The 72,089-nt window shown below is 38.6% G+C and overlaps 2 protein-coding genes across 2 annotated transcripts; both read left to right on the forward strand.

Annotated features, from left to right (window-relative positions):
- The first annotated feature begins 3,491 nt into the window (after positions 1-3,491).
- Magohb (mago homolog B, exon junction complex subunit) lies at positions 3,492-11,962 on the forward strand. Its single transcript, XM_038319214.2, has 5 exons — positions 3,492-3,657; positions 7,008-7,066; positions 8,138-8,248; positions 10,592-10,674; positions 11,625-11,962. The coding sequence occupies exons 1-5, from the start codon at positions 3,564-3,566 to the stop codon at positions 11,722-11,724; spliced, it is 447 nt and encodes a 148-aa protein (XP_038175142.1). The 5' UTR covers positions 3,492-3,563; the 3' UTR covers positions 11,725-11,962.
- Positions 11,963-21,728: 9,766 nt separating this feature from the next.
- On the forward strand, positions 21,729-59,066 carry LOC119807097 (killer cell lectin-like receptor 2). Its single transcript, XM_038319245.1, has 7 exons — positions 21,729-21,843; positions 27,180-27,269; positions 28,098-28,319; positions 30,560-30,702; positions 32,357-32,460; positions 57,537-57,692; positions 58,988-59,066. Exons 1-7 carry the CDS (start codon positions 21,729-21,731, stop codon positions 59,064-59,066), a joined length of 909 nt encoding a protein of 302 aa, XP_038175173.1.
- Positions 59,067-72,089: the final 13,023 nt, after the last annotated feature.

A 72,089-nucleotide genomic window follows, 5' to 3' on the forward strand; every position in this document is an offset into this window, starting at 1 on the left:
AAAACACGTGAGTGGAAAATAATTATGAACAGATATCATACATTAAACCACCAAGCCTCACTTTCCATTGCAGTTGGGAATGTTCGCTTCCTACTTCAACATGATTTCACAAGGTGTTGTGAAGCTGACCACAGTGTTGGGAAAGGCAGAAACAGTCCTTTCATTTCACCCAAGTGATGTAAACATTCTTTTTCACAAGGCAACTGTGACAATGTAATTACACCCCAATATGGAACCTACAGTAACTGAGAAAGAAAAATGTTCACAGTGTATTTTCATCACTTCCCGTCTGATTAGGGACATCTGAAACTCTTTATTGTTTATTGATTTTTGTTTTTTGGCACAGGATTTCCCTGACTGTCATGGAACTAGCTCTGTAGAACAGGTTGGTCCAGGATTCACAGAGATCCACCAGCCTCTGCCTCCCTAGTGCTAGGATTAAAGGTGTGTGCCACCACAGCCTAGCATGAAACTCTTACATTACTATAACATGAGAAACACTAGCCATGTGCGATATTTAAATGTCAATGTAAGTTAATTAAAATTAAGAGTTCGATTTCCCCAGTCTCACTAGCTATACTTAAGAGCTCGGTAAACTCAACACTTTCCCACATCCCTGGTGTTTTCCATGTGGGAGTACAAAACACTCCTCTGTTACTTTTTAATACTGAGCACAGTGTAAAGGGTCTTACTGTGGTATTGTCTTGACTTACAATGTGAAGAGTTTGGTAAATACAATTTTTTATTTTATCTTAAAAACATGTAGGAACAAGGCTTTCGATAGAATTCCGTGAAAACAATTATAACTGATATCTTCACAGATACTATAAAACACTGTGATTAAGTTTCTGTGAATAATTCTTGTAATAATTCGGGCACTTCTAGCTTTTAAAACTTAAGGTTTCACATCCTAGAAAACTCCTCAAACCTGGGCAAACTGGACTGGTGAGCAATCCTGGTGGTAAGGTGTGGTGATGCATGTTTCTAATGTGTTTTCCTACAAAGCAGCCTACCACCCTACTGCGAGAGGGAGTAAATTCTATGACAACTACATAACTATTAAGATGGCCACAGAAGCTGGGCAGTGGTGGTGTACACACCTTTAGTCCCATCACTTAGGAGGTAGAGGCAGCTGGATCTTTGTGAGTTCAAGGCCAGTTTGGTCTGTCTACAAAATGAGTTCCAGGACAGCCAGGATTACACAAGGAAACCTTGCCTCTCAGAAAAAACCAAAACAAAACAAAAAACAATGACCAAAGAGAACTCGTACCAACTTGCCTTGAAAATCACTCCACATTCTTGAATCCTACATTCTAGTTACTTATTGATTTCAAGTGTAGAAATTGTTTTTTTTGCTTTCTCCAAATACACAAGTTCACATCGCCTTGCCTTACTTTGGGTCATCCATTGCCTGAAATGCTGGTCTATACTGTAGGACATTCATGGAATTTGCTTATCAAAATGCCAATTCAAATAACACACCTTTTATAAGTCCTCTTTAATACTCTTCCTTTTTATAAATTTCTAACTTCACATACAGTAAAAGCACTGTGGCTTCTTTTTTTTTGTACATGGATGCTTTTCTGTGTATACACTATATGTAATACATGTAATACTAATTGCTTCCCTGTACTGATGTTTGGTTTACATGTTTGCATTCTCTTTTTTCCCGAAGATACAGACTGCTCTATTGTTTTATGACTAATGCCCATCTCTTCTGGCACACAGGAAATACTTGCTAAAACTCAGGCAGTACAGGCTTCCAAGCACATCATATACATGTCATTTAACTTTCTCAGGTCTGTGTTTGGCAAAGTTGATTACTGTGTTTCTAGTTAGTTAATGATCACACAAGTGGAAAGATAATTAGGTGGTGACGGTTTTGAGACTGTACTTTCTTAGGATTACCACAGAAGGCTATCAGTCATCTGACAGGATTACTCAGTGTTGGTAACAGAGAGGTGACTAGGATTTGAAAAGTGGACTATGTGTAAGTTCACTGTCCTTTTGTGCTCTTCAATACCATCCCACACTAGACTGCTCCTTACTTCTGATTTAAACTGTTGGGAATTGTGGTCTAGCAACCCAGGCACCCTGGCTACTATTAATCCTTACAGAATGAAGTGAATCACAAGTTCTCCTACGTAAAACTCTTCCGTGATTGCTGTTTGGGTTTTTCAGTTTCATGTGCCATTTGAACATCAAACTTCCCATCACAGCGATTCATTCTATCTTTCTTTTTTTTTAAAGATGTATTTACTTTAATTTTATTATTTTTTTCTTTGCTTTCTTAATCTTAGTCTATGCTGCTGGCTACCAGATAAGTGTCAAGCCTTGTCCAAAGGCTTCTGTTAGGACTCAGGAGGATTATATTCTGGTTGCCACTGGAATGCATCTCTACTCACCTCACCAGGTACAGGAAGTAGAGCCACACCCCACTTTACAATGTGCTTCAAGATCAGAGATACCCACAGAAAGTACAGCTTGTAAACCTCAGTTCAAGACCCAGGAAAAAGCCACACCCACACCACAGGGCAACCAGAAAGTAAAAGTGGTTTATAAATGTTCCTTCCAAAGCCGAGAGAGGACAGGAGGGGAGGGGAGGGGGGGAGAAGAAGGGGAGGGGAAGAGAGGAGAGGGAGAGAGAGAGAGGAGAGAGAGAGGAGGAGAGAGGGAGAGAGATGAGAGAGCTGAGAGAGATGAGAGAGAGAGAGAGATGAGAGAGAGGAGAGAGAGAGAGAGAGAGAGAGAGAGAGAGGAGAGAGAGAGAGAGGAGAGAGATTTGTTCATTACCAAGATAAAATTAAATTTTTAGGAAAAGGGACGAATCTAAAAATTTATTATAGTAAGTGAGGGGTAACCGTGAACTATTAAGACAAATAACCCATTCTCTCATGTATGTGGATCTTACCTTGTGTATGTGTGTAGTCAAATGTTAGTGAGTGTAGGTTATTAAACCAGAAAGGGGACTAGGGGTTGGTTAAAGAAATGGAGGACTGAGGATAACGGAAAACATTTAACAAGAAAGCGCGCAGGAATCCTGTCGGCAGAAGGACTGGAGGCAGTAGATGGGGGAGAGGTAGAGTAGGTGGCTCATCCAAAACAGTAAGAATCCCATAATGACATCCGGGGCTTTATGTGCCACCATGCTCACGCAAGCAAATCTCATTAAACTCGATAAGTCCTTCCCCAACCCAGATGCACGTAAGGAGGACGTGATGATGGGGAGAGCGGTTCAGCAAAAGGGATGAGAGAGGGTAAGGAGGTAGAAAATCCATCTTATACGTGTAAGAAATCGTCAAAGAACTGAAAGTAAAAAGCAAAGCATATAAAAACCTTTACAAAAACAAAACAAACAATGTGCCTGTGATCTTAGGAAGCCGCTCCAGTGCGAACCTCTAGTCCTCAGGGTCTCCTGCCGACCTGCAGCTTTCCCCCGTCGACCTCCTCCATCGGGAAAGCTCCCCCCCCTCACCTGACGCTCTTCGTCCGCGCCGCTGACGTCACTACCCCGCGCCGGCGGCTCTTTCCCGGCCGTGCAGCGGGCTTTACTGAGGGCGAAAATGTCTATGGGTAGTGATTTCTACCTGCGCTACTACGTTGGGCACAAGGGCAAATTTGGGCACGAATTTCTGGAGTTCGAGTTTCGGCCGGACGGTGAGCGGGGGCGGGGGCGGGGGCGGAGCCGCGAGGGAGGGCCAGCTGCCCATGGGGTGGATTTCTAATTTATTTTCCTTTCTCTTTTGTTTATTTCAGTTTACTCGTTTAGTTTTGAGTCGGGGGTCTCGTTGTTTAGTCCAGGCTGACCTCGAACTCACGATCCTACTGCTTCAGCTTCCTGGATACTGGGGTGACTGGTATGTCAACATGCCCCAGCCTCCCAGGAGGGCTTGAAGGGGTTCCTTCCAACTTAGGAAGAGCTTGCGTGCTTTTGTGAGAGAAAAATTGCTGTAAAGTTACCCAGAAAGGCGTATCCTGCTACCACCAGAAAAGTTGAACATAAAGGAATAGGGAACCTGGAATGGAGAGCCTGTGCCTCGGCAGTGTTAACAGAATTACCAAGTGATATTTCAGCAGATGCTTGAAATCTTTGGGTAATCCTTTGACCGACTCACCCATTTACTGTATGTGTTAAGGTTGCATTGTAGGGGAGGTTGAAATACAGTTCTTCACCGTCTATGTCAAGATACATAGATGGATGATGCCCAGAGGTCAGGCAGTCAGCAAAAGCTGGAAGCTCTTTTCATATTACCTCCTAGGTGGTCAGCCCTGTTAAGAAGAAGCTGAATATCTCCTTCCCAGCCACTGGCTGTCAGAACACATTGAATGGGCAATGAACACAAGCTCTGGGCTTTCTAAGAAAAGCAAAGGCCACAGAAGGAGCTGCTGGTGCTCTGGGTGAAGAGTGGAGGGGTTGTGTGGTCCCAATCATTGATGGGGACGACAAATAAGGTTTTTGTTAAGTTGGGAGCGTAGGCCCCAGCCCCCAGGCCTGAGAGTTATTTTGGTCTGGACTCCAAATCCCAGCAGGCCAGGTCCTGACCCCTGGGGGGGGGGGGCAGGGGTCAGAACCATTTCCACAGAGTATTTAAATGAACTCACCAAAGAGGAACATATGGTCTCTTCCTTCTTCCCGGTGGTCGCTTTGCACATCGGGGCCACCTGAGAGTGCAGAACTCACATTAAACCTGGATATTTCTTAATTTGGCTTGTTTTGATTTGGCTTGATTGGGATTTTGTGTAGGCAGAGAGCTCATCATAGGAAAATATTCCTAACAGTTTCCCCATGCAAGAAGGCTTCTTGACCCACTTCAGAGTGCACCTGCTGTTGAGTAAGGAGCATACTTGCTATAGACCAAGGAGAACTGGAGAGAGGAAGCATACGTCTGTTCTAGATACATTGTGGATGCCAATCTGAGTGTCTGCAAATTGGTTGTTGTTTTTAAAAACAAGAATAGTCCTGGACTAACAGCTCGCAGAATCCTAAAGCTTTTCAAACTCTTCTGAAAAAGATTTCTACCAGTATGTTGTCAGAAAGCTCTTAAACAGAGAAGTCCCAGACCAAAGCACCTAAGATTCCCAACTTTGACTTATTACTCTGAAGAAACAACACTAAAAAAAATGAAGAGGCTGCAGAATACGGTAAATTTTTGTCCTAGACAATGAAGGAAGCCAAAAACAAAACAAAACAAAACCCGCCAGGAATAGATTTCCAAGAGACATAGACTGCCCTTTCTGAGAGCTTCGACTTTTACATCTGAGTCTAGGAAAGAGTAAGTCTTTAAGAGTATTAAATAAATGATCAGACCTTAAAAAGAAAGAGAGAAAAAAACTCCCTAAGCCAGGTGTGGTGGTGGCTTATTCTTTTAATCCCAGTACTTGGGAGGCAGAAGCAGGCAGAGCTCGATGAGTTCCAGGCCATCCTGATCTACATAGTGAGCTCCAGTACAGCCAGGGCTACACAGAGAAACCCTGTCTCTAAAAACAAAACAAAACACCCTCCCTCCCCCAAAATAAACCAAGCCAAAACAAAACCAAACCACCAAAACCAAAAAAAATCTTTCCTTAGAAGATGAGACACTTGAGATATGAAAGAAAAAACTTTCTTGTCTTCTGGGGGAGAGAAAAACTCCCTCCTGTGTAGTATAAGGCAATTCTGTCTTTGGACAGCTTTGTTTCCTGCCCTGAGGATTTTTATTTTTGAATGCACATTATGTACTGGGCAATACTTAAGTGTCAAAGCTAAAGGTGGAACTTGAGGCACAGACATTTAACTCCATATGACTCCATAGATTTTAAGTAAATGTTGTATGCATGTTTTGGACATTAAGTTTCTAGGCAACTTTATCCTTGTTCTCCAAATGTTGTTTGGAGCAAACTTACTTTGTTTCATGTGGTTGTTGCGGTAGCTTTTTGGTTTTGTACTTTTTACTTGGTTTGATTTTTTATTTATTTCTTTTGTAATTCTATTCTCAGTTTCCTTTCCCACGAATGTCATACAGCTTATCCTTATCACCTTGAATTACATAAATTAAGAGCAACACTATCAGGGAAATTTATGTTTGGATTGATTCTCATGCACCTTTGCCACAGAATCATTATACTCATAGGAGAAATGATGACTTACAGAATTTACAGTTTCTGGTGGGTATACCCCAGTCTAGTAACCTATTATTTTAGCACATGAGAAGGACACTATAGCTGTATCTGAGAATGTGGCTGACGAACCATGAAGGGAAGCACACATTGGGGCTTCAGAGGTCATGACAGATGGATTGAAATAGTCAGCCAACAAACTGAGAGTTTACAGAGTTTGTACACTTGCTAATTAGAATTTTTAAAGAATCTCATTATCTTAAGTATATACACTAATTTGAAGGAAAACTATTAAGAGAACATTTTAGAATAATAGAGAAAAGGTTGATGCAAAGGATACATCTTGAGACCTGTGTGGCCCTGAGCGAGTTGCTTCCCTTGATTTTATCTCCTGTGAGTTGGTGAGAAAGTGAAAGTTGCTACTAGAATTCCTTTAGAGATCAGAGGAAATGCTGTGAGGACTGCATTTAGCACCAGCACATGACACTTGAACAGTCACATTTAGTTCAGGGGCTAGATTAAGAACATACACCTGTTTGTTGTGTGCAACGTAAATCCCAGCACTTAGGACACAGGCAGGTTGTTAGATCACTTTGTGTGCAAGGCCACCAACCTGGCTACACAGTGAGATCCTGTGTCAGAGAGAGAGAGAGAGAGAGAGAGAGAGAGAGAGAGAGAGAGAGAGAGAGAGAGAGAGAGAGAGAGAGAGAGAGAGAACAGGACTTAACAAACCTGACCCATTGTATGTTGAAGTGAAGGTATGGAACATTTTAAAGTTTGCTAGCTCACTCTCATATTTATTGAGTGTTTAGCATTGATCTTACATGAAGATGATACTAATACAAGTGGGAATATGAAATTGTCTGTACCTTTAAAATTGTTCATGATGTTCTTTCTTTCTCTCCACACAGGAAAGCTTAGATATGCCAACAACAGCAACTATAAAAACGATGTGATGATCAGAAAAGAGGTGAGTTCTTCTCTCTCTCTCTCTCATCTTTCTTTCCTTCCTTCTTTTTTCTTTTTCTTTTCCTCTCTCTGTCTCTCTGTCTGTCTCTGTCTCTCTGTCTGTCTGTCTGTCTGTCTGTCTCTCTCTCTCTCTCTCTCTCTCTCTCTCACTCTCTCTCTCTCTCTCACTCTTGCTCTCTCTTTCTTTTTTGAGACAGCATCTCACTTTGTAGCCCTGGCTGTCCTGGAACTTACAGTGTAGATCAGGCTGGCTTTGAACTCAGAGAGATCCATCTGCCTCTGGCTAAGTTCTTTTCAAATGTCTAATGTTTTATGTTTTGTTGATTTATCTTGTCTGTATTGACAAAGTTATTCAAAGTCTCTGCGTCAATGAAGAAACCAATTTATAGATTGAAAGGTTTCTCTTAATTACGTATGATTATAGCATTTTTAAAAAAGGTTTTTTAACATTTGTATATTTGTGTGTGTATGTGTATGCTCACCCATTAGGTACACATGTAACATAGCATGCATGCGTGGAAATCAAAGAACAACTGCTAGGAATTGGCTTTCTCCTACCATGTGGGTTCTAGGGATTGAACTCAGTTCTTCAGTCTTGGCTGCCTTTATCCACTGAGCCATGGTGGTTCTTATTTTAGCATTTCTTTAAACAAAAGAGTCAATCTGGATATTTATAGCCCCATATCATTTAATTCATTTTGTGAAGTGTTATTTTTAAACAAAAGGCTTAGAAGTGTGAACTGGGCTTAGTGTGCCAGCTCCTGTGTGCTTGTGTCGTGTCCTCACTCTGTAGCGCTTATGTTGCTCCATTAACCGTAAGCTACCGGGGTGTCCCTGATACTCCTTACAGCAGCTCCGGTAAGAAGAGGGCAGGATGTCTGTCAGAGGGCAGCAGACTAGAAAACATATTGTGAGAAGGATAAATTTTAATTCTGCACCATTGGAATCAAATTCAGTTTTTTGCTCCTATTCTGTTCGACTATTTAGGATTTATAGCTTGCTTTTATTATATCTTGCTGAACTGTGGGAAGACAGATGGGCGTTATAAGTTTTTATTGTAATTGGTTTTCAGGCCTATGTTCACAAGAGTGTAATGGAAGAACTGAAGAGAATTATCGACGACAGTGAAATTACAAAAGAGGACGACGCTTTGTGGCCGCCCCCTGACAGGGTTGGCCGGCAGGTCTGTGCCAAGCGATTCGTTTAGTGGATAGAGTCAAAGATTATATGATAATATAAATGACAGGTTTTACCTCATACATTCAGGGTGGTTTCTTATTGAAACTTTGATTATATACCGTCATTTTCTTTTTAATTATTTTTTTGTGGTACTAGGAATTGAACTCAATATTCATACATGCTAAGCAAGCAATTATTCATCCAACTTATACCTTCCAGCTCTTACTTAGCTTCATTTCCTTTGCTACCTCCAACTCTTAGAGGAGTTAGCACATAGCTCTAAGTAGAGTAGTTAGCACATAGCTTTAAACTTGACAGTATTCTACATCTTCTCTCTCGTCTGTCCAGCCAAAGTTAGGGTATTTGGCGCTGTTTTTAAATTATTTATTGTAGATTAGCTGTTATCATTAATTATTTCTAATTTTGTAATTTCAGCATTGTATGTAAGTACAACTTTGATAGCTAAATTTGAGAGTTAGTTCTTATCACTTAGTGTAGCAATTCATTTTCTCTAATTTTTTACCTGTCAGAATTTATATATTTGAATGCCCAGAAAAAGTTTTGGTTGATTTTTTTTTTTGTTGTTGTTGCTATTCAAATGTATTTGGCTATTATATTCCCTTCAGAATACTTGGTGTTTCTCAAAGTGGTCCCAAAGAACTCTGCAGGTCTAATTTCACTCTGTATAAAGATAGTTTGGCTTCTGAATTGGGTATTTTCAACTCTTGGAGAAGTGAAATACCAGATCTGGGAGAAAGAAACATGTAATTTCATTTTTGTGTGTTCCTGAGGACTAAACTTTATATCACACTTTCTTTGACGAGAGGAAAATATATAGTGGCATAAAACATGCTGAAAGTAGCAGGCATTTAACTGTTCTGTGACAAGAGCCTCGTGTAGAGTGTGCTGCAGGGAAACAGGTAGTGGTCTGTGATCTGTGGGAACTGGAGGCATAGTAATACCACTGTTAACATAGTAGTCACTGGGTGTCTGTGTCCACAAAACATTAAGATATTTTAAAATTATTAAGCCTGTTTCTACAGTGAGGATATGATATCTAGACTTGACTGTTTATAAGTTGATATAATTCTTTTAGAGGGTGGTTTTGTAATATACATCTGAAAATGCCAATATTTTCCATTTATTTTTGACGTGTCATCTCATTTCTGAACTACCAGTTCTAGAAAAATGACTGCAGATATGGAGACAGTCTTATTAGATATAAAAACATTTTTCACCTGAGCTTGTGCTCTTATCTGTGCACTGGTAATGCGTTTTAATGAGGGGGTAGTGGGGCTGCTCCAAAAACTGCCACTGGATAACAAAGAATTTTGTAATTATTAGAGAATATTAGCTAATTCTCAGTTTGCTGTATCTCATGAAGTGCATAGTTAGGCCTTTTGATTAAGTAGGTAGAACCGTCTTTATTAGGATCTGGTTCGTAATTCAGTGTAAGAACGCTTTAAACATGCAGCCCCTTCATTAGCTTTAGGTTTCTGGATAAGTAGTACAGATAAAATTTGTATGATGATAATGATACTGAAGCAACCACATTACATTGTATTGTTTTATAAGTTCTAGTTTTTATTGAATTTCAGAGAGTATTAGTCTCTATGTGGGAACGTTACTGTTACGGTACAGTAGTCTTGGTTATTGATATCATTGTCTGTTCTGTGCTTTATGAGTTTAGGACTGTACATTTGTGAAAAGGGATAACGAAGTCTTTTCCCTTGCAAAGGTGTCTTAGAGACTGCAGAGAGTGTCTGTAAAGTCCCAGCAGTCGGGCCCGATATATGGTAGGGGTTAAAATGGTAGCTGTTGTGAATGTCATATATTTGTAGAAACTTACAGAAAGGGAAAATGCATTTTGTGATACTTTAAATGGGTTTGTATTTATATAATCATTTCTATAACATATGCTTTAAAGCGACAGCTCTCATGTTTACCGACATCATAAGAAACACGTCTGTGTTGGTTTGTCTGAGGCCTTTCTTTTTAATGGCTCTGGGAAGCAGGTCTGTCTTGATTCTGAAATTGAGGCCAGTGTTCAATGTGCAATCGATGAGGTTATATTAAGAGGATTCAGTCTAGCAGATTAAATTTCTTTTGGCTTTTTGTGTTGATCAGACTGGCTTTGGATTTGAGACAGTCCTCCTACCTGGCCTTCTGAGTGTTGGGATTATGAACATGTGCCACAATGCTTGGTGGAGATTAAATTTCTTTCCCCTCTATTAAGTTCTAGAAAGTTTGTACTTCTTTGTAGCATGAGTACAGGTATATGTGAGGTAGACTTTTTTACTTTTTTTTTTTTAACTGATGCTATTTCTCTGCTGTTTTTTGTTTCCAGGAACTTGAAATTGTAATTGGGGATGAGCACATTTCTTTTACCACATCAAAAATAGGTTCTCTTATTGATGTAAATCAATCAAAGTAAGTATATTAAAGTGTTTGGCTGAGCTGATGTAACTCATTAGTGAGGCTCATGTTAGTACTATGGTCTACATAAGGCAATTTAGTATTCAGAAGCCACTGGGACATTTAAGTAATTAAACACTTGTTATCTGACTGCCTGAGGTATTAACAGCATTATTTCACTAAGTACCCAGTTCAGCAGTGTGCATAATAATGCCCGATATTTGTAGGTCATTTTGTATTAAAAATCTTGGTTATAATGTCATGAAATGTAAAGGAAGAAAGTTTTGGATTGCTCATCTTCATTGAGCCCGTATTATGTCATACTTTCCCTTGGGTTTAGCACTTGAACTGAACAGTAGGCGTGTGTGTGAGCCAGCTCTGTGTCCGTAGGTTCTTTCCAGCATGTATTTAAGCTTTGCTGGCCTGAATCATGTCACTTCTTCATGCTTTTCTCCCTGAAAATGTCCCTGTATTGCTTTCATTGCTTATGTTGCCCTAGATCATAGCTTATTTGAGTGAGCTGCTTGAGAACCTTGCTTTGTCTTCAGAGTTAGAAGCGTGCCCAGCACATAGAAGGTGCTTCAAATAAGAATTGAAGCAGGGGAAAGGATGAGCGCACAATAGTAATGGACACTGTTCATGAAGAACAACTGGCTGTTTAAACCTAAATAGATTCCTACAGTTGGGGAGGACGTGGGCTGTGTGCTGGCCTGGGTTTGTAAGTGGACGTGCTTCTCTCCAGAGAGCAGTGAGTGCTCCTGGACTGCACTCCTCCCTACGGGAAGAGAGAAGCGCTAGTCGGTCCATTTGGTCCGTTCGTTCACTTCGGCTGTCAGCAAGTGTTCCTTCTTCCTGAACTTTATAAGCTTAATTGGTACAAATGGTTTGCTTTGTTTCAGGAATTTATAAGATTATGTTTCATAGAAAACAAAAGGTAACTTTATTTATTCATTTTTTAATTTTAGGGATCCCGAAGGACTCCGTGTATTTTACTATTTGGTGCAGGACTTGAAATGTTTAGTGTTCAGTCTCATTGGACTGCATTTCAAGATTAAGCCAATTTAATTTAATACTTTTGAGGTTATTTATATATTTAATTAAAGGGAGGTTTTTTATTGATAATTTTGGAATTTTTATGAATGTGAAACTTTTGTATATAAACTCAATATGTGAAAAAAAACAGGTTTAATGGTTTTCCTCTCTTGGGTCCATGTGGGCTAGATAGTCCCTATATGCATTTGATTCTGTAAATAAAAGCCACTTTTTGTTGAAATTTTGCCCTAATAAAACGTACCAAAGCCTGGATGTGGAGTTTTTTGTTTTCTTTTGACTGAATCCATGTCTTGCTTTAAGGATGGTAAGTTGTTCTGGTTGGTATGGTTGGAAGAGCCTAGTGCAGAGGTTGCTCATCTGGAAGTACACAGCCAAATTCCAGCTACTGAAGTTGCCATAGAATCACTTTTCTGCTTCCGTACTTCATAGGACTTATCTTTGTGATACGTACAGAGGTTGTTTACAGAGGTTTGAGATTTTGTTTTTTTACATTATCTCAAGGCTTCTTGGGATCCTTCACGTTTAAATATTTCCTGAAGTTGTTAAAAGAGCATATTCAGTTCTCCACGTTTGAAAGAGCATAGTCAGTACTCCACATTTGGCCTATCTTATTATGCTCTTACTCCTATGTGCATGTGTGCACACTTATGTAGGAGCTGAGTTGAAGCTTTACAGAATTTTGTTTTAACCATTTATGGTGTGCATGCCTATTGTTAGAGTCTTACTGGAAACAAGTCATTCATGTTTCCCAGGTCCTTCGAACTACAGTTCATCTCTCATTATCTCTGCTAGCACTGCTGCTGGTGTTCTCCTCCTCTTCCTCCTTCTGGATGGTCTCAAACTCACAGAGAACTGCCTGCCTCTGCCTCCTGAGTTTGAGGACTAAAGGTGTGTTCCACTATGGTGGCCAGAGCATAATCCCAGTGCTAGAAAAAAGATGCCGAAGGGTCAGGAGTTCAGTGCCTGTCTTGGCAATATAGTCGGTTTTAGACTAGCTTAGACTACATGAATCTGTATCTCTAAAGAAGAATCCTTTAGGAGAGATGAGCTGAACTCCCAGACTTCCCGATGATGAGCAGTGGAGTTGCGGGCCTGATCTGTCTTCAGTGTGTACATGGCCTCAGTTCTCTGAACTAACGTGGAGAACATGGACTGAAGAAGTGAAGCGTGGTTGTGGATTGGTACTTAATTGGTTTCTTTATTACATTTCTTGTTTGGTTGCCTGCATGTGTGCTTGTGCACCCTCACACATGCTGGTATCTGCAGAGGCCAGAATCGGTTTTGGATCCCTATTAGCTCTGTAATTATCCCATGTGGGTGCATGGATCCAAACCCAGGTCCTCTGCAAGAACAGCCAGTGCGCTTAGCCACTGAGCCATCTCTTTAGCCCCTGTTTTTCTTATGACCTTTAAGTGGGTTTTATCCCTGAGTGACACAGAGCCCAAATACCCACCCGAAACCCTTCTTGGGGCCTCTTTTGTCACTCTTGCCGAGTTCCGGAGGCACCTTCCTCATTTCTCCACTCTCAGTGCGTGTGGCCCAGCAAGGACTATATGAGCACGCATGATAATGCAGAGTTGTAGAACAGATGTGACTGTAAATGCTAGGACACGTGGGGTGGTTTAAGGCACAGGAAATCTTAAAATAGAGCTCTTCTTGGTTTTCTTAAGAACTGTGAAGTTTACCATATTTCAGTGTTGTGAAGTTCCAACTTAAGTACCAAGAAGTGTGAAGCTGGCCAGTACCAGTCAGTCCTCCTGGCAGACTGTGAGTCACCCCGTCCTTCCCTGTGGTCTGGTGGCCACTGCAGGTGTCCCTCACCTCAGCCTGGGGCAGGAAGAGCAGCTTGTGGCTGTGAAATGATGATGCCACTGAGGTCTGAGGGTCCCACTAGAGGGTCTGATGGTGTGACTAGGATTGCATCTGTCTCAGCATTCTAGGACAGGGAATTGTGGCTTCACAAATAAAGGCCTTTACAGCAAAGAAACCAGAAAAATGAAGATATACATTTGTGAGAGAGAGAGAGTGTGTGTATGTGTGTGTGTGTGTGTGTGTGTGTGTGTGTGTGTGTGCATGTGTGTGCATGTTTGTGTGTGTAGTTTTGTGGTTTTTTTTCACAAAAATGAATTTGGGAGGCAATTCAAGAAAACAAAACATTTTCTTAAGTTTTTCAGCTTTTTGTTTTATTAGCTGCTCATTTGAAGTTCAGTATTTTGTGCTGCACTTCGGTCAAACAACCACAATGGGAGTGTCAGTCCATTCCTTCTGAAGTGACTCTTCCAATGCTAATTGTACTCATTACCAGTTTAGAGTTTTCTAGCCATTCAGACCTTAGTTACAGAGCTCAGAAGAATCTGCTGCTAATTTGACTTTACAGTTATTGGCATTCTCCTGTCTCTGTATTCAACCAAAAGATTTCCATCCTGTGTCCAGTTTTTTGTTAGCTACTGTCCCTTACCAAGCACACTGGTAAGCAGACCACATCCTGTTCATGCTTTGGTAACAGTAACAAGCAAAACATGGGGATTTCTTGCTCACAGACTTTGCATAATGTTAGAGGCACAAACAGTATGGAGAAAGCTCAAAGAAGCAGGCGCTGTACTTGCTTAGCCTCCTTGGTAAGGATGACTCCTCAGCTGTCACAAGGGTGTAAACAGCACCATTAATATATCCGTGGGCAGTGTGACATAAGTCCTCGGTTCTGGAGCAACAGTGTGAGTTTCCTGAGCAGCAGTGAATCATTGCTGTAGACCTCTCAGTTCCTGGCTTTGGCTCATCTGCCATCCCCATGCTGTTCTTCCAAACACCTGCACTTTTTGATAGGGTTGGAGAGAAAACCTAACTCATTCTGTGGGTTAGAGAAGTATCTGCAGGCTAGAAAGTGTTAAGAAAAGTTATTTTGAAGTCTTAAGAGCTTTTAAAAAATGTTATTTTTATTTTATGTGCATTGGTGTTTTGCCTGCTGTATGTTTGTGTGAGAGTGTCAGATTCTGGAGTTACAGACAGTTGTTAGCTGCTATGAGGGTGCTGGGAATTGGACCTGGGTTCTCTGGGAGAGCAGTTAATGCTCTTAACTGCCAAGTCATCTCTCCAGCCCCTACATCTAAGAGCTTTCGTTTCTATATTTCCTGGTTGCAGTTTTGCAGTTATTCCAACCCTAGGAAATGGTGACACAGTCTCTCCACTTTAGAAAAAAAAAAGAATCTTTAAGATGTAGTGTTATGCTCAAATTTATATGATAACGAAAGATTAGAGTCTTGGACTTTAAATATAATGTTTAATGTTGAATGCAACTTTGCCATCCATTTCCCAGGATATGATTAAAAACTTTATTTGTAAAGCTGGACCTGGTGCTGGCCGGGCGGTGGTGGCGCACGCCTTTAATCCCAGCACTCGGGAGGCAGAGGCAGGCGGATCTCTGAGTTCGAGGCCAGCCTGGTCTACAAGAGCTAGCTCCAGGACAGGCTCTAGAAACTACAGCGAAACCCTGTCTCGAAAAACCAAAAAAAAAAAAAAAAAAAAAAAAAAAAAAAAAAAAGCTGGACCTGGTGGCTCACACCCATAAACCCAACATTTGGGAGGCAGGCAGGAGAGTCACAGGCAAATCAGGTGTACATAATGAATTTCAGGCCAGCCAGGACTACATAGTGAGACCCTGCCTCAAACAAAACAAAAAGCTATTTGTATATCTTGTAAAATCTTGAGAAAAAGCCTGAAGAGAAGTTGCGTTTCTCTTTTGCTGTAGTGAAAAACTTTGTGAATGAGGGGACTTACCTGAAGTGACAGGAGCTTGTTGGTGTTTCCACTAATGTCTCTCCAGGTGCATGCTTTGTGGCAAGCTAAAACCCAGGGCCTTCTGAGTACACATTGTATTCATATTCTCTGTATTCTGGAAGTCTTTATTTATAGGTCCAGAGTTACAAGGTATCCTTGAGTAAATCAGATGACTTCTTTTTTCATATTGCAATATTATTTTTATTTTATTTGTTTTTGTTGCTTTATAAATAATACCATTCAAAATTTTCACTTCCTCCCCTCCCATTTTCCTCCCCTCGCCCACTCCTCCCCTCTCCCCCTCTAGTCATAAGAGAGGGCAGGGTACCCTGCCCTGTGGGAAGTCCAATGCCCTTCCCCCTTCATCCAGGCTTAGGAAGTTATGCATCCAAATAGACTAGGATCCCAAAAAGCCAGTACATGCAGTAGAGACAATTTACAGTGCCATTATCACTAACTTCTCAGTCTGCCCCAGTTGTCAGCCACATTCAAAGAGTCCAGTTTGATCCCATACTCGTTCAGTCCCAGTCCAGTTGGCTTTGGTGAGCTCCCATTCGATCAGACACACTATCTCAGTGAGTGGACCAACCCCTCGTGGTCCTGACTTGCTCATATTCTTCCTCCTTCTGCTCTTCAACTGGACCTTGGGAGCTCAGTCCAGTGTTCCAATGTGGGTCTCTGTCTCTATCTCCATCTGTCGCCGACGAAGGTTCTATGGTGATATTCAAGACAGTCATCAGTCTGACTAACGGGACAAGGCCATTTCAGGCACCCTCTCCACTGCCCAGGGTCCTAGCTGGGGACATCCCCTTGGATACCTGGGAACCCCTCTAGAGCCAGTCCTTGCCTGGGAGCAGGGAAGAAGATATCAGATGACTTCTTCACAGTGTTTTATTTTGAAAAGCTGAGAATTGGAACACAGTATCTGCCACATTCTCCAGCAGGGCTGCTTCTGCACCCCCACTTACCATCTTCTCCAAGCAAAGCTTTCTTAAATTTCTTTTCTTTCATTCCTTGGTTTTGGTGGTGTGTGTGTTGTTAGTTCTTTACTCTTTGCTCTTTTTGGGGTCCACCACTAAGTTCCCAAATAAATCACATGCAGGCTTATTCTTTCTTATGAATCCGCAGCTTTAGCTTGACTTGTTCTTTTGACAGCTTTTCTTAAATTATCCTGTCTACCTTCTTTTGCCTTTGGGCTTTTATCTTTCTCTATTTCATATATATATTTACTTCTTAGTCCATGGCTTGCTGTGTAGCTGGCCCCTGGAGGCCTCCTTTCTTTCTCTTTTTCTTGCTCCTCCTACTTATTTTCTCTGCCTGCCAGCCCCACCTATCTTTTCTCCTGCCTCATTATAGGCTATTCAGTTCTTTATTAGACCAATCAGATGTATTAGAAAGGAAAAGTAACACAGCTTCACAGAGTTAAAATGTAACATAATAGAATATGACACATCTTTGGATCATTTAACAAATATCCCACAGCATAAACAAATGTAACACATCTTTATATAAATAATATTCTACAAGGTGTGTGTGTGTGTGTGTGTGTGTGTGTGTGTGTGTGAAGACTAGAGACAGAAATTCCCTCAGGATTAGTGGATAGAGACAACAGTGACTAGTGGGAGGTATTCTGAAAACATTCACTCTGCAACCAAGGAAGTTCACTTATTCTGTTGAGTTAATGTCTGGACCGCTGGTGTCGGACAATGACAGATTTGTGTAGCGACTTAGAGATATTATGGTTTAAGAATATAAAGGGGACCTGTGAGATGTCTCAGCGGGTAAAGGTAGTGGACACATAAAGACTAGTGGCCAACAAAAATTAAATATTTTTTAAGTCTATAAAAGAACAATGTTAGACAGAAACTGGCCATGTAAGACAGAGGCAGCACAGCCCAGTGGTGAGACCAGGAGTAGATATGAGCAAGTATTGGAGGTGGAAGTGAATGAAGGCTAAAGGAGTGATGATTAAAGATTGGCCAGACGTTAATAAAGGAAGACAGAAGCAGGAAGTTCACCTCTGGCCTGTTCAAGTAGGGGTCACGCTTGTCATTGCATGTCAGTTCCTCTTCTGTTTTCCAGCCACTGCCCATTCCCCATCCCCCAGTGCTCCGTTAACCACTGTCACTTGATTTAAAGAACAGTTTAAATTGGTTTCATCAAAAACAAGCTAGTGATTTGGGAAAGCTAAAGTTAAAGAAAGGAAAGTTTAGTGAGAGATTTGAACATATTCTGGCAAGGGTTAGCTTATGGCGAAAGAACATAGAATTCAAATAATCTTCCTTCCCTTTCTTCCTCTAATATTATTATTAATTATTATTTTATTGTGGTGCTTTGGGTTATCTCTGAATCATACTTCCAATCCTAATGAAGTTTCTAAAATCTTCAGCATTCAGTATTAGAATGTGAGGCCTCATTGGTGATATACACAGCAAAAATTTCGAATGAAGATCTATTGATTTAAAAAATAGCTTTTGCCTTAAAGCAGTGGTTCTCAACCTGTGGGTCTTGATCCCTTTGGGGGTCAAAAGATCCTTTCCCAGGGTCCAAATATTAGATATACTTCATATCAGATATTTACCTTAGGATTCATAACAGTAGTAAAATTACAGTTAGGTAGTCACAACAAAATTTTATGGTTGGGAGTAACCACAGCATGAGGAGTTATATTAAAGTGTTTGAAGCATTAGGAAGGTTGAAAACTTCTACCTTAAAGGGAATAACGGTTTATTCTGGAGCCATTTTGAGTGACCATGGCTTCATATTCCAATGTGGAAGCAGTTTCATGAAGTTTTGTAGTTTTACAGAACCGAGAAATGCAGATTTAACATATATATTTTTGGACACATTTAGAGATGTGATTACAGCAAAATGAGGGACACTTTTCCATAGTTCATCAGATGTCATTCTTAATGCATGTCAGAAGTTAGTGTTCTGCTAAGTTAATAGATTTCAGGAATGGCTATTTAGAGGGCTATTCTGTGGTAATGGAGTTAGTCTCTGAATTTAAAACATTCCAATTTCTCCATATCAATGTAGTTTTTTTGCTTATTTTGATTTTGACTTTTTAAAGACAGTTTCTCTGTGTAGTAGTTCTGGCTGTCTTTGAAATCGATGTGTAGACCAGGCTTGCTTTGGACTCACAGAGATCAGCCTACTTCTGCCTCCTGAGTGCTGGGATTTAAGGTATGTGCTACTACTGCCTAGCTCACATCATTGTAGTTTTAACAAGTAAATCATTCTTTGCAGACACGGTTTCTTTCCAGGAATTCTTCACAAATTTATGGTTAAAAATCACATAGAAGAAAAATTTACCTTATCTCATTTCTAAAAAAAAAATCTATTGTGAATATTTTCACATCCAGCTGGTAGACTATAAGTGAACTAGAGAGTGTGTGATAATTTATATCAGAGTTTCTCAAATATGTATCTCCTTTAATCCCATGACTGCATACATAAAATGTCTTTTTAAGTATGCTCTAAAGTATACCCCATGTAGTTTTTATTCTAAGAACAAAATAGTGTAAACAACTTAAATGCCAACATAGGAGGGTTACCTAATTAGCCTAATTAATTTATGCTGTATACAAGAGATTAATATATATGGCTTTAAAATTGTAAAATTCAATATTTATAAAACTAAAAATTCTTATTATTTATTGGAAAAGAATTAGAAACATGGTGTAAATTGGTATGGTGGTACACTACTATAATCCTAGCACTGAAGAGATTGAGGCAAGAGGACTGTGAGTTTGAGCTTAGCCTGGACTACATAGTAAGTATGATACACCTATCTCAAAACAAAAGAAAACAAATTAAAAAAAAGGAAAAATCCAAAACAAAACTTCCAAACAAAATGAAAGATAAAACAAAGCCTGGGTCTGTAGCTCAGTGATATGTATTTGTTGAGCATGTTCAGTGTTAGATTTGATATCCCAGCACCATGAAAATGTCACAGTAAGACCACTATGTATGAAATGACATCAGCATTATCAGTAAATCTATCCATGAATAAAAATCAGAAAGAGTTAGTACCAGAAGTTTCACAGTGGCAATGTGAGTGCTTCAAAGGCACCACAAAACACACTTAGTTGTAATAAGCATAATTCAAAAACAAGAAATGTTTTTTTCAAATAGTAGCTTAAGAGAAAATTTCCACCTGTTGATTACAAAACTAGGATCAGAGGAATGTCTTTTCATTAGAGGTTTTGCTAAAAACACTGACTGGTTTTACATTCTCTGCAGATGTGCTGTCTTCTCAGTCTTCAAATATCGATTATGGACATAATTTGCAGCATTTCACATTGTATGTTAGTTCTTTCTTTTGCTGTCAGAATCCGCTTTTATCATACAATTTCCTCTTTTCACTTTTCTCAAAAGGAGGGGCAGAAAGTCAAAAGGCGACTCAGTTCCTTTTCTTTTGGAGCTCTGAGAGGATACACACCCAGAAAGGCCAACTTATCCCTCACTTGGAGATCAATTCCCTCCACTAGAATCTATTCCTGGTAGAGGCACAGGTAACAGCTGCTTTTATTATTTTTCTACCACATGATTATATACACCTAGAGAATTTCCGATGGTGTGACTTGAGAGTGGGATTGTTGGGGAAACCCTGTTGGTTGTGTTAGAGTTGGTTGATTCTAGCAGCATGTGAAAACTGGAGTTTGACATTGTTTATTTTCTTTCTGAGTGTGCAGTGACTTTTGCTTTGTGCTAAGAAGGTACGAGATAGAGGGTTCTAAAATGTTTGTTACTCTTTAACTCTGTGAAAGTTTATATACAATTCATCTTGAAGAAGTCATAATAAGAGCGATGGAAGATGTTTCAGTGTGTAAAGATACTTGCTGCACAAGTCTGATTGACCACCTGAGCTTTCTCCCCGAAAGCCACATAAGACTGGAATGAGAGAACTTACTCGATACAGTTGTCCTCTGGACACATGTGCACCATGGCACAGGCACTACCTCAAGATCAGTAGTAATGAATAACAATTTAAAAATGAATTCTCTAATGGAAAGTTTCCTTTTTCTTAAGAAATTAGGGAAGATGGGAATAAATCCAGAAATTTTCATGAAATTAAAAAACTAGAGAAGAACCAATCCATGTACTGTTTGTTTTCCATATTATCTGTTGGCTACCATCTCAGTTATCAATGTAAGGGGCATGGTGAGTTATAAATATTTACTATTGAATAATATATTTACATATATTATCAGAATGGATCCTTCATGGGCATTAACCAATGACTCTTCTGGCCATATCATACATTAGAAAATAATATGTGAAATGATCATGAATGCTGAAAATCTTGGAATTAAGTTTCAGGTAGCATTCTCCTATACTCCTCTCTGTTGCTTCCACACTCCACCCCTGCAATAATCCTTTCTACTTCCCTGCTTGCTGCAGTTAGATTATATAGCATGTCTGAAGACTTGAAGTCAGAAGCCTCTGATGGAGGAAACATTTGGTTTTTGTCTTTCTGGGTTTGGGTTACTCCACACTGTTGGACCTTTTCAAATTTCATCCATTTACCAAGCTGACCATGGAGAAGAATGTGTAGGCTGTGGCTGAGTGGAGAGGTTGGACATCTCAGGTGTTTGGGCTCAACCCAAGAAATATTTATATGTCTTTGAGCTCAAAATTTTAATTGTTTCCTATGCTAACATTTAAAAAGAATATTTATTCTTTTTGAAGTGGTGTATTGGAAACCTGGATATACATATATGATTGAAAAGACTTCAAGAACATTTTTTATTTATGTATTTATCAAAATGTATAAATAATTTTAAAGCAAAAATTTTTATTTATTCAGAAATCTTTGAATGTTTGTTATTTAAATTGATAGTTTAAAAGTGTTTCAGTGATTTGCAGTAATAGCAATTTTGAGGACAATTTTATATATTTGGAATATTTTGAATAAACAGGATGTTTTAATATTGCAATGACTTATTAGTATATTTTATATTCTTTCTCTATTTTGTAATAATAATTGTCGTGACCATTAGAGGTATAAATGACCTTAACAGGAATCTTTAAAGACTTCTCACCTCTAGTGGAAATCAGGGTCAGTCCATGTGATTTAGGGTGTTTGGACCTTTAAGGGAGTTTATCAAACTCCACCTATTACCTCCCCACTGTATCATCAGATACAGGTACATTCCTAAAGGTGGACATTTTAACTTTTTCTTTAGAAATCACTCAAGGCAAGGTTTTAATACAGATTTACTTCACTTACTCCCAAGATGAGTGATGAGGAGATCACTTATGCAACTGTGAAATTTCATAAGTCTTCTTCAGGGTTACAGAATGAAGGAAGGTGTGATGAGTCTCAAGGGCCCAAAGAAACTGGGCACAGAGGTAAGTGTTTTAAATGTCTAAATTCACCTATTCTTTATGTTTAGGCGTTGTAATTTTGACATTTCAAAAACTATATCCTATTGACTTCTGTTAAAAACAATAATCCTTTTCCTAGTTGTTAGCTGATAACAAACAGAAAGCCAGACAGACAGGGTAGAACAATGGGAGCCTGAAAGAAAAAAAGTCCTTGAGAATGGAGAAGCAAGAAGTGAATACATTATAAATACATTCTATCAAATTTGAAAAACCCTTAGGAATTCCTTTTTTAATATAGTAAAGAATTCTGAAACCTTTAAAAGTAACTCTCTAGGGTCTGAAGAAACACCAAACTCTCTAGAGAAACAAAATCTTAAAGAAATGTGAAGTATGCTTTAGAAACAGTAATTTCACCCTAAAAGAAGGGGATTTCATCATCTTAAGTATTTCCAACATCTAATGAAGCAAAGCAGCAAAAGTAGTTCATCAGACGAGGGCTCTCCCACAAAGGAGGCTGAAAAGGAAGAGAAGGAGATGAGAGAGGGAAGCGGGGTGTAGGAATGAGTAAACCACACCAAGTTTGTCAAAATGTCAAATAACAATTATTGTGTGTCGTTTTATTCTTTTGGCTTTATGGGGGACCCACCACCCAGCTGCCAAGTAAATCACACATGGAAGCTTATTCTTGTTTATTGATGCCAGGCCTTAGCTTTGCTTGTTTCTTGCAAGATTTTCTTAAATTATCCCAACTATCTTTTGCCTCTGAGGTTTTATCTTTCTCTATTTCTGTATACCTTTATTTCTTTCTTACTCTGTGACTGGCTGGGTGGCTACTTAATGGGCCCCTGATATCCTCCTCTCCTTCTTCTCTTGCCCTCTTTCTCCTTCTATTTATACTCTCTTCCTGCTAGCCTCACCTACCCTTGCTCCTGCCTAGCTATTGGCCATTCATCTCTTTATTAGGGAAGGTGTTTTAGACAGTAACAAAGCTTCACAGAGTTTAAAAAATACAGCATAAACAGAAGTCCCACACCTGAAAATAGTATTTCTCAACATTTTATCTTTTTTCTTTCTAAACAAAAATGAAAAGTTTTAACTTTAACATAAGACTATATACTATAAGAATGATTATAAAATAAATATTGCATTTATAATGTACTGAATTCTAATTCATTTGTGTCTGGTAAATTTAAAGAAAATACTCTATAATATATCCTATTTTAGTATATCCAAAATTTTATACCTAACTTCCTTGCTATCATATCTAAGAAAAACTGCAACTATAACTATCTCATTTTCAACTCCATAAAAGACACCAGAAGGATATATTATTTAAATAAACAAAAAGTGCATTGCAAATAACTTATAAAAACTCTAGAAATTACTGATGTGGTATTTCCCTCCGTATTCTGTGAATACCATTGATTAATAAAGAATCTATTTGGCCAATGGCTTAGTATAACAGAGTTAGGTAAGAAAAACTAGGTTGAATGCTGGGAGAAAGAGGGCAGACAGAGTCAAAGGGAGAAGCCATGGAGCCCCCTCTGGAGACAGACATGTTGAAACTTTGCTGGTAGGCTACGACCTCGTGGTGATGCACAGATTAATGGAGATGGGTTAAATTAAGATGGAAGAGTTAGCAAATAAGAAGTTAGAGCAGTGATTTAAATAATATAGTTTCTGTGTGATTATTTTGGGAGTCTAGGTGGCCAAGAAATGAGCAGGCGGCCTCCTTACAACAAATGACAGAGACATCTGACTGCCTGAAAAGTCACCCAAAATTCCTTTGTAACTTTGGGGCATATATCTTCAGCCTACAGGCTTATAGTATCTGGCAGACTTTTCAATGAAGCAGGAAATTTGTCACTCCTATATTGGTTGTTTGTCAGACACTTTGCTCTGTATCTTGCAGAATTTCTGGCAGTTTCTTCTGTGAAGCAGGAGGCCTGAAGAATCATTATGTGTTTTTCAGTACCGCAAAGTTTAGTAGTCCCTTTCCTGTGGGTCCTGCATGTCCAGTTTATACAGTATATTGTCAAGCAGTCAAGGCAAGCAGAGTTTTTTTTTTTTTTTTTTTTTTTTTTTTTTTTTTTTTTTTTTTTTTTGCTTAGCGTCTAACATTGCCACATTGAAAGCAAACTTCATAAGGAGTTTCTTCAATGCCCATCATCTCTGAAATAAAGTGGTGCTGACAGGAGCAGATGTGTCTCATTGTCATGAATAATGAAAATACCTTCATTAGCAAAACATTTTAAATGCCATATTCTGTAGGTTTTTGAATGGCTTGAAGACTTTCAATCTAAAATATAACTTCATATGATCTGGAAAACATATCTAGAATATCTACAAATTTAATTGTTATAGATGAGTACTGACCTGTGTTTCTTCATTGTCCTGTATGGTTCAGAATAATAGCTTTCAAAAACTAGAATTTTACCTTACATTTTAAATTGAACTGCATAGATACAATACCTTAAACAAGAGCAAAAACATATATAAAATATGTTGTAACAAAAATAACCTTAAACTGGTATCAATATCCAAAAATCCTTTAAAACACAGGTAAAAACATATATACAGTATAGCGAAATTGACTTTGAATTTGTATCCATACACTAAGATCCATGCCAATGCAAAGTATCTGAGATTAATAGTTATCTTTTTATCCTATATTCCTATATTCCCTTAAATTTGAAACAATCTGTGACTCACAAAGTAATCAAAGACCACCCACACCCCCTTTTTCCTTAGAATATATATGTTGCATTCTTTAGACTGCTTCCTGTTGAATATGGGCAAAGTATTTTTAGGATCCCAGAGAGAAAATTTGAGATAATAGCCAAGTTGAAAAAATCAGTTATAGCATTTTTTGATAGATATAACCTGTCAAGTTTCAGGAAGTCTGCCCTGATCAAACCAGATCCAAGTCAGCCAGAAACAAATCCACAGCCTTTGTTTTCCTATGGAAACAAAGCAAAGCAATTTCTCTAAAGTGTTTTTGATTTTTATTTGACAAACACATTTTTTGACTTAAAAGTTAGGCATTTTTAAAGTATATAGGCTGCTTTATTTCTACAGTCCTTCTTTCAATTCCAGGTCTCTTAGCAGCTGTCCTTTGCTTTTTAGTAATCAAAAATTTAAAATCAACACAATAACATATAGGATCCAGATTCCCTGTGTGTTTCCCATCTTTATGTGATTTCTTTTACATTACTTTTACTGTCTCTTTAAAGGCTTTCCTTTATGATTTTTATTCTATTTCTTTCTATGACTGTCTATACCCTCTCTCTCTCTCTCTCTCTCTCTCTGTCTCTCTCTCTCTCTTCCTTTCACCCACACACATTGTAAAACATATTGGAACCAGTTTAGAGCTATTTTTCATCTGGACCTCTTTTACTGCATATCTCTAGTCTTTTGAAACAGCACTAACAACTTTACACTGCTAAGCTACCCCTAGTCTCTGCATGCTCCAGCAGCTGGCTCCGCCCACTCTTGGGTCAGGTCATGAAAGCCAAGCCAATGCTTATGGCCAAGTTGGAAGTGTATGACCAGGAACTGCATACAATATTCCTAGAGCTCTAGAATGCTGATGCTTATACTACGATAGGCATTTTTATTTTTTTATTCTAATTAACATATTTTGTGCTCAATGGCTTGCCAGCAGGTATATACTCTTAAAGGAGCTTTATACTTTTTTTCAGCTTTCTCAGACTTTAGATGGATATTCAAGCCCCATGTTGGATGTCAAAAATATTGTCTGATGTTCTATTCTTTTTGCTTTTTTGGGGGGATCGACCACCAAGTTTCCAAGTAAATCACACACAAAAGCTTATTCTTAATAATGAATGCCCTGCCTTAGCTTGGCTTGTTTTTTTTTTTTGCCAGATTTTCTTAAATTATCCTGACTACCTTTTGCCTCTGGGCTTTTATCTTTCTCTATTTTTGTATACCTTTCTTTCCTTCTTACTTTATGACTGGCTGGGTCCTTGATGTCCTCCTCTCCTCTTGCCCCTCTTTCTCCTTCTATTTATACTCTCTGGCTGCTAGTCCTGAATTGGCCAATCAGCTTTATAACTTTAGAGACCTATGTGTGATTTTGTTTGGGGCTAAACAGTTGTGGGAACCGGGCAGAACAGAAACCCAAACAGGCCCCTCATGTTACACTGTCCTTACTCCTGCCTAGCTAGTGGTCATTCATCTCTTATTAGGACCATTAGATGCTTTAGACAGGTACAATAACATGGCTTCACAGAGTTAAACAAATGTAGTGTAAATAAAAGTCACACACCTGAAAATAATATTCCCCAACAAATAATAATTTTGTTAATTAAAACTTTCTATGTTTTATTGTGCTCACTCTCCCTACGCTGTAATAAGTGAGCTCCAAGCTGAGAACTTTAACTTCTTTGTCTATGTGGTAGTTGGATACTTGACTATCAGATTCCCAACACCTCAGGTTCACAAAAAAGTTTTGTATTGTCTAGAGAAAAATAGAATTTATGGAAAAAAAGAGAAAGTTGACTTTAGGTCCCTTTAAGGATGAGCTTGTATACAGGTCAGCTCTAGAACTGCCATGGTTTCCTACAGTTCTCTAGAACATCAACCACACTTCTCTTCCTCCTCATCTTCAGTTATGCTCCCTTGGTTGACTGTTCACTTCAGTTTGGTATTTCTTACTTGGACTGTGTCTATGCCTCTAGTGCTTTCTGAAGGATGCACTTTTGATCCTGTAGAACTGGGTGTGGAGCATATGCCTGTCTTCTAGCTACTTCTAGGCTGAGTAGGGAGGATTGAAAATTCAAGGCCAAAGGTGAAAAAAATTAAAATGCTGTGAAATGTTCTTATGTAGGATTTCTGTAGAGGGTGGATTTTAGGTAGAAATCTACAAATTTAAAAGTGCATTTTTATACAGTTTATATAATGGACTTCTGTAAATTTTTAAAAGACTAATGCCCCCTTGTTTCCATGCTATGCAAAATTATAATTAATATTGTGTGACATGAATTCTGATTGGTCTTAATAATAAAAACCCAGAGTCAGATATTATGGGGGGTCAAAGCTGAAAGAGCAGAGAAGCAGAGCAGTGAGCCACTAGTGTTTTTACCTGTATTAAATTCTTAGCTGAGCAGAGTGAGCTCCTTTCTCCATCCCTCCTTATCACTTCCTCTCTCTGCCCAGTCATATCACTTCCTGTCTGTCTGTAAAAACCTCCAGAGCTCTATGCTTAACTAATGGCTAGCTCCTTTCTCTGATCTTCAGGCAAGCTTTATTTGTTAGAGCACAAACAAAATACCACCACAGTAGTGGAATGTGCTTTTTGCATGATGATGATTTTCTTGTTTTGTTTTTGTTGATTTAAGAGTGTTCAGTTCCCTGGCACCTCATTGCAATAGCTCTTGGAATCTTTTGTTCCATTCTTCTGGTGGCTGTCACAGTGTTGGTGATACACAGTGAGTAACTGATAAACATCTTTGCTTTTCTGCCTAAGTAATAACTTCAAATGCTAATGCCAGTAATATAGTCTGTCCATTGTCCTGGCTGTAGTAAAAGGATTTGACAGGTAGTTCTGGACTTTTTATGTTTTCTTCTTGGCACTACAATTTCCTGTTGAGAACTGCTTTGTTCTGTCTTATTGATGGCCATTTCCTTCTTGGAACTTAATGATAGTCCCCCTTTTGAGCCCAGGCAATTATGAATCTTAGGTAAACATTCTGTTAGAAACAGCTGTACAAAAGATGACTTTTTCAGTTTTTTTCGTTGGTGTATATTGAAGACATGGTAGTATAAAAAGACTGAATGTATACAGAGATGTTAAAGCTACAACCCTATTGGATTCCTTTATATCTTTGTAGGAAATCACTCCCAGGCTATGCTAAAGCATAACTACATATCTGAATATTATGTTTTCCATCTGGTCTTTTGAGAATGGTGCAATTTTTCATGTTTCTTAATTTAGATTTTTCAGGGTATATTTGCTGAATATTTTACTTGGGTATTTATAAGTTTTGGTCTGTGAATAAAGCGAAGTAATTAGAAGATAGGCTACTTCCTTCATAAATTTTTCAGTTGTATCATATGCTTCATATAAGTTGTAGATAGAGAGAAATTTGTGTTTCCACTTCTATAGGGAGTTAATTGAAGTGTTCTTTCTAAATGCAAAAATGGCAATTAAAGTAGTGATATGTGTTGGATGTTTATATGGGCTTTCTCTTTTATTAAGTTTCAATATTTACACATTATGAGCATTTTTGGTGTTATATATCTGCTATAAATTTTAGTTTTTCAGTGCAGACAAGAGAAACAAGAACAGGAGAAAAACCTAAACAACCTCTACCAAGAGTACAGCACACTGAAAAATGACAGATTTTTAAAGGAACAAATGCTGAGAAATAAGTCTGTAGAGAATGATGTTCTCAAAAATCGTCTAGACTTCATCAACAGAGAATGGAACAGATGCTATGGGGAAACTAAGATTGTTTTAGATCGCTCAGAATCCTCAGGTATGGAGGGGATCTTGAATTAAGAATTGCATTATTTTGTATTATTTATTCTTCAGAAACTTTGAAGTTCAATTAACAGGTTAAAATGGGGTTTTCTTACTCCATGTAGGGGCACAGAAACCCAGAAATCCATGTTTAAATTAGGAGAGTCTTATAGTTTCTAGTGTTCAGTAGCCATTTTGGCTTCCAATATCTACAGGGGAAAGGAGATCAATTCAGCCCCATGAGAATTCTTGTTATTCTGGTACATGAGTAAATCCAAGTCTCCAATTTGATGGTGAGAGAAAATGGAACTTTTCAGTAATAGTCTATTTGACAAATACTTAGGCTAAGCACTCCAGATTTACATGCGATCATAAAAGTATGTGTATGTATGTTTTCCTTATGTCTTGGTTTCAAATAGATGGCCTGTTTGTGACCAAGGTATAGTTCCTATATTATACAAGGGACCTTCACCATGATGTCCACATTCCACTCATGAATCCCAATTAATGACACTGTTAATAATGCCAAAAAGTTGAAATATCAAGTGTTACATGGAACCTTTCTTACTTTGCATTTTGACTAATTATCATTAATTGACACTTTGTCAATCATTATTTAGTATTTGTATAAGATTTAGAGTTTTCAAAGAGATTTTACATATGATCTCAGTGTTGTGATAGTAGGAGTTGACAGTCTTCATTAAGCAAGGTCTAATATTATTTTTAAAACTGATAGATTATAAAGTGTGTGAGAGGAAAAGAAAAAGGAAATTATCCAAAAAGAATCTTTGAAGTATCCCAGACTCATTAAATATACTTTGTGTTATTAGTTTAGAATATAATAATTGTCATCATTAAGTGATAGCACAATGCTGTAATGCTTGTGCTTAGGAGGCTGAGGCAAGAGGATTATAAATTTGAGGAGAGTTTAGGCAGCCCAGCAAATTCCATGCCTGCCTGAACTACACAATGATACTTCTTCACAGAAAAACAAAGGTTGGAGACAAACTTCATCGATAGACTATGGCCATCCCCAACACCTCAACATGCAAAAATAATCATACTGAGTTGTTGATGCTTCAAACTGCATGCATTTTATTGTATGTAACCTGACACATCTGGACATGTGGGCATACCCTTGGAGGCATTCTACAATCAAAAGAACTGATTGTCCAGGCAGTGGTGGCGCACGCCTTTAATCCCGGCACTCAGGAGGCAGAGGCAGGCAAACTCTGTGAGTTTGAGGCCAGCCTGGTCTACAAGAGATAGTTCCAGGATAGACTCCAAAGCTACAGAGAAATCCTTTCTTGAAAAACAAGCAAACAAAAAACAAAAAAGAGAGAGAACAGACTGTTACCTTGAAAAAATATCTTCATGTGTCTCAAGGAAAGAGCATTTAAGAGATCATAGTACTGTAGTGTGTGGACACTGTGGGTACCGTGTGTTACTACAGATCTAGAATTCTATCATCTGTGTAACTGCCAATGAACAGCAAGTACTCATTTCCCTGCCTTCCAGCTTCTGTGATTTTACAAAAATTTGCTTCATAGATCTGGGTTTCATTAGAAATCTCTTCTGCGTAGAATTATAAGGTATGGTCCTGCACCTGGTTTGGTTCAGTTTGCATCCTACCTTGAATTCATCCCGGCTTCTCTGAGGGACTTTCTTGCATACTTCTGAGAAAGGGAGTATATTGCAAAGACCCCACTCTCTCTTTAGTAGAGACTCTCATAATAGATGCTGTGTATTGACACTAAGTGAACAGCAGACAGGAATAGTCTGGGAGACTCTTACTGCAAGCTGGTCACATTGGTCAGGCTCTCTCTTTTGGGTGCTTGGATGTAAGACATGGTTTTATTATGTAGCCTATGATGAGTTGGAATTCAGTGTATATCCCAGACTGTTCTGGAATTCACTACTCAGCCTAGGATGGCCTCACACTGGTGGTGTTCCTCCTGACTCTGTGGAGTGCTGGGGTTTTAGCTATAAAACACGTCTGGAACCTTTAAAGGCTAAATAGTATCCATTGAGTGTGTTCTATCTTTTCTCTACTTCATCATCAAGAAAGAACACTAAAGTTTTCTTATCTCTACTGTGATAAACACTGCTGCATAGAACATCAGTGTGCAAGGGTCTCTCAGCATTCTAGAATCTCAATATTTGAGAGCTGTAAGTTATATAGACTTAATAAAACATTGTTTTGATTACAAAGTATAAGAAAATAAGAATTTTAACCATTCACCTTCTCAGTTGTAGGCAAAAATGTTGAAGGAAACTGGTTCTGCTGTGGCATAAAATGTTATTATTTCATCATGACCAGTAAACGCTGGAATGGATGTAAACAGACCTGTGAGAACTGCCATTTATCCCTTTTGAAGATAGATGATGCTGATGAACTGGTACCATAGACTCTTACATGTTTTTTTTATTCTTAGATTCCTCCTCTAACCCTTGAATAGTGAGATATGAGCCAAGGCAGGCATTCTGAAGAATAGAGTCCCTTTAGGGGTTGGTTATATGTAGTTTACCTGTAATGGGAGCTAAATCCATGCAGTAAAAATTTCCCAGTTCATTTCTTTTTGCTTCCCATTTAGTGTCGGTACACAGGGTCTATTATGAGGATACTCATTACTAAACAGACAGTTGTCTTTGCAATCTCCCTTTCTTAGAAGTTTGCAAGAGTGTCATTCACAGAAGCACATTTCCCCTGGTGAAGTTTAACCATTTGGTATAGTATATCCTGTGATACCATTGAAGGCATTCCACAATTAAGAGAACTGATTGGCCAGGTGGTGGTGGCACACACCTTTAATCCTGGCACTCAGGAGGCAGAAGCAGACAGATCTCTAGGAGTCTGAGTTTTTTATTGCCATAGAGTGCAAACTAAATCCTCAGAGGCAGTTGCCAGGACTTGCTCTTTGGAATCCAAAAAGGAGGCTGAGTTGAGTGACTGGGTAATAATGGAAAATAATTGATCTCTGGACCATTCTTCAAAATGGTAATGGCAAGAGAACTGTGCAACTAAGCAGTTATACCAGATAATCTATGTGATTTTCACTGAATCTCTCCACAATATTTACTTCATAGTATTCTTTATATAAAGATGTCTATCTTTAGAAACAAGTATTTAAAAGAAATAAAGTGGTCAAGATACTGCCATTGTTTGATTACATTTATTGCTGAAGAAATGTCTCCAAATATGTAGATTATATTTTTCTAGGGGAATGCTTGCAGGATCAGTTTGAAATCTTATGTCACTTAGAACATAGTACAAAATTTATATATGAATTTAATACATATTTTAAAAATTACAGCATAAAATAATAATGTTAACTAATGATACAATTTTTTATTAGATACAGCAAATATAGTTAAATTTAAGCATGTATTCTAAAATATATTCTGAAATTTAATGAGCTATCATGCTACTTGGATGTGGCATACTGGACACATAAAATACTTCCTAATATCTCTCCCTTTATTCTTCAAGTTTTATCATTTTTAGATCTGAACTACAGAATGACTTTTTCTCTGGAGCATGGAACTTAGAAGCACAGATTTTTCACACAGGATGTTTTTATCTTAATGAATCGGCTTTGAAGACAGGAGGCCACTTGTGATGAACACTTCCCACATGAGTCTGTAGTCTTTTGGAAAAATTATTTGAATAATTTTATCAAATGCCAGAAGCTGTTTAATGAGCCAATGTGCAGTTATACTTGGGGTCTTGATGCAGGAAGATTGAGAGTTGAAGGACAGCCTTGGTTATACCTGTGATTTGTCTAAGAAACACAGTCACAAATCATTTAATAAATTGAGTATCACTTGATTCCTGAGGTTTTTATATTAAATAATTTATGAAAGTGACATCTGTTTTTGACATAAATGAGCTGCTAGTGGAAAATCACTTTAGAATATGAACATGGAGAAACTGAGGTGCAGAAGAACAGGATAGCAGAAAACCAATGTAGGAATAACTGGGAATTATTCTGGTACTTTTTTCTCACCAAAGAGACAGAAATTTTATAGTAAGATGTGCTGTTTTCTTTACAGACATTCCTAAAGTCCCAACTAAATCAGAACAGATACTGGATTGGATTAAAATATGATGTAAAGAAATGGAAATGGCAATGGATTGATGGAGGCCAATCTAAACTGTAAGTTTCTTGAGCCCTCATGATCTAACACTGGTACACAGTTGGGAGGATTGTGTGCAAAGGCTTTTCTTTAATTTCACATCACTTTTCTCATTTTCAATGGATTTCACGGGTAAGAACAAGATGCATAAGGCTGTGTCTGAGCAAGTGTTAGATAAGAAAGACAAATGGTCTAGAATTTGACTGCTACTGAACACAGCTCAGGATTGTGTTCTAGATGCACAGGGCACAAGCAAATCAACAGCTTAAGAAGATGTGAATTGACTGGATCATCCTGACAGATACAATAAGTATGACTATCTCAGACATTAACTTGACATTTTTGGAGGTACTTATATAAATATTTGAATTTATAAATATAAAAACATGAATATATATATATATATATGTTCATGTATATATCTCCTTTCCATTTCAAAGTGTTGTAGTATATAAAAACTAAGGTTCTTGCACATATCTGAAGTGGTATAAAATTGTTTATTGATTTTCTTTATTAATTATATTTTTCCTAGAAAACCCTTGGAAAGGTGTGTGCGTTGTAGTGGCACATGCTTTTAATCCCAGCACATGTGAGACAGAGGCAGGCCAATCTCTGAGTTCAAAGAGAGTCTGGTATGCTGAGTGAGTTCCAGGACAAGCAAGGCTGCACATAGGAACACTGTCTTAAAAATACCACCACCTCCTCCACTAATAAATAAATAAATAAATAAAGGAAGAAAGAAAAAAATAAGACAAAGAAAATCTCATACATAAATATATGGAAATATGATCATATTCACTGCCTACATGCCCTCTCAAATTTCCCTTCTATATGCTCTAACATGTTTTCCTCTAACCCATGATTTCTTAATTGATGCTGTCAATAGGTGCATGTTTGTAGGTCATCTACTCCTGCAAGGATACCTAGCAGTGACCACAATCTCAAGGAAGAATGAATTTCCCATTTCTAACAGTGTCACCTAACAAATATTAATTCACTAAAGGGTAGAGGGCCCCCTCCCTATTTACGCTGGGATTTTGGCTGGCTTGATCTTGTGTAGGTCTCATCTAGGTAACCAGAGCTGCTGCAAATTTGTTAGAGAGATAGCCTTGTCATGTTCAGAAGGCAGCATTTCACAGAAATTTCCCCATCTGCTGCCTCTTACATTCTTTCTACTTCCTTCTCCTTTTTGTTCCCTGAGTCTTGGTGGTGGGTTTTGGGGAAATGGGTTTGTGAAGATGTTCCCTTTAGGTCTGAACATATATTTTCTTCTCATGGGCACGTTGACCACTTCTACTTCTCTGTACTTCCCACTGCAAAAAGAAGCTTCTCTGACTAAAGCTGAGAGCAGTCCAAGTCTAGGCCATGGACATAAATATTAAAAGTGCAATTTGACTACATGCCTACTTAGCAAAATAATTCTAGCAAGTTCCACCCCAAAGACCATGACATCTACAATCATGGGCTTTTATTTAGATTACAATACCAAATATGGCACAGAGACAGACTTTTCTTGTCCCTATTGCCTGCTGCCCAATAATCAACATGGAGACTCAAGATTACTTAGAAATTCTTGCTATAGCTCAAGTTTATTACTAACTAGCTCATACATTCTAAGTTAACACATATTCCTTATTTACTCTCTGCCACATGGCAGTACCTTTAGTAACATGGACAGTCATCCTGCTCCCTCGGCATCTGTTGGCATCACTTCTGACTCCAGCTTTCCTCATCCATTATTCTCAGTTTGGTGTTCCCTCCTAAATTTTTCCTGTTTGGCTGTTGGTCAGTCAGCTTGTTTATTAAATCAGTTATAGTGACATATATTTACACAGCATACGGAAGGACTAGTCACAGCATGTTCCCTTTTCTGTCTAATTAAAATGAAGGTTTTAACTTGAACATAGTAAAATTATATACAACAAAAGCAGTTATCAAGTAAGAATTACAGTTATAATATCCAGTCTATTTTCTTTTGGCAAAAGTAGAAAAAATACTCTAATATCTATCTTGGTGAAGGTACCAGCAAGAGCCACATTTACTGCCCCAGGTCTGGGGAGCTTCTGGGTCCATGCTGTCACCAAGTAGAGCACTGCACACTGCTCATGAACCCTTTTAAATGTTTATTACCAGAAATTTTAAAAAGAGTCATGCCCATTTTTGCCATTACTGCTGAGTCAGGAAACAGCCTCTTAGAGGAGCCTTGCCTCTGATTAACAGTAGCAAACAGAACCTATAAGAATGGGCAGTTACCAAGATGCCACACATGGCTTCATTTTTATGTGTTTAGAATCCTTTTTAAAGCTTTTCCAGGGTTTATGTGGATGTATGTGGTGCCACGTTTGGCATCATTTTTTTAGGGGGAGTTTTCCAGTTCCTGCTGCCTGCTTCCAAATAACTAATAAATAGACTTAATATTGCTCATAAATGCTTGGCCAATGACTCAGGCTTATTAATAACTAGCTCTTATATCATAAGTTAACCCATATTCCCTTATTTAGTCTCTGCCACATGGCAGTACTTCTATTACTATGGCACATTAATCCTGTGCCCTCTGTATCTTCTAGTGCCCATTCTGACTCTGTCCTTCCTCTTTCCATTATTCTTACTTTAGCTTTACTGCATAACTTTATCCTGTCTGCCAATTGGCCAGTCAGCTTGTTTATTAGACCAATCATAGAGACATATATTCACACAATATAGAGAAGACATTATTCCACAGCAATGGCATTCCTTATGTGGTAAAGAGCTCAATTCCAATGAAAAAACAGTCATTCTATAACTGTTGTGGGATATTTTCATTGCACTCTGATAATTCTGAGACTGACAATAAAGTTTACTTTGAATCAGAGGGTGGAGCTAGCTATTAGCTGACCAAAATTAGCCATAGATGTTTTGGAGAACTGAGAATATATAGGGATATACATGAAGTGGTAGAAAGGGGTTTAGAAAGATTTTTTTTTTTGGGAAGGAGATAGAGAAATGAAGTCACTTGTCACTTTTCTTCTGCTTCTCGGATCATCCATGTCCTTACACTTGTATCTGACTTGAGTTTTTATTGATAAAGAGTAATCAGATAAATACTTCATATAACAATGGTACCACTGGGCACATCTTGCCAAGCAGGTCAGTATTGTGGCATGCAGAGTCTAATGCTAGGTAAGACTCTTCTAATCTTTTATCCCCCAGCAGCCTGTAAAGCCTCTTCTGACCCTTTGAAAGCTAACCAAAGCAAAGATATTTCCTGATTGGCTTGACATTGATTTCTCTATATCCTAACATCAAGTGTATGGTGTCTTCAGCAATAGGGTCTTACCATGTAGTTATGGGAGGTAACAACGTGGTAAGGGCAGTGACAGTAGCCTGTGCTGATTTGGACCCCTATGGTCTCTCTGACCAGTAATTCCTTTGGGGATATCCCCTGTCTTGCACTTTGATTTTCATTTAATAACTCATTCTTTATGTGGTTCTAACTCTTTTTTTAATTGATGATTTGAATTTTTAGTTATATTTTTCCATAGAATATATTTTGATCAGGTTTCCTACTGTTAAATCCTCCCATGTCTTCCCCACCTTTCTACCCATGTTAACTTCATGTTCCTTGAACATTCACTGTCCACAAATCAAAAAAAGTGAAAAATCAAACAAAATACCTAATAAGAGAAAAATACTAAAAAAAAAAAAAAAAAAAAAAACAAGTAAGAAACTAACTCCAAACCACGAAGAAAACACAAAGTCTATTTTGTGTTGGTCAACTGTGTGCTTGCTATCTAGTGGGTTTTCCTAAGGTCTTTTCATGAGTCTTTTGGAGAATCAACTCTTTATCCTTTCTGGTTTCTTACCCTGCAGTACTCATCTTTCAATCCTCAAAATACCCTTCCACTTTCATATTATATATTTATCACTCCTCCTGCTTATTGATGAGTTTAGAAATACTAGATACTGAAATTTCTCCCTACAAATTCTGTTTGTCTTTAAAACTCACTTTAATTTTTTTATTGGTTTTTGTTGTTGTTGTTGTTGTTGTTGTTTTGGAATAGGAATTTATCTCAGCCAGGCTAGGTTTGAACTCCTGATTCTCATGTCTCTATCGTGAAAGTGCTCAGATTAAAGGTAGATATAACTGTTCCTGTATTTTTCTCTTGAAAGATAATCATTCTTATTTTAAATGTGTTAGATGGCAAACCTAGCATCTGAAGTTCTGTGGGTTTAATGTAGCGTTTCTACTGCTTTTGCTCATTATATCATTTTCTTTGTAGTATTTACTGGATTTCTTCTTCTCCAGCAGCAGAAACTCTATGAAGCACCAACAGTGGAAACTTTCTCAGGAACCTTTCATTCAGTGGCTGAGAACATGGCAGATCTGGCTCACTTCTACTCTAAATGTGGCTCCACCAATGTGGACAGCTACATTCCAAATCTGCAGGAAAATAACTTCCTCTCTCTCCTCTGAGGACATTCTCAAGCAGGTTGTCACAGAGGTGGCCAGAGAGCAGAAGGCATTATAATATGTATTAATATGTTGAAATGATACAGATTAACATTATTGTTACTAATTTTAGTTTTCTAAAAGAAGGATTATTTCAATAAGCTAGCTCTGCTCTTTATGCATCTACCTCCCAAGCACTAGGAATGATGCTGTTTTCCACCATGAATGGTCACAGCATTAATGAATTTGTTTGTAGCCTACAGCATGGTATAGTTAGTGATGGGCAGGTGGTTACATTTGGAGTGAGGTTCCAGATGTGGCAAGGATGTCTACATCCAGGTTAAGAGATCTTTGTTGACAATGACTTTGCTGCAGAAGTGCTCCTTGATGATGGTGTGATTACAAGGGTCAGATATGAGGTTTGAGCCTGGTGGTCAGATAGCTAGAATTTCCACAAGCACTATCTCTAGTGTGAAATGATTGTACAACTGCTTACAATGACAGCTTCTAATGAACTTAGTAAACAACTATGAGCTTAACTTGTATTTCTTGTTTAAAAGTCTAGGTAGGCATCACCATGGAGCTTATAATGCAGAATATGAGCTGCTTGTATATCTTGTGAATAGTTACTCTCTACTGGGTCTTTTGCTCTTTGCTCATGTTCAACACACATGCTTTATCTATTGTACCTGTAATTATATCTCAATCCTGGGTAATGTAGTTTCATTTATATCCCTTTTCTGCTCCTATGATAAATCTAAATACTTTTTCTACCTGACTGAAATCCAGGCCTCAAGAAAGGCGATCTTTTTTTATTATTTATTAAAAATTTCCACCTCCTCCCATCCCCCAGCCCCCTCCCACTCACCCTTCCCCCTCCCTCTCAAGTCCTAAAAGAAGTCAGGGTGCCCTGCCCTGTGGGAAGTCCAAGGCCCTCCCCACCTCCATCCAGGTCTAGGAAGGTGTGCATCCAAACAGACTAGGGTCCCAAAAAGCCAGTACATGCAGTAGAATCAAAACCCGGTGTTATTATCATTGGCTTCTCAGTCTGCCCTCATTGTCAGCCACATTCAGAGAGTCCGGTTTGATTACATGCTCGTTCAGTCCTAGTCTAGCTGGCCTTGGTGAGCTCCCATTAGATCAGTCCCCCATCTCCGTGGGTGGACGCACCTCTCGCGGTCCTGACTTCCTTGCTCATGTTCTCCCTCCTTCTGCTCTTCATCTGGGCCTTGGGAGTTCAGTCCAGTGCTCCAATGTGGATCTATCTCTGTCTCCTTCCATCACCAGATGAAGGTTCTGTGGTGATATGCAAGATATTCATCAGTGTGGTTATGGGAGAAGGCCAGTTCAGGCACCCTCTCCTCTGCTGCTCAAGGACCTAGCTGGGGAAATCCCCTTGGACACCTGGGGACCCCTCTTGAGCCACGTCTCTTGCCAACCCTAAAATGGCTCTTTAGTTAAGATATCTTCTTCCCTGCTCCCATATCGACCCTTCCTCCATTTCAACCATCTTATTCCCCCAAGCACTCCCCAATCCTCCCCTTCTCCCTTCTCTCTCCCCATCTCCCCTTCTCCGCAACCCCTCCCCACCCCCGTGTTCCCAACTTTTGCCCAGCGATCTTGTCTACTTCCAATATCCTGGAGGATAAATATATGTTTTTCTTTGGGTTCGGAAAGGTGATCTTTTATTGAAGATTCATTACTTTGGTATCCCCGACCCATGGAGTTCTATAGATTTCATTTTCTTTCTCATCTTCTTTGACAGATTTTCATTAGTCTAGTCTGGTTCAAACTCACTGTGTTGCCCAAGCCAGCCTTGAATTCCTGATCTTCCTGATGTTAGTATTCAAGTATCTGTACTGGCCTGACCTTGGGGTATAAGTCCCCAGCTGTAGCCAATAAACACATTCGCTATGTTCCTATTTAAAAAGGCCCTGCCCAACTCCTATTTCTTTCTCTTTCTCTCTCTGCCTCTGTCTATCCTTCTGCCTCTCTCCCTCTTCTCTCTTCTCTTTTGCTATTGCTGTTACCAGACACTGGCCTCATCTCTTTTTTCATTCACTTTCTCCCAATTAAAACTCTCTCCACCCGAGCTCTGTTGCATGGCATAGTTCTCTCTTGCATGACTTTATTTTTAAAATTACAACACCTGTCTCTGCCTCCCAAATGCTGACAGTACAGCTGTGTACCACTGCATCTGTCTGCATTCATTATTTATTATTTGAATGATCACTTTCCATAGATTCACTATTCACTTTGTCCCGACTATTAGGATTAAACTGGATGCCATGCTCTGCTGATTCCTTGGGAGTGTCAGCTCTGTTGATGCCTCAGTCACCATAGGAATCTGCTTCATTCCTGTTCATAAATATACTGAATACTGTTTTAATTATTAGTTTATATTTGTTCAGGGGCTTGCTCCACAGCACATTCTTCTCTGATTTGTAATCCTCCTAATTCAGCCCTCAAAATGGTGGCTCTAGACAGGCATCACCTTTCTTAATGATTTATTTTTATTCAAAAATTTAAATTACTTTTTACAGTAAGATAGTTATGGTATTAATGTACCATTCCACAGAGACTGCAATTGTGTTGAATACAGAGAAGTCAGACAGTCACTGTTTCAGTTCAAGACTTATTAGCTCTGAGGAAGGGGAGGAAAGAGGAAAACAACCAAAACATCACTCACAAACCTTCATCTGTAATTGTATTCCCAACCTCACCTTTTTTCTTAAAACACAGGTATAGGAGATCTTGCTGTTGCTACCTGTGGGACCAGCTTCCAGACAACCCAGGTCTCAAAAGGAATTCACAGCATCAGTGCATAATAAATGTCTTATCTGAAGGAGTCAGGGGAAAAGATACTCACACACTCTCTTGATGGTTTCCTTTACACCTTTCCTTTATTCTTCTTTTGCATTCTCAATGCTTTATTTTCCTGGTTATTTCCTTCTCTTATTCTTGATATTTTTCTTCTAAATCTATCTTATTTTTTGATGTTTCCCTTCTAGTTCCTTCTAACTCTCCCATTCTTGACATTTTTCTTCTAACTCTCTCATTCCTGATGTTATCCTTCTAACTCATTTTAACTCTTATTCTTGATGTTTCCCGTCGAGCCCATATTAATTCTCACCTGGTGTTTTCATTCTAGCTCATTTTAAGTCTCTTTAACTCTATCTCTATTCTTTCCCTTACAGTTTATATGGCCCAGAAAAATCTTTCAGGCAATATAAAAATTGCTGTGTGGTTACATTCTGCTTCTTAAGTGAATGATTACAGCAAATACAAAATGAACAATAAGAAACAACATGTTTTCCACCTCCCTTACATGATTAAACATTTTACGTATTATAAGTGAAAAACAAAGTATCCCAAGAACATGTTGTAGAGAGATGTATTCCACTCAGACCTGAAATAGCCACACAGAAACTGTGTTAATTAAATCACTGCTTGGCCTATTAGCTCTAACTTATCGGCTAGCTCTTACATATTAATTTAACCCATTTCTATTAATCTGTGTATCACTACATGACTGTGGCTTACCTGGTAAAGTTCTTTCTGGCATCTGTCTCTGGCAGGGATACATGGATTCTTTATGACTCTGTCTCCTTTCTCCCAGCATTCAGTTTAGCTTTCCCCACCTACCTCTATTTTGCTTTGTGCAGGCCCAAGGCAGTTTCTTTATTCATTAACCAATAAAACCAACACATATACAGAAGGACTTCCAACAACTCACATACATTCATACCCAAGAAACTTGTTATAGGTTAACCATGTGGGCAAGCAAGGTATTTTTCTGTCAGGTCTTTCATTGGCAGGCTACAGTTTTGCAGCTACAAAGAAAGAGCCAATAATTTTATTACTTATCTTGAAAGGTAATCTCATAAAGAATCTTAAAGGAATTACAAACATAAACTTTCATATATGAAAAATTGTCAGTAAGCTCTACTTCTAATCATTAGGGTATATATCCACTCATTAATAGTTTCTTATCCAGATATTGAGTGCAGAAATTGGTATAAGGAATTAATAATTATCTTTGGTCCTCAACCTATCCTAGCAAGAAAAGTGCATCAACTAGTAATAATTGGCTTGCTTTGTTCTTGTTCCCTGATATTTATGTGTTCCACATTCAAATATGTTTCTTTCTAAAACTTTAGATTGTCTTGGGTTTTTCACCTTAGAGCTATTTGATGAAAACATCTTAGTCTAACTTTATTTTCAAAGCCTTATTTCAGCTGTGATCCACTGCGTAGTCGTTGAACACTTCTCCCAACATTAAGGTTAATAGAATTTAAGCTAGCTGGGCTAACTAGGACTCATATGTTTTTCTTTTTTATGGTTTATTTTTTTTTATAGTGCTCATTTAAAATGAGTTATTTTTGCATTTATTGGAGATGCATGACAAAAATTACAGAAAGTCTCTGATGAATTACGGACCATGAAATATAAAGAATATGCTTATCTTCTAAGAGGAGGAGCAAGTATCAAGTAAAATCTTCCACAAATGTATGTAAAATATGAACAACATTTGGTGTTTTGATATCACATGGAAAATGCAATTATTACCAATAACTATAATAGTAATAATAAAAACAAGCTAGTATATATCAAATGGCTATTCTAAACTTGGAGTGGTCCTAAGCACCGTACATGGACAGTTTCATTTAAATTAATACTTCTGATACTTATTAATGCATATAAAATGTCTACACAGAGAGATGGAAATATAAATATTCCTTCTTTCATCAGACACCATAATAAAATCTTTTTTTTTGTATTTTTTTTCTCATGGTTTATTTTTTTTATATTTAAAAATTTCCATCTCCTTCCCTCCTCCTCCCCCCTCCCTCCCCTTCTCCTCCCCCTTCCCTCCCCTCCTTCTCCCCCTTCCGTCCCCTCCCCTCCACCCATACCTCCCCTCCCTCCCTCTCAAGGCCAAGGAGCCATCAGGGTTCCCCACTCTATGCTAAGACCAAGGTCCTCCCAACTCCCCCCAGGTCCAGAAAGGTGATCTACCAAGCTGAGAAGGCTCCCACAGAGCACGTCCATGCATGAAGAATCAGAGCCCAGCTCCATTGTCCTTTGCTTCTCAGTCAGCCCCCGCTGTTGGCCACATTCAGAGAGACGGGTTTGGTCGCATGATCCATCAGTCCCATTCCAACTGGAGTTGGTGATCTCCCATTAGTTCTGTCCCACCGTCTCCATGAGTGAACGCACCCCTCTCGTTCCTGACTTTCTCCCTCATGTTCTCGCTCCTTCTGCTCCTCATCAGGACCTTGGGAGCTCAGTCCAGTGCTCCAATGTGGGGCTCAGTCATCTTCCCCATCTGTCGCCAGCTGGAGGTTCCCTCACGGTCCTGACTTTCTTTCTCATGTTCTCTCTCCTTCTGCTCCTCATCAGGACCTTGGGAGTTCAGTCCGGTGCTCCAATGTGGGGCTCTGTCATTTTCTTCATCTATCGTCAGGTGGAGGTTCTATGGTGATATGCAAGAAATTCATCAGTATGGCTATAGGAACTGGCCTTTTCAGGCTCCCTCTCCTCAGCTGCCCAAGGAACTAACTGGGGGCGTCTCCCTGGAAACCCCTCTAGGGCCAAGTCTCTTGACAACCCTCAGGTAGCTCCTTAAATTAAGATATATGCTTCCCTGCTCCCATATCCACCCTTCCTATATCCCAAGCACCCCATTCCTCCGAGCTCCCCCCGTTCTCCCCTTCACACTTTTCTCTTCCCATCTTCCCTTGGCCCAGTCTTGCCCAACCCTCAAGTTCCCAATTTTGCCTGGCGATCGTGTCTACTTCCAATATCCAGGAGGATTACTATATCTTTTTTTGGGAGTTCACCTTCTTATTATCTTCTCAAGGACCCCAAATTTATAGGCTCGATGTTCTTTAATTATGGCTAGTAACCGATTATGAGTGAGTACATCCCATGTTCATCTTTTTGGGTCTGGGTTACCTCACTCAGAATAGTGTTTTCTATTTCCATCCATTTGCCTGCAAAATTCAAGATGTCATTGTTTTTTACCACTGAGTAGTATTCTAGCATGTATATATTCCACAGTTTCTTCATCCATTCTTCCACTGAAGGGCATCTAGGTTGTTTCCAGGATCTGGCTATTACAAATAATGCTGCTATGAACATAGATGAGCATATGCTTTTGTTGTATGATTGGGCATCTCTTGGGTAGATTCCCAATAGTGGAATTGCTGGGTCCTGGGGTAGGTTGATCCGCTTGATAGAGGAGAAAGTGGGAAGTACTCTACAATAAATGGGCACAGGGAACCGTTTCCTACGCATAACCCCAGCTGCACAGACCTTAAGGGCAACATTGAATAAATGGGACCTCCTGAAGTTGAGCAGCTTCTGTAAAGCAAAGGACATTGTCACTAAGACACAAAGGCAGCCTACTGACTGGGAAAAGATCTTCACCAACCCTGCAACTGACAAAGGTCTGATCTCTAAAATATATAAGGAACTCAAGAGACTAGACGGTAAAATGCCAATTAACCCAATTAAAAAATGGGGCGCTGAACTGAACAGAGAATTCTCAACAGAAGAAGTTCGAATGGCCAAAAGACACTTAAGGTCATGCTCAACCTCCCTAGCTATCAGGGAAATGCAAATCAAAACAACTTTGAGATATCATCTTACACCTGTCAGATTGGCTAAAATCCAAAACACCAATAATAACCTTTGCTGGAGAGGTTGTGGGGTAAGGGGTACACTCATCCATTGCTGGTGGGAATGCAAACTTGTGCAACCACTTTGGAAAGCAGTGTGCCGGTTTCTCTGGTTTATTTTTTTATATTTAAAAATTTCCATCTCCTCCCCTTCTCTTCCCCCTTCCCTCCCCTCTCCTCCACCCATACCCTCCTCCCTCCTTCTCCAGGCGAAGGAGCCATCAAGGTTCCCTACTCTATGTTAAGACCAAGGTCCTCCCAACTCCCCCCAGGTCCAGGAAAGTGATCAACCAAGCTGTCAAGGCTCCCACAGAGCCCATCCATGCAGAAGAATCAAAGCCCAGCGCCTTTGTTCTTGGCTTCTAAGTCAGCCTCCACCGTCGGCCACATTCAGAGAGTCCGGTTTGGTCCCATGTTCCATCAGTCCCATTCCAACTGGAGTTGGTGATCTCCTGTTAGTTCTGTCCCACCGTCTCCATGGGTGAACGCACCCCTCACGGTCCTGACTTTCTTTCTCAGGTTCTCTCTCCTTCTGCTCCTCATCAGGGCCTTGGGAGCTCAGTGCGGTGCTCCAATGTGGGGCTCAGTCATTTTCTTCATCCATCGCCAGGTGGCGGTTCTATGGTGATATGCAAGAAATTCATCATTATGGCTATAGGATCTGGCCTTTTCCGGCTCCCTCTCCTCAGCTGCCCAAGGACCTAGCTGGGGACATCTCCCTGGAAACCCGGGAACCCTTCTAGAGTCAAGTCTCTTGACAACCCTCAGATGGCTCCCTTAATTAAGATATATGCTTCCCTGCTCCCATATCCACCCCTCCTGTATCCCAAGCATCCCATTCCTCCGAGCTCCCCCCATTCTCCCCTTCACGCTTTTCTCTCCCCGTCTTCCCTTGGCCCCGTCTCGCCCCACCCTCAAGTTCCCAATTTTTGCCCGGCGTTCGTGTCTACTTCCAATATCCAGGAGGATTACTATTTTTTTTCTTGGGTTCACCTTCTTATTATCTTCTCAAGGATCCCGAATTATAGGCTCGATGTCTTTTAATTATGGTTAGAAACCGAATATGAGTGAGTACATCCCATGTTCATCTTTTTGGGTCTGGGTTACCTCACTCAGAATAGTGTTTTCTATTTCCATCCATTTGCATGCAAAATTCAAAATGTCATTGTTTTTTTTACCGCTGAGTAGTATTCTAACATGTATATATTCCACAGTTTCTTCATCCATTCTTCCACTGAAGGGCATCTAGGTTGTTTCCAGGATCTAGCTATTACAAATAATGCTGCTATGAACATAGTTGAGCAAATGCTTTTGTAGTATGATTGGGCATCTCTTGGGTAGATTCCCAAGAGTGGAATTGCTGGGTCCTGGGGTAGGTTGATCCCGAATTTCCTGAGAAACCACCACACTGCTTTCCAAAGTGGTTGCACAAGTGTGCATTCCCACCAGCAATGGATAAGCGTACCCCTTACCCCACAACCTCTCCAGCAATGGTTATCATTGGTGTTTTGGATTTTAGCCAATCTGACATGTGTAAGATGGTATCTCAAAGTTGTTTTGATTTGTATTTCCCTGATAGCTAAGTAGGTTGAGCATGACCTTAAGTGTCTTTTGGCCATTTGAACTTCTTCTGTTCAAATGAGAATTCTCTGAGGATTCTCTGTTCAGTTCAGCACCCCATTTTTTAATTGGGTTAATTAGCTTTTTAAAAGTCTAGTCTCTTGAGTTCCTTATATATTTTAGAGATCAGACCTTTGTCAGTTGCAGGGTTGGTGAAGGTCTTTTCCCAGTCAGTAGGCTGCCTTGTGTCTTAGTGACAGTGTCCTTTGCTTTACAGAAGCTGCTCAGCTTCAGGAGGTCCCATTTATTCAATGTTGCCCTTAATGTCTGTGCAGCTGGGGTTACGCATAGGAAACAGTCTCCTGTGCCCATTTGTTGTAGAGTACTTTCCACTTTCTCCTCTATCAAGCTCAGTGTGGTCGGATTAATATTGCGGTCTTTAATCCATTTATTTATTTATTTATTTTTTTTTTATATTTTACATCTTTTTTATTTTATTTTATTTATTTTTATTTTTTTTATATTTAAAAATTTCCATCTCCTTCCCTCCTCCTCCCCCCTCCCTCCCCTCCTTCTCCCCCTTCTCTCCCCTCCTTCTCCCCCTTCCCTCCCCTCCCCTCCACCCATACCTCCCCTCCCTCCCTCTCAAGGCCAAGGAGCCATCAGGGTTCCCCACTCTATGCTAAGACCAAGGTCCTCCCACCTCCCCCCACGTCCAGGAAGGTGATCGACCAAGCTGAGAAGGCTCCCACAGAGCCCGTCCATGAAGAACAATCAGAGCCCAGAGCCATTGTCCTTTGCTTCTCAGTCAGCCCCCGCTGTTGGCCACACTCAGAGAGACGGGTTTGGTCGCATGATCCATCAGTCCCATTCCAACTGGAGTTGGTGATCTCCCGTTAGTTCTGTCCCACCGTTTCCATGAGTGAACGCACCCCTCTCGTTCCTGACTTTCTCCCTCATGTTCTCGCTCCTTCTGCTCCTCATCGGGACCTTGGGAGCTCAGTCCAGTGCTCCAATGTGGGGCTCAGTCATCTTCCCCATCTGTCGCCAGCTGGAGGTTCCCTCACGGTCCTGACTTTCTTTCTCATGTTCTCTCTCCTTCTGCTCCTCATCAGGACCTTGGGAGCTCAGTCCGGTGCTCCAAGGTGGGGCTCTGTCATTTTCTTCATCTATCGTCAGGTGGAGATTCTTCTTATTATCTTCTCAAGGATCCCAAACTTATAGGCTCAATGTCCTTTAATCATGGCTAGAAACCGAATATGAGTGAGTACATCCCATGTTCATCTTTATGGGTCTGGGTTACCTCACTCAGAATAGTGTTTTCTATTTCCATCCATTTGCCTGCAAAATTCAAGATGTCATTGTTTTTTACCGCTGAGTAGTATTCTAGCATGTATATATTCCACAGTTTCTTCATCCATTCTTCCACTGAAGGGCATCTAGGTTGTTTCCAGGATCTGGCTATTACAAATAATGCTGCTATGAACATAGATGAGCATATGCTTTTGTTGTATGATTGGGCATCTCTTGGGTAGATTCCCAATAGTGGAATTGCTGGGTCCTGGGGTAGGTTGATCCCGAATTTCCTGAGAAACCGCCACACTGCTTTCCAAAGTGGTTGCACAAGTTTGCATTCCCACCAGCAATGGATGAGTGTGCCCCTTACCCCACAACCTCTCCAGCAAAGGTTATTATTGGTGTTTTGGATTTTAGCCAATCTGACAGGTGTAAGATGATATCTCAAAGTTGTTTTGATTTGCATTTCCCTGATAGCTAGGGAGGTTGAGCATGACCTTAAGTGTCTTTTGGCCATTCGAACTTCTTCTGTTGAGAATTCTCTGTTCAGTTCAGCGCCCCATTTTTTAATTGGGTTAATTGGCATTTTACCGTCTAGTCTCTTGAGTTCCTTATATATTTTAGAGATCAGACCTTTGTCAGTTGCAGGGTTGGTGAAGATCTTTTCCCAGTCAGTAGGCTGCCTTTGTGTCTTAGTGACAATGTCCTTTGCTTTACAGAAGCTGCTCAACTTCAGGAGGTCCCATTTATTCAATGTTGCCCTTAAAGTCTGTGCAGCTGGGGTTATGCATAGGAAACGGTTCCCTGTGCCCATTTGTTGTAGAGTACTTCCCACTTTCTCCTCTATCAAGCTCAATGTGTTCAAATTAATATTGAGGTCTTTAATCCATTTGGACTTGAGTTTTGTGCATGGTGATAGATATGGATCTACTTTCATTCTTCTACAGGTTGACATCCAGTTATGCCAGCACCATTTGTTGAAGATGCCCTCTTTCTTCCATTGTGTACTTTTGGCTCCTTTATCAAAAATCAGGTGTTCATAGGTTTGTGGTTTAAGATCCGGGTCTTCTATACGATTCCATTGGTCAACTTCTCTGTTATTATGCCAATACCAAGCCGTTTTCAATACTGTAGCTTTGTAATAGAGTTTGAAGTCAGGGATGGTAATGCCTCCAGAAGTACCTTTATTGTATAAGATTTTTTTGGCTATCCTGGGTTTCTTGTTTTTCCATATAAAGTTGATTATTGTCCTCTCAATCTCTGTGAAGAATTTTAATGGGACCTTGATTGGGATTGCATTGAATCTATAGATTGCTTTTGGTAGAATTGCCATTTTTACTATGTTGATCCTCCCAATCCACGAGCAGGGGAGATCCTTCCATTTTCTGGTATCCTCTTCAATTTCTTTCTTCAAAGACTTAAAGTTCTTGTCAAATAAATCCTTCACTTCCTTGGTTAGCGATACTCCCAGATATCTTATGCTATTTGTGGCTATTGTGAAAGGTGATACTTCTCTGATTTCCCTCTCTGCTTCCTTATCCTTTGTGTATAGGAGGGCGACTGATTTTTTGGAGTTGATCTTGTATCCTGCCACGTTACTGAAGGAGTTTATCAGCTGTAGGAGTTCTTTGGTGGAGTTTTTGGGGTCGCTTATGTATACTATCATATCATCTGCAAATAATGAAAGTTTAACTTCTTCCTTTCCAAATTGAATCCCCTTGATTCCCTTATGTTGTCTTATTGCTATTGCTAGAACTTCAAGCACTATATTGAAGAGATAAGGAGAGAGTGGACAGCCTTGTCGTGTTCCTGAATTTAGTGGGATAGCCTTGAGTTTCTCTCCGTTTAATTTGATGTTAGCTGTCGGCTTGCTGTAAATAGCTTTTATTATATTTAGGAATGACCCTTGTATCCCTAATCTCTCCAAGACCTTTATCATAAAAGGGTGCTGAATTTTGTCAAATGCTTTTTCAGCATCTAATGAGATGACCATATGGTTTTTTTCCTTCAGTTTGTTTATATGATGGATTACATTAATAGATTTTCGTATGTTGAACCAGCCCTGCATCTCTGGGATGAAGCCTACTTGATCGTAATGGATAATTTTTCTAATGTGTTCTTGGATTCGGTTTGCCAGTATTTTATTGAGAATTTTTGCGTCAATGTTCATGAGTGAGATTGGCCTGTAATTCTCTTTCTTGGTTGAGTCTTTGTGTGGTTTAGGTATCAGGGTAACTGTAGCTTCATAGAAGGAATTTGGCAGTGACTCTTGTGTTTCTATATTATGAAATACCTTAAGGAGTATAGGTATTAGGTCTTCTTGGAAGTTCTGGTAGAATTCCGCATTGAAACCATCTGGTCCTGGGCTCTTTTTGGTAGGGAGGTTTCTGATAACAGTTTCTAATTCTTCGCGACTAACAGGACGATTTAGAGCATTTACCTGGTCCTGGTTTAACTTTGGTATATGGTATTTATCTAAAAAACTGTCCATTTCTTTTACATTTTCCAATTTTGTGGCATACAGGCTTTTGTAGTAAGATCTAATGATTTTCTGAATTTCCTCTGTGTCTGTGGTTATGTCCCCCTTTTCATTTCTGATCTTGTTAATTTGCGTGTTCTCCCTCTGCCGTTTGATTAGTTTGGCTAAGGGTTTGTCAATCTTGTTGATTTTCTCCAAGAACCAGCTTCTTGTTTCATTGATTCTTTGGATTGTTTTCTGTGTTTCTATTTTGTTGATTTCTGCCCTCAGTTTGATTATTTCCAGTCTTCTACTTCTCCTAGGTGAGTCTGCTTCTTTTTTTTCCAGAGCTTTCAGGTGTGCTGTTAAGTCACCAATGAGTGCTTTCTCCGTTTTCTTTAAGTGGGCACTTAGTGCTATGAACTTTCCTCTTAGCACTGCTTTCATTGTGTCCCATAGGTTTGAGTATGTTGTGTCTTTGTTTTCATTAAATTCAAGAAAGACTTTAATTTCTTTCTTTATTTCTTCCTTGACCCAGGTGTGGGTCAGTAGTTGACTGTTCAGTTTCCATGAGTTTGTGGGCCTTCTGGGGGTAGCATTGTTGTTGAATTCTAATTTTAATCCATGGTGATCCGATAAGGCACAGGTGGTTACTAATATTTTTTTGTAACTGTGGAAGTTTGCTTTGTTACCAAGTATATGGTCAATTTTCGAAAAGGTTCCATGAGCCGCAGAGAAGAAGGTATATTCTTTCCTATTTGGGTGGAATGTTCTATAGATGTCTGTTAAGTCCATTTGGCTCATTACCTCCATTAAGTCTTTCAATTCTCTGTTAGGTTTCTGTCTGATTGACCTGTCCATTGGTGAGAGAGGAGTGTTGAAGTCTCCAACTATTAGTGTGTGTGGTTTGATGGCTGCCTTGAGTTCTAGAAGTGTTTCTTTTACATAAGTGGGAGCTTTTATATTAGGGGCATAGATATTCAGGATTGAGACTTCATTCTGAAGGATTTTTCCTGTTATGAGTATAAAGTGTCCCTTTCCATCTCTTCTGATTGATTTTAGTTTGAAGTCAACTTTGTTGGAAATTAGTATGGCCACACCCGCTTGTTTCTTAGGGCCATTTGCTTGATAAACCTTTTCCCAACCCTTTACTCTGAGTAGGTGCCTGTCTTTGTGGTTGAGGTGTGTTTCTTGTAAACAGCAAAATGTTGGATTCTGTTTTCGTATCCAGTCTCTTAGCCTGTGCCTTTTTATAGGTGAACTGAGTCCATTGATATTAAGTGATATTAATGACCAGTGGTTGTTAACTTCAGTCATTTTTAGTAGTAGAGTTTGTGTGTTTCCCTTCTTCTAGTTGTGCTGGTGAAGGGTCGCTAGATGCTTGAGTTATTGTCGGCGTTGTTGGACTCCTTGGTTTGTGATTTTCCTTCTATTACTTTCTGCAAGGCTGGATTTGTGGGTGCGTATTGTTTAAATCTGTTTTTGTCCTGGAATATCTTGTTTTCTCCATCAATGGTGAATGCAAGCTTTGCTGGGTATAATAGTCTATGCTTGCATCCATGTTCCCTAAGTGTCTGTAGCACATCTATCCAAGCTCTTCTGGCTTTCATGGTTTCCATTGAGAAATCAGGTGTAATTCTGATAGGTTTCCCTTTATATGTTACTTGACCTTTTTCCTTTGCAGCTCTTAATATCTGTTCTTTATTCTGTATGTTTTGTGTTTTGATTATTATATGGCGTGGGGATGCTTTCTTTTGATCCAGTCTATTTGGTGTTCTGTAGGCTTCTTGTACCTTCATAGGAACATCCTTCTTTAGGTTGGGGAAGTTTTCTTCTATAATTTTGTTGAATATGTTTTCTGGGCCTTTGAGTTGTAATTCTTCTCCTTCTTCTACCCCAATTATTCTTAGATTTGGTCTTTTCATGGTGTCCCAGATTTCCTGAATGTTTTGTGTTAAGAATTTGTTAGATTTGTTTAGTTCTTTAATCTGTGAGTTTATTTCCTCTATAGTATCTTCAGAGTCCGAGATTCTTTCTTCCATCTCTTGTATTCGGTTGGAAATACTTGTCTCTGAAGTTTCTGTTCGTTTACTCAGAGTTTCCATTTACAGTCGTCCCTCAGATTGTGTTTTCTTCAATACCTCCATTTCATTTATCAGGTCTTGTACTGTTTCCCTTACCTGTTTGATTGCTTTTTCTTGTTTTTCTTGTTTTTCTTGGGTATCTTTGAGAGATTTATTTATTTCGTCTACCTTTTTGTTTGTCATCTCCATTTCTTTATGGCAGTTTTTTACCTCCTGTTTAAGGTCCTCTATTATTTTCATAAAGTACTGTTTAATGTCGGTTTCTTCTATATCTTCTGGGGTAGGGTGTTCAATTCTTGTTGTTTCGGGATGTCTGGCTTGTGGTGATGTCATGTTGCCTTTCATGTTGTTGGAGGAGCTCCTGCATTGGCGCCTGCCCATCTCTTGCCCAAAGAACGATGGATCCTCCTTGCTCCGGGCAGTCAAATGAAGGAGGGGACCTCCCTCCGGCCTGGGTGCACTCAATTCCAGGTCCCCAGAGCCCAAACAGGCTGAGCTGTGGGATTTTGTGGCCCCAAAGACGGGAGGATGAGGCAGGGGGAGGGGGGGAGGATTCTGGGTGCAAGCTGGGAAGGGACAGGAAGAGAGAGGCAGTATCCAGGGAGAATAACCCCTGCAGGAAGAGCAGGAAGTGTGCTGGTGGCAGGGGGAGTTGGAGAGAGTCGGTGGTCCCTCTCCGGGCAGCTGCCGCGGTTCGGGCACTCACTCCTCACTCACCCCAGAGAACGATGGATCCTCCTGCAGACTGTCAGGTCCCCTTGCAGGCCAAGCAGCTCTCAGACAAAGGCCTACCTTGCTCCGGGCAGTCAAATGAAGGAAGGGACCTCCCACCGGCCTGGGTGCACTCAATTCCAGGTCCCCAGAGCCCAAACAGGCTGAGCTGTGGGATTTTGTCTCTTTAATCCATTTAGACTTGAGTTTTTGTGCATGGTGATAGATATGGATCTACTTTCATTCTTCTACAGGTTGACATCCAGTTATGCCAGCACCATTTGTTGAAGATGCCCTCTTTCTTCCATTATGTACTTTTGGCTCCTTTATCAAAAATCAGGTGCTCATAGGTTTGTGGTTTAAGATCCGGGTCTTCTATTTAATTCCATTGGTCGACTTCTCTGTTTTTATGCTAATACCAAGCTGTTTTCATTACTGTAGCTTTGTAATAGAGTTTGAAGTCAGGGATGGTAATGCCTCCAGAAGTACCTTTATTGTATAAGATTGTTTTGGCTATCCTGGGTTTCTTGTTTTTCCATATAAAGTTGATTATTGTCCTCTCAATATCTGTGAAGAATTTTGATGGGACCTTGATGGGGATTGCATTGAATCTATAGATTGCTTTTGGTAGAATTGCCATTTTTACTATGTTGATCCTCCCAATCCACGAGCAAGGGAGATCCTTCCATTTTCTGGTTTCCTCTTCAATTTCTTTCTTCAAAGACTTAAAGTTCTTGTCAAATAAATCCTTCACTTCCTTGGTTAGAGTTACTCCCAGATATCTTATGCTATTTGTGGCTATTGTGAAGGGGGATACTTCTCTGATTTCTTTCTCTGCTTTCTTATCCTTTGTGTATAGGAGGGTGACTGATTTTTTGGAGTTGATCTTGTAGCCTGCCACGTTACTGAAGGAGTTTATCAGCTGTAGGAGTTCTTTGGTGGATTTTTTGGGGTCGCTTATATACACTATCATATCATCTGAAAATAACAAAAGTTTAACTTCTTCCTTTCCAAATCGAATCCCCTTGATTCCCTTATGTTGTATTATTGCTATTGCTAGAACTTCAAGCACTATATTGAAGAGATAAGGAGGGAGTGGACAGCCTTGTCGTGTTCCTGAATTTAGTGGGATGGCCTTGAGTTTCTCTCTGTTTAATTTGATGTTAGCTGTCGGCTTGCTGTAAATAGCCTTTATTATATTTAGGAATGACCCTTGTATTCCTAATCTCTCCAAGACCTTTATCATAAAGGGATGTTGAATTTTGTCAAATGCTTTTTCAGCATCTAATGAGATGACCATATGGTTTTTTTCCTTCAGTTTATTTATATAATGGATTACATTGATAGATTTTTGTATGTTGAACCAGCCCTGCATCTCTGCGAAGAAGCCTACTTGATCATAGTAGATAATTTTTCTAATGTGTTCTTGAATTCGGTTTGCCAGTATTTTATTGAGAATTTTTGCGTCAATGTTCATGAGTGAGATTGGCCTGTAATTCTCTTTCTTGGTTGAGTCTTTGTGTGGTTTAGCTATCAGGGTAACTGTAGTTTCATAGAAGGAATTTGGCAGTGACTCTTGTGTATCTATATTATGAAATATCTTAAGGAGTATAGGTATTAGGTCTTCTTGGAAGTTCTCGTAGAATTCTACATTGAAACCATCTGGTCCTGGGCTCTTTTTGGTAGGGAGGTTTCTGATAACAGTTTCTAATTCTTCGCGACTAACAGGACTATTTAGAGCATTTACCTGGTCCTGGTTTCACTTTGGTATATGGTATTTATCTAAAAACGTGTCCATTTCTTTTACATTTTCCAATTTTGTGGCATACAGGCTTTTGTAGTAAGATCTAATGATTTTCTGAATTTCCTCTGTGTCTGTGGTTATGTCCCCCTTTTCATTTCTGATCTTATTAATTTGCGTGTTCTCCCTCTGCCATTTGATTAGTTTGGCTAAGGGTTTGTCAATCTTGTTGATTTTCTCCAAGAACCAGCTTCTTGTTTCATTGATTCTTTGGATTGTTTTCTGTGTTTCTATTTTGTTGATTTCTGCCCTCAGTTTGATTATTTCCAGTCTTCTACTTCTCCTAGGTGAGTCTGTTTCTTTTATTCCAGAGCTTTCAGGTGTGCTGTTAAGTCACCAATGAGTGCTTTCTCCGTTTTCTTTAAGTGGGCACTTAGTGCTATGAACTTTCCTCTTAGCACTGCTTTCATTGTGTCACATAGGTTTGAGTATGTTGTGTCTTTGTTTTCATTAAATTAAAGGAAGACTTTAATTTCTTTCTTTATTTCTTCCTTGACCCAGGTGTCAGTAGTTGACTGTTCAGTTTCCATGAGTTTGTGGGCTTTCTGGGGGTAGCACTGTTGTTGAATTCTAATTTTAATCCATGATGATCCGATAAGACACAGGTGGTTACTAATAATTTTTTGTAACTGTGGAAGTTTGCTTTGTTACCAAGTATATTGTCAATTTTCGAAAAGGTTCCATGAGCCGCAGAGAAGAAGGTATATTCTTTCCTGTTTGGGTGGAATGTTCTATAGATGTCTGTTAAGTCCATTTGGTTCATTACCTCCATTAAGTCTTTCAATTCGCTGTTAGGTTTCTGTCTGATTGACCTGTCCATTGGTGAGAGAGGAGTGTTGAAGTCTCCAACTATTAGTGTGTGTGGTTTGATGGCTGCCTTGAGTTCTAGAACTGTTTCTTTTACATAAGTGGGAGTTTTTTATATTAGGGGCATAGATATTCAGGATTGAGACTTCATTTTGAAGGATTTTTCCTCTTATGAGTATAAAGTGTCCCTTTCCATCTCTTCTGATTGATTTTAGTTTGAAGTCCACTTTGTTAGAAATTAGTATGGCCACACCGGCTTGTTCTTAGGTCCATTTGCTTGATAAACCTTTTCCCAACCCTTTACTCTGAGTAGATGTCTGTCTTTGTGGTTGAGGTGTGTTTCTTGTAAACACCAGAATGTTGGATCCTGTTTTCGTATCCAATCTCAGCCTGTGCCTTTTTATAGGTGAATTGTGTCCGTTGATATTAAGTGATATTAATTACCAGTAGTTGTTAACTCCGGTCATTTTTTTTGTACTAGAGTTTGTGTGTTTCCCTTCTTCTAGTTGTGCTGGTGAAGGGTCGCTAGATGCCTGAGTTATTGTGGGCATTGGTTTGTGATTTTCCTTCTATTACTTTCTGCAAGTCTGGATTTGTGGCTACGTATTGTTTAAATTTGTTTTTGTTCTGGAATATCTTGTTTTCTCCATCGATGGTGAATGCTAGCTTTGCTGGGTATAGTAGTCTAGGCTTGCATCCATGCTCCCTTAGTGTCTGTAGCACATCTATCTAATCTCTTCTGGCTTTCATGGTTTACATTGAGAAATCAGGTGTAATTCTGATAGGTTTCCCTTTATATGGTACTTGACCTTTTTCCTTTGCAGCTCTTAATATCTGTTCTTTATTCTGTATGTTTTGTGTTTTGATTATTATATGGCGTGGGAGTGCTTTCTTTTGATCCAGTCTATTTGGTGTTCTGTAGGCTTCTTGTACCTTCATAGGAACATCCTTCTTTAGGTTGTGGAAGTTTTGTTCTATAATTTTGTTTAATATGTTTTCTGGGCCTTTGAGTTGTAATTCTTCTCCTTCTTCTACCCCAATTATTCTTAGGTTTGGTCTTTTCATGGTATCCCAGATTTCCTGGATGTTTTGTGTTAAGAATTTTTTAGATTTGGTTTGTTCTTTATTCTGTGAATTTATTTCCTCTATAGTATCTTCAGAGTCCGAGATTCTTTCTTCCATCTCTTGTATTAGGTTGGAAATACTTGTCTCTGAAGTTTCTGTTCTTTTACTCAGAGTTTCCATTTACAGTCTTCCCTCAGATTGTGTTTTCTTCATTACCTCCATTTCATTTATCAGGTCTTGTACTCTTTCCCTTACCTGTTTGATTGCTTTTTCTTGTTTTTCTTGGGTATCTTTGAGAGATTTATTTATTTCGTCTACCTTTTTGTTTGTCATCTCCATTTCTTTACAGCAGTTTTTTACCTCCTGTTTAAACTCCTCTATTATTTTCATAAAGTACTGTTTAAGGTCGGTTTCTTCTATATCTTCTGGAGTAGGGTGTTCAATTCTTGCTGTTTCAGGATGTCTGGATTCTGGTGATGTCATGTTGCCTTTCATGTTGTTGGAGGAGTTCTTGCATTGGCGCCTGCCCATCTCTTCCTTCAAATGGAGTCGGGAGGTGCTTGGTGTCTTAGACCAATCTTTGCTGTGACTGAATCTGGTTGGATCTCCTCAGTTCCAGAGCAGGAGCTATTCCTTGCGGCACAGTCTGAAGAAGCCTGCACTCCCTTGCAGGAATCCTCCGACCTGCCTGGAGGCCAGAGTCTGACCCCTTTGGGTGGATGGCCTTAATAAGGGAGCAGGACACCTGAATACACTAGGGAAGGCTTGGGAGCGGCAGCGACATGAGAAACAAAGACAAGCGTGCAGCAGGAGCTGGGGGAGTGGGTCTGTGCTCTCTTCCAGGGCAGGTTGCCCCAGGGTCGCACTCACTCACCAGTCAAGATGGAACTCCTGAGAGTTGACACATCTTTTACTCATATGTTTTTCTTAATCACTAACCTAAGCCACAGTATATAGAGTTCCTCAATAGAATACTCATGTATTCTGGCGGTGTAGCAGTTTCTTGTATTTATTATTGTTCATCAAAACTCTCTTTAAACTAACATTATTATTATCATCAATTCAACAGTACAATTTAGGGAGGAATCATTCCCATGACAATCCAGAGATAAAATTGCCTAATAGAGTGGAATGTTTCCATGAGATAAACACCACATTACAAGCAGTGGGGGTCTTCCCACATTCATTCACACCATGCCAGATACCAGAGAAAGATATCAGCAGCAAATATAAAAAGGTACACCAGAAGCAAAAGACATTCTGTGGCTTTGGGGTCTTGCCTAGCTGAGATTGACCCATCAGGGAGTTGCCTGCTGGTGGGCTGACACCTTGACCTTCAATTGCCATTTGATGATTTGATGATCCTCTGATATGGCCACTGATACCTTGCCCTGTGTGCCACACATTTATTTCTTCTTTTTTATCTATGTTTATTGCAAAAAAAGTATCATAGGGAAACATTGTTTAAAAATATCTCCAAGATCATGATCTTTCCCTGATGCATGAACTGGCTTTTTGGAGCCCATTCACTATGGTGGGATATCTTGCTTAGGCTTGATGCAGGGATGGAGGGATTTGGTCCTACCTCAACTTGTGCCAGGCTTTGATGACTCCCTATGGAAGGCCTTACTCTTTCTGGAAAAGTGGATGGAGGTAGGGTGAGAGGAGGTGGGGGAAGCAGGAATGGGAGGGGGAACTATTGTTGGTATATAAAGTGAAAAAGAAATAAAAAATAAAATAAAATTATCCCCTAGTGTTAACTGTATTTTACTTGTGAATGAAACAGCAGTATGGAATTGATGAAGATTTGAGTTGTGATCAAGAGACTATTTAAATGTTTTATTTTTTCTATTTATTTATTTTTATGTTAATGTATGCACATGTATGTCTAAATGTCACACAGAATAGGTGTAATTAGAATGCAGTTGAAGGAGTCACTTCTTTCTTTCTCCTGTGTGGCATCTGAGGTTTTAACTCAGGTTGCCAGATTTGGTGACAGTGACCTCAATGCACTGAGTCATGTCACTGGCCCAAGACTATTTTTTATGACTTTAGAGAACATGAAAAACCCTTAGTGATACTCTTATTTTTCATTCCATATTCTGTATATTTTGGTTAATATACTTTGTTTTAATAATCTTGGTCTGCAAAACTGTAAGCTTCAGTTTTAAATAACTGCCCATTATATTTTTTGTTTTATAGTGATTTGACAGTAATGGAATTAAGATCTGCCACAGGAGACTGTGCATTTCTCAGTTTGGCAGGTATACAGGAATATGATTGTGATAAACGCCTTTTCTGTATATGTGAAAAACAAGTGGTAAAGTTTCCTGATTCAGTGTGCAGTCCAGATGAAAGGTAAAAATGAAATGTTGCTGTCTGTGTTTATTTCCTCTGATGATTTCAGACTAGTTAGCACTTGAATGTTCTTTCATAGGTCTCAATTGGCTGTGTAAATAGTGAGGAGCTGGAAATGGAAGATGTTCTTCTGAAATTTGACTTAACAAAGCAGAAGCCATCTTCCTTTCTGGTAAAAAGAACAGCTTGTGTCAGGAGAATGGATGCTCTTTGCTCCCAGGCCCTGAGGAATCATTCTGTTTGTTTACTGAATGACACATGGAACCAAATATAAAACCCTGATAAATGGCACACATATATTATTATCTCTATGTTAAATCATTTCAATATCCAAGGCTTTGACATCACAATTAAGAAATAAGATGCAGTTGTGTGCTTCTCTTTGTTTGCTGGTTAGTTGGTTACTGTTTGATTTTTTTTTTTTGCAGGTAAAAGAACTTATCTTTAAAAAGCATTTATTTTCTGTAAAATATAATTTCAGACTTTCTTGATGAATAGTTTCAAACTAGTTTAATGAACCCATATAACTTTCCATAGTCCAAATGTTCTCTCTCTGATCTACTGGATGATAAGTTGAAACCCTATAATTATGATAATATTCATTGAGGCCTCCTGGATGTTATGTCTTAGACTTATACTCTTACAGGTACAAGAGTTTGAAGAGTAAGATACATAGTGAACTTTTTGGCTATTGTGGGCTATAGAGTGAGGTTCTGTCTCATGAAGGTTAATAATTATGATGGTGATAATAATACTAAGCTATCCTTAAATATTTTCTAATGACAAATAAATTTTTTAAAACATCATTCTGAAGCAATAAAATGTAGTATTGATAAAGTTATATGTCCTAATCTATAATCTATGTTCATATTTGTCAGTCTTCAGGATTATGTCACTGTTGATATTTTTTCATGGTCAGGACCATGCAGTGCATTCACTTGTAATGTCATTTAGTTCTGAAGTGATTATTAACTCATGAACTTTTTGTTTGATATTACAAACATAAAATACTGGTATTGCAGTGTGTGTGTGTGTGTAATATAATGTCCCCACTGTAAGTCATAAGGAATATGAACTTTAGCAAATATGTAACCTCTCTTAGCACCACTGTGAAAAACAGTTTAATGTCCACTTGACACAAACTCAAGTCATCTGAGAATTAGGAACCTCAATTGACAAAGTGCTTGCATAAGTTCTGTCTATAGCAATCTACAGAACATTAGTTATTGATGTGTGAGAGCTCAGCCCATTGTGGATATGACTACCTGTGGGTATATGATCCTGTGTTCTCTAAGAAAGCAGTCTGAACCAGCCATGAGGAGCTCTCAGAAAGATGCACTGCTCAATGGCCTCTGCATCAGCTCTGACTTGTAGGCTTCTGCCAGGTTTTAGTGCCTGTCCTGACTTCCTTCAGTGATGGATTTTGATGTAGAAATGTAAGCAAAAATAATCCTCTTTCTCCTTGAGTTGTCTTGGTCATATTGTTTTATCACAGCAATAGAAACCCTAAGAGAACCATCAAACCATAACAGTGCTAGTTTGTATCTCCCAAAGTTCTTTTCTGCTTCTTGCCACCCCCAACTTGTCAACAAATAAGCAAAAATATGCTCTTTTGTACTGTCAATTAGTGTGGACATAGTCCTGAGTGTCATATACTATGTAAGATTTGTATTTGGCTCAATTGATTGTTGTCATTATTATTATATATAATATATATCAATCATCATCATCTTAGCTAACTGATGTCATTTTCACAGATCAGTGGTTCAAGTTTTTTTTGTTATAAAGCACCTTTATTGTAGTGACGAGCTGTGGCCTGCTTTTCATCCCACCCGGCTCCCAGCCACTGGCTAGTTTATGCCCCAAAATAACAACACACAAATTGTATTCATTTAAACACTGCCTGGCCCATTAGTTTCAGCCTCTTATTGTCTAATTCTCACATCTTGATTAACCCATTTCCAATAATCTGTGTAGCACCACATGGTGGTGTCTTACCAGGAAAGATTTAGCATGTCTGACCTGGTGGCTGGCTTCATGGCAACTGTCTCAGAGAGGAGAAGCATGGCGATTGCCTGAGGCATCTGCCTCACTCCCAGCATTCTGTTCTGTCTACTCCACCCACCTAAGGGCCAGCCTATCAAATGGGCCAAGGCAGTTTCTTTATTAATTAACCAATAAATCATCAGATAGATAGAAGACACACCTACATCACTTTATTTTATACAAATAACCATATTTCTTCCTTCACATGTGAACATATGGTATCCTTCTAAGATTTAACAATTATTAATAAAGTTGTCATGTAAATTTGCATGTAAGTCATTGTGTGAAGGAACATTTATTTTATTTCTTAGTAAAAAGTCTAGAACTCTGATATCAAAATTCTCATGTTAAGTGCAATTTTATTTCACAAGTAACTTCCAGCATTTTTCAAATAGCTTGTATTGTCTTACATTCTCTACAATGTTGGGGAGTTCCCTTTACCTCTCATCTTTGCAAACTTATGTGGGAAGTCCTTCTGTATATGTGTTGCTTTTATTGGTTAATGAATAAAGTTGTATTGGCCTGTGATAGGGTAAAGTAGAGCTATGTAAGGAAAATAAACTGAATGCTGGGAAGAAGAAGGCAGAGTCAGTGAGATGCCATGTAGCCACCAGAGAGGAAAGACGTGAGCTGCCAGCTGGAACCTTATAGGTAGGCCATGAGCCTCACAGTAAAATATAAACTAATAGAAATGAATTAATTTAAGATGTAAGAGTAAGTCAGAAATATGCTTATGCTATTGGCCAAACAGTATTGCTAATAATACAGTTTCTGTGTGTTTATTGTGGAACCTGGCAGGACAGTAACCTCTGCCAATAGCACACTCTTAATATTATCAATGCTTTGGACTTTTACTTATGTGATAAACTGAGGAATTATTATTTATCTAAGAATTAATTATACCAGCCATCTTTTAGTGAACTAACTGGCCAGTCAAATATCTGTTTGTATTTGTTCACCTTTATTGGGTTTGTCTTTATTCTAATTGTAACATTGTAAGAGGTTTTTTTTTGTGTGTGTGTATTGGTAATTTGGATACAAAGCCTTTGATAATTGTATATATTACAATATTTTCCTACTGTCTTGTCTAAATGTCTGAAATACATAATTCAATAAAAATTTGACATTTTATCAAGGTTTGATGTTGTGAAACAATATTTTTGCACACTATAAATGTGTATTTCATTACTTTCATTGGCTAATAAAGAGCTGCCTGGTCTATAGTTGGGCAGAAGGAGGTTAGGAGCTAAAATGAGACTAAGAGGATGCTGGGAGAAAGAAGGATAAAGTCGGGGAGTTAGATGAGTTGTCAGCCAGAAGGAGAGGAAGTAAAGACATGCTGGAGCAGTAAAAGCCACATGCCTCGTGGCAGCACATAAATTAATAGAAATGGGTTTATTTAAATTGTAAGAGATAGCAATAAGCCTGAGATATTGACCAGGAATTTATAATTAATAATAAGATTTTTGTGGTTATTTGGAAACTGACTGCTGGGATAGAAAAAAATCTGTCTACAAATGGCATCCAAATGTCTGGTATCTACATCCTCATAGGACCCAAGAAAGCTTAGATAAATAAAATAAAAAGATTCTAAGCACACAAAAAATGGATGCAAACTTGACTTCCTAGTCTCATGTTTCTCATCAGCTGTAGTAAGGAGATCAGATGCATCTCCCAGGGGCTGCCTGTAGGAGGAACCATCCACCAGCCACCATACACTATCACCATTCACTAAGCTAGGTTACATTGGTGGTGGCTGACATAGCAGTTTAAGAATCATCTAATGCAATCAAAAAATACAGATGCTCTGTAAAGACAGAACCAGATGAATAATAAACCACTAAATGGGATACAGTGTGTTTAAAATATACAGAGGCTTGGGAAAGGAAAGATAAAGGGTAGAGGCAGTCATAGAATAAAAACTAATTTAAAAATAATAAAGTTCTTTAAAAAAGGATTAGAGTAATAAAAAATATAACAAGCCAGGTAAAAATGGGAAATCAATAGAGTCTGAATTCTGTATATTATTGCGTGTTTATATTTTCTGATTGGTAATGAAGTAACACAGCTGCTAAAACACATTGGATTATAAAAGTTGCTGGATTAAACCAATTTATATATTTTTAAAATATCTTGACTTCAAAATGAAAGTCAAAAGATAAATTACTTTGGGGAAGAGGTTGTGCTTTTACTTCCACAGGAAATGAGAGGCTATAGATGGATTCATTCCAAGTTGATTCGGTTTGAAAATCCTGGCTATAAACATAAAGCAATGAACCTAAAAGAACTATGAGACACATGATATATATTTACCTACTCAAACATGAAACTAAAGATCATCTTTGGCTGACTTATGTACAATATACAGTCAATACTTATTTATTGCAGATATGTATGTTACCTTTAAAAGTTTATGCAGTTTTAGAGCAAGGAGGCCAAACACCAAGAAAAGCAGATGGCCCAGGTGATCCAGAATCCAGAAAAACTTCAAAGCTGCTGGCTGAGATGATCCAATCACATGAATTACTTGAGTCATAACTTAGCAATTATCCTAACTTTTTCAAGGTTCCTCCAAAGATACCACTGCCTACGGACAGCAGGAAATACTCTAGAGAAGAATGCCCACATTCTCAAGAGATGGGGCATCAGCAGGTTTTGGTTATTCAATGGATTATGAATGTTTGCCATTATTTTTGGGAGTTAGTTATAAGTTGCTATTGGACATAGAAAAAAGTTAAACAAAAATGTTCAAAACAAAGATCTTTTTCTAAAGAAAAAAGGGAGATATGATATAGAAACAATGAGATAAAAGGGTAAATTATTGATGTAAGATGGTATCTCAGAGTCATTTTGATTTGCATTTCCCTGATGGCTAAGGATGTTGAACATTTCCTTAAGTATCTTTTGGCCATTTGAGATTCTTCTGTTGAGAATTCTCTGTTTAGATCTTTACCCCAGTTTAAATTGGATTATTTGGAATTTTGATGTCTAATTTCTTGAGTTTTTTTTTATATATTTTGGAGACCAGTCCAATGTCTTATATGGTATTGGTGAAGATCTTTTCTCATTTAGTAAGCCATCTTTTTGTCTTAGTGACTGTGGCCTTTGCTTTACAGAAGTTTTTCAGTTTCAGGAGGTCTCATTTATTTATTGTTGTTCTCAGTGTCTATGCTATGGTGTTATATTTTTGAAGTGATCTCCTGTGTCCCACTTTTTCTTCTATCAGGTTGAGTGTGATTCGATTTATATTGAGGTCTTTAATCCAATTGGACTTGAGTTTTGTGCTTGGGGATAGATATAGATCAATTTTTATTCTTCTACATGTAGATATCCAGTTATGCCAACACCATTTATTGAAGATGCTTTCTTTTTTCCATTTTATCTTCTTTGTCCATAATCAGGCATTCTTAGGTGTGTGGATTAATATCCATGTCTCCAATTTGATTCCATTGGTCAACTTGTCTGTTTTTATGTCAGGATCAAGCTGTTTTCATTACTATAGCTCTATAATAGAGCTTGATGTCAAGGATGATGTTGCCTCCAAAAGTCCCTTTACTATATGAGATGGTTTTGGCTATCCTGAGTTTTTTTTTTTTCATATGAAGTTGAGTGTTATTCTTTCAAGGTTCTTGAAGAATTATGTTTGGATTTTGATGAAGATTGCTTTTGGTAGGATTGTCATTTTTATTATGTTGATCCCACCTATTTATAAACATCAAAGATCTTTCCATTTTTCTGGAATCTTCTTCAATTTCTTTCTTCAAAGACTTAAATTTCACATATACCACGAAAAGCCATGCTCATAGCAATATTTATAAAAGGTAAACTGTGAAAACAACTACTTAAATGAAACACAAAATTTAGCAAGTTGATAGATAAAATTGTTGGAGGAGATAACCGCTTATTCAACCCAGCCACCCAGAACAGAAATAATCACATCGATACTGTATTAATTAAATCACTGCTTGGCCCATTAGCTCTAGCTTCTTATTAGCTACCTCTTTCATATTAATTTAACCCATTTTTATTAATCTGTGTACGGCCATGTGGCTATGGCTTACAGGCTAAAGTTCCCAGCATCTGTCTCTGGTGCCTCCATGGCTTCTCTCTGACTCTGCCCTCTTTCTCTCAGCATACAGCCTAGCTTTTCTTGCCTAGTTCTGTTCTGCCCTTGATATAGGCTCAAAGAAGTTCTTTATTCATTAATGTTAATCACAGTACACAGAGGAGACTCCCACATCACTTTCCTTTTTTTGTTTAAATAAAAAGGAAGGTTTTAATTGTAACATAGTAAAATTACATATAACAAAACAGTTATCAAGCAAGAATCACAGTTATAATATTTATATCTACTTTATCTTTTATCATAACAAAGGAAAACTATAACTATAAATTCTTCAACTCCATCAAGGGATATAATATTATCTAAGTAAACAGGAGGTGCATTGTAAGCAACTTCTAAATCTCTAAAATTGACAGAGCCATCTCATTACCTGGACAGGCACCCAAAGTTTTTACTGTTGAGGCATCTAATCTTCAGCCCACAGGCCCATAGTATCCAGGAGACTTTTCCATGAAGAAGGAAATTTCAAGAAAAATTCTACCTATATTGGCAGTTTGTCAGACACTTTCCTCTGTATCCTGCAGAATGTCTAACGGAGTCTTTTATAAAGTAGGAACCCTGAAGGACCATCTAACCTTTAGGTAAGTTTAGTAGTCATTTCTCTGTGGGTCTTGCATGTCCATTCAAGCAGTCTAGGCAAGAGCAGTTTTTTGCCCAAATGACTAACCAACTCCATAATGAGTCTCTTCAATGCCCATCTTCCTCTTGAAGTAATTGGTGCTGCCAGGAACAGATGTGTCTCACAGTCATGAAAAGCCTTAAGTTCTTAAACATTTTAAATGCCATATTCTGAAGGTCTCTGAAAGATTTGAAGAATACCTATCTAATTAAAATCTCTCTCTCTCTCTCTCTCTCTCTCTATATATATATATATATATATATATATACACACACACACACACACATATATGTGTATATATATCTATATATCGCTAGAAAACCTAACATGATTGCACACTTGACTATTATAGTTGATTATCTATTAACCTGGATTTCTTAATTACACATTACATTTATAAATGAGTTGCACAAACACAATACCTTAATCAAGAGTAGAAATATGTATATACCAAAATTGACCTTAAATTTGTTTCAATAAACCAAAATCCTTACCAATGCAAATTATTCATATCTATATAATATCCTCCTTTAAATATAAAGAAGCATTTATAGACAATATTTGGGAATATGGGCATAGTTCTGTCCAGACTTCTTTCTGCTGTTTATTGGGCAAAATAATTTTTTGAGGGGTGTTCATGGCAACCTTTCAGGGGATTGTGGTCTATCAAACCATATTAGCCTGGAATGAATCCACAGGTTCTCATCCTCTGTGGAAACAAAAGAAGTACCTTTTTTCCCCAAATCAACATATCCTTAGACCCAAATTCTGAAGTCAAGATACCTTTATAATATACATGCTGGTTTAGCTTAAAAGACCATATAATGTAATGTTTCTCTGTACTTAGCTTTTTCACAGTCCAAAAAGTCAAATAAAACACAACAATATACACAATCCAGACTCTCTGTGTCTAGTTAATTTTTACGTGGCTTATTTTTCTTTACTCCTTTAATCTATGACTGTCTATAGTCTGTCTCTTTAAAGACTTCTTATTTTAAAACAATTTACAACATTTTTAACTCTTTATACTCTTTTTCTTCTCTCTCCCAAGCCTATGTACATTTACCCAATGTTGTGACCCATTTAGAGATTTCTTTTTTATCTGGATTTGTCTTTATTGCATATCTGTAATTTTTTACTGTCCAGGAGTTTTTAAAATTTTTAAAATGCTACATGCTTCTTAAAACTTAAGCTGTGTTAAGGACAGTTTTCTTTGCTTTACAGAAGCTTCTCAGTTTCAGGAGGTCCCATTTATTCAATGTTGTCCTTAATGCCTGTGCTGCTGGGGTTATACATAGGAAGTGGTCTCCTGTGCCCATGTGTTGTAGAGTACTTCCCACTTTCTCTTCTATCAGGTTCAGTGTGTTCAGATTGATATTGAGGTCTTTAATCCATTTGGACTTGAGTTTTGTGCATGGTGATAGATATGGATCTATTTTCATTCTTCTATAGGTTAACATCCAGTTATGCCAGCACCATTTGTTGAAGATGCTTTCTTTCTTCCATTGTATACTTTTAGCTCCTTTGTTGAAAATCAGGTGTTCATAGGTTAGTGAGTTAAGATCCGGGTCTTCTATTCAATTCCATTGGTCGACTTCTCTGTTTTTATGCCAATACCAAGCTGTTTTCAATACTGTAGCTCTGTAATAGAGTTTGAAGTCAGGGATGGTAATGCCTCCAGAGGTTCCTTTATTATATAAGATTGTTTTGGCTATCCTGAGTTTTTTGTTTTTCCATATAAAGTTGATTATTGTTCTTTCAAGGTCTGTGAAGAATTTTGATGGGATTTTAATGGGGATTGCATTGAATCTATAGATTGCTTTTGGTAGAATTGCCATTTTTACTATGTTGATCTTCCCAATCCAGGAGCAAGGGAGACCCTTCCATTTTCTGGTATCCTCTTCAATTTCTTTCTTCAAAGACTTAAAGTTCTTGTTAAATAGATCTTTCACTTCCTTGGTTAGTTACCCCAAGATAATTTATGCTATTTATGGCTATTGTGAAAGGTGATGCTTCTCTGATTTCCCTCTCTGCTTCTTTATCCTTTGTGTATAGGAGGGAAACTGATTTTTTTTGAGTTGATCTTGTATCCTGCCACATTACTAAAGGAGTTTATCAGCTGTAGGAGTTCTTTGGTGGAGTTTTTGGGGTCGCTTATGTACTCTATCATAACATCTGCATATATCGAAAGTTAAAAGGGCTACCTATTGACTGGGAGAAGATCTTCACCAACCCTGCAACAGACAAAGGTCTGATCTCCAAAATCTATAAAGAACTCAAGAAGCTAGACTTTAAAATGCTAATTAACCCAATTAAAAAATGGGGCACTGAACTGAACAGAGAATTCTCAACAGAAGAAGTTCAAATGGCCAAAAGACACATAAGGTCATGCTCAACCTCCTTAACAATCAGGGAAATGCGAATCAAAACAACTTGGAGATACCATCTTACACCTCTCAGAATGGCTAAAATAAAAAACATTAATTATAGCCTTTGCTGGAGAGGATGTGGAGTAAGGGGTACACTCATCCACTGCTGGTGGGAATGCAAACTTGTGCAGCCACTTTGGAAATCAGTGTGGTGGTTTCTCAGGAAATTTGGAATCAACCTACCCCAGGATCTAGCAATACCACTCTTGGGAATATACCCAAGAGATCCCCTATCATACTACAAAAGCATTTGCTCAACTATGTTCATAGCAGCATTATTTGTAATAGCCAGAACCTGGAAACAACCTAGATGCCCTTCAATGGAAGAATGGATAGTGAGCCTATAATTCCTTATCCTAGAGAAGCTAAATAAGAACGTGAACCTGAAGGAAAACTTATAGTTATCCTCCTGGATATTGGAAGTAGACTAGATTGCCAGGCAAAAATTGGGATTTTGGGGGTGGGGGTAGTGGTGGTGGTAAGGGGTGATGGGAGAAGTGGATAGAAAAGTGAGGAGGGGAGGATGGGGAGACCCGGGGGAATGGGATGGTTGGGATGGAGAAAGGGTGGATAGGGGTGCAGAGAAGAAGATATCTTAATTAAGGAAGCCATTTTAGGGTTAGCAAGAGACTTTACTCTAGAGGGGGTCCCAGGTATCCATGGAGATGTCCACAGCTAGTTTCTTGGGCAGCTTCTGGCCCTTTCCTATAGCCATACTGCTTAATATCTTGCATATCACCATAGAAGCTTCATCTGGTGATGGATGGAGCTAGAGACAGAGACCCACACTGGACTGCAGGACTGAGCTCCCAAGGCCCAAATGAGCTGAAGGAGGGAGAACATGAGCAAGGAAGTCAGGAACGCGAGGAGTGTGCCCACCTACTGAGACTGCTGGGCTGGTCTAAGGAAAGCTTACCAAGGCCAGCTCGACCAGGACTGAAAACGCATGGGATCAAACCGGATTCTCTGAACGTTGCAGACAATGAAGGCTGACTGAGAAGCCAAGAACAATGGCACTGGGTCCAATTTATAAAAGAAAAATATACACAGCAAATCTATAATGGACAACTAAAAAAGGGTATATAACTAAATCTACCTTAATTTTAAAAAAACAACTATTATTATCAAAACATTTTACATTGGTATGGATTTTGGTTTAGTGGTACAAGGTTTTTATTGTATTTTAAATTTTATTTTACAAACCAGTCAAAGTTTTTCTTTCTTTCTTTCCTTCTGTTCCCTCCGTTCATCTCCTTTCTACCCCCTACAGGCATTCCTCAGAAAGGGTAAGTTCCACCATGGGAGTCAACAAAACATGACATATTAAGTTGAAGCAGGACCAAGCTCTTACACCCTGCATCAAGGTTGAGCAAGGCATCCTAGTATAAGGAAAAGATTCCAAAAAGTCAGCACATGCATCAGGGACAGATCTTTGTTCCACTTCTAGGGAACACATACAGACCAAGCTACACAAGTGTTATCCACAAGCTGAGGCTCTAGGTCAGTTACATACAGATTCCCTAGCTATTGGTCTAGAATCTGTGAGCACCTACAAACTCAAGACAGCAGTCTTGTAGGTTTCCCAGTCATGATATTGATACAAATTTAAAGTTAATTTTCTTATTCTGTATGTATGCTCTACTCTTTTGTGCATATTGTTTCTATGCAGTTCATTTAAAATGTAATGTATAATTAAAAATACAGATTAATAGTCATCTATAGCAGTCAAACTTATAGTCATGTTAGGTATGTTTTCAAGGTCATACACATATATTTAGATAGACAGATGGTCTTCAAACATTGGAAAGACCTACAGAATAAACCATTTAATATGTTTAATAACCCAAGGCTTTTCATGATAGAGAGACACATCTGATTCTGATAGCACAATCTACTTCAAAAAAAGGATAATGGGCATCAAAGAACCACTGTATGGAGTTTGCTTTCTTTATGGCAAAATCTCCCCGTATCAAGGCTGAGCAGGGTATCCCACCAGAGGGGATAAGCTCCAAAAAGCCAGTTCATGTGCCCAGAATAAGTCCTGGTCCGACTGCCATGGGCCCTCCCAACAGATCAATCCACATAATTGTCACCACATTCAGAGGGCTTAGTTCAGTCCCATGCAGGATTTCAAGTTGTTAGTTCAGAGTCCATGAGCTTCCATTAGCTTGGGTCAGCTGATTCTGTGTTTTACCCAATCATGATCTTGACCCCCTTGCTCATATGATCCCTCCTCCTTAAAACAAAGTCTTTAAAGAAAGAGTAAAGCAACATAAAAATAATAAGCCACATGAGGATGATAAATTCTATAACACAAGGAGTTGGGACCTTCTATGGTATTTTGATAATTTTGAATTCATTGAGTACTAATAAATAGAAAATGGCAACTGCTGAAAGATATTGGAGTGTGGAAGGGGCTACCAAATTAAATCAGCCTATATGTTTTAGGGATGTCTTAATATTTGGGAGCTGGTTGGTGGTATAGAAAAAATGCCTTTTATACAAGAACTTTTCCTGTGTGCAACCTATATTTATCATTATTTGTTTTATTCTGTCTTCACTGCAAAAAGTATCAGAAGAAAACAACTTTAGTGTAAAATTATCCTTTAGTGATACTGAAAATGTATTGTTTTGACCAAAATTTAATGGTATGGAATAGATAAGGGTCTGAGTTGTGATAAAGAGACCATTTTTAGTTTTTTATTTTATTCCATTGATTTATTTTTGTGTGAATGTAAATGCATGTTCCTGTACAGTTCAGAGTACATGTGTAGTTAGAAGACAGTTGAAGGAGGCACTTCTCTCCTTCTCCTGTGTGACATCTGAGGTCTGAAATCTGGTTGTCAAGTTTGGTGGCAACAGAATCTACCCATTGAGCCATGTGAACAAAGGATGGAAAATTTTCCCCATTCAGTATACAGTGGGAAGACAAGGTAAATAAGTAACCTGGTAATTTTGTTTGTTTCTTGTGATAATTTGCAATTATTTTATGACTGAATATTTAATCCTAGGGCTTATTCACTGTGCAAAGAGTGTGATGAGCTGGAAAGGGAAATGTTATGAAATCTTACTTAACAGAGCAGTTGTTTTCTTTTCTGATAAAAAGAGTAGTTTGTGCCAGGAAAAGGAATACCCTTTGATCTGAGGCCCTAAAGAATCACTCTCTTTATTTCCTAAACAAAACACAAAACCAAATACAAAATTATGATAAATAGTGACCATATCTCATCACCACTAAGATAAATGATTTCAATATCCCATTGCTCCAAGATTACAATTAAGAACTAGCATGCAGTTGTGGTTTTCTGTTTGTTTTTGGTTGTATGCTTTGTATTGTTTTATTTTGCAGACAGAAGAATTTATCACCTTCAATAAAGCATTTATTTGCTTAAAATAAAATTTCATACATCTTTATTTGCCAATCTACTTTAAGAAACTCATACAATTATCCATATTCAATATGTGCTCCTATTCTCTCTTTCTCTCTCTCTCTTTCTCCATAATCCATTTTATGAAAATGATAAAACTCAAGACATTTAATATTGATATAGGAACATATTATATTTCAAAATTCACATTCATATTTAAGGTTTTGGATCATATTATTGTCAGTATTTCCTCATGTTACTTTTATACTGTGTATTTGCATGTGATTTTTTGATTGTTTTAACCTTGACATTAAAGAAAATAATCAAGTTTTGAAGTTGGAGTGTGTATGTATTTGTATATTTTATGCTGTAATTGTTCAAACATGTGAATAAATTTCTGTCTAAGTTACTAATTGTGAATTCTAGGCCAACCTTGGCTATACTGTGAGTTGGAAGGGAGCCTGGACTATGGAATTAAACCATTTCTCACATTTAATGCCCCCAAAGAGAAATCTTGACCTAAGTGACTAACTGTTCAGTAATAGTTTCCCAAGAGACTCCTGTCTGCTGCTCAGTTAGTATCAGGACACAGCATCTGTCATGAGCATATTAAATTACTAAAGAGACAGCAGTGTCTTTGCATTAGCCTTCCTTTCTCAGAAGTCTACAAGAAATTCTGTCAGAGAAGCCTGGATGGATTCGAGGATGCAATGTGAAACATTCCTGGCCTACAACCATACTTTATGATTCCACTCAGATGAGCTTCAGTGCCAAGGTTCGAGAAGCAGAAGCTTTTAGGATCCCAGGGGCTTGGGGAGTGGAAAATGAACATTTGCTGCTCTGAGGCCATTACATGTAGGACACAGTGCTAGATCTGCATTAATGAACAGAGCCCACAGTAGTTCACAAGCAACTGTGCACTCAGAGTTGTGCTGAGGTCTATTTTAAATGCTCTTTCCTTAAGACAAGTAAGAGACTCACAAGGAAGCTTTTGAAGGTGACGATTTCTGGTGATTGATTCTAGGGTACACCCATATCCCCAAGCAAGTCAAGTTAAATACATTAAAATGCTTGATGTTTGGATAGCAATAACAATTCAATATGATTGTTTTGTGAAGTGTTGGAGTTGGCCTTGCTCTATCAACAAACTTTGTCTCTGACCTTTATTCTGTGGAGTTTTATCACTGTGTAGCTCAGCTCAGGCTTTCTTGGAATTTTCTGGGCTGCCCAGACTGTCTTCAAATATAAAATCCTCCTGCCTTGGCCTTCTAATCAAAAACATTACAAAATGGTGCTATAATTGGAAGTGATAGTTATTTTATTCTAAAATGATAACATAAAATATATTTTATTAGTTTGGAATATTTCAAAGATTTTTTGGTGCTTTTTTTTCTTTCACATATTTTAATGCATCAGGTTAAATATATTATTTGTCCTTGTATAATGAGAATCTGCACTCCTATTGTGAGTAGAGACCATATGCAAAAGCTCTTGGTAAACATTAAATCCCGAATGAATGTTAACAATAATTGATAAGCAGTTAATTAAAGAAAACCAGTCATAATGCAAGGTAAGGAAGTTTTCTCATAACACATAAGATTTTAATCTTTTTTCTATTACTAGTGGGATCTGTAGCAGAAGTACATGAGTGTGGGCACCATTGTATAGTTCCGATGTGTTTGCAGGCAGTATGGCTCGGTCACAAACTGGCAACATATTCGATACCAAGTAATGAGGAAACACACACACACTTCTACTTATTACTCTAATGATTCAAATACGCTATTCTATTTCATACTAAATATCTGGTAA

The sequence above is a fragment of the Arvicola amphibius genome, chromosome 2 (assembly GCF_903992535.2).
Source record: "Arvicola amphibius chromosome 2, mArvAmp1.2, whole genome shotgun sequence".
Classification (NCBI taxonomy): domain Eukaryota; kingdom Metazoa; phylum Chordata; class Mammalia; order Rodentia; family Cricetidae; genus Arvicola; species Arvicola amphibius.

Excerpts from the sequence above, each read along its gene's own strand:
- Magohb (XM_038319214.2), top strand. The coding sequence starts at position 3,564 with ATGTCTATGGGTAGTGATTTCTACCTGCGCTACTACGTTGGGCACAAG. Across the intron at positions 8,249-10,591 it reads CTGACAGGGTTGGCCGGCAG|GAACTTGAAATTGTAATTGG; the intron begins GTCTGTGCCAAG and ends TTTTGTTTCCAG. Across the intron at positions 10,675-11,624 it reads ATTGATGTAAATCAATCAAA|GGATCCCGAAGGACTCCGTG; the intron begins GTAAGTATATTA and ends TTTTAATTTTAG.
- LOC119807097 (XM_038319245.1), top strand. The coding sequence starts at position 21,729 with ATGAGTGATGAGGAGATCACTTATGCAACTGTGAAATTTCATAAGTCT. Across the intron at positions 21,844-27,179 it reads CAAAGAAACTGGGCACAGAG|AGTGTTCAGTTCCCTGGCAC; the intron begins GTAAGTGTTTTA and ends TGTTGATTTAAG. Across the intron at positions 27,270-28,097 it reads CACAGTGTTGGTGATACACA|TTTTTCAGTGCAGACAAGAG; the intron begins GTGAGTAACTGA and ends TATAAATTTTAG.